At 44.6% G+C, this 72,089-nt stretch overlaps 2 long non-coding RNA genes across 2 annotated transcripts in view; one reads left to right on the forward strand and one right to left on the reverse strand.

Annotated features, from left to right (window-relative positions):
- The first annotated feature begins 27,907 nt into the window (after positions 1-27,907).
- LOC138750260 (uncharacterized) lies at positions 27,908-42,197 on the forward strand. The gene is made up of 3 exons (XR_011349208.1): positions 27,908-28,044; positions 32,858-32,924; positions 42,021-42,197. It is a non-coding gene; the product is annotated as an uncharacterized lncRNA (long non-coding RNA).
- Positions 42,198-68,014: 25,817 nt separating this feature from the next.
- LOC138750259 (uncharacterized) overlaps positions 68,015-72,089 on the reverse strand; it is a 10,750-nt gene continuing 6,675 nt past the window's right edge. Inside the window, exon 3 of the long non-coding RNA XR_011349207.1 lies at positions 68,015-68,132. This is a non-coding gene — a long non-coding RNA (uncharacterized lncRNA). The remainder of the gene's footprint in view (positions 68,133-72,089) is intronic.

Here is a 72,089-nt window from a genome sequence, read left to right on the forward strand (position 1 = left end):
CTGCTCGATACTAATTTTTAAAATGTTGAAGCTGTAGTCCTGTCAATGTAGAATTTGCATTAAGAAAAACGCAGCTGTCGTTAGCTATCTTATTGAATTGGCTAAAATGGCATAACATGAGAACAAATGTCCCGGAGGAGTGTGGGTCACTTGTAACATGGGATTCAATCGGAAATGGTTTCACATGATATAAATTCATGACGCAGACTGTTTTCTAAGAATGGAATACAAGAGGAAGGTTGTCTAGGTCTCCAGCAGGATATAGATCACAAGATATAGGAGCAGAAGTAGGCCCTTCGAGTCTGTTCCACTATTCTTCCACTCAGCCCCACTGCCCAGCTCTCTCTCCATAACCCTTGATTTCTTAACTAATCAATTACCTGTCAATCTCTGCCTTAAATAAACCCAATTACCTCAGTTCCACGGATTCATGACCCACTGACAAAATAATTTGTACCACATCAGTTTTAAATTGACACCCTTTTATCCTGAAATTATGCTCGCTTGTCCTAGAATCTCCTACCATGGGAAACATCTTTGCCATATGTATTCTGTACAGGCCTTCCATTATTTGAAATGCCTCTGAGGTCCCCCTTATCCTTCTGTACCCCAACTAGTAAAGTCAAAGAGTCAACAATTGTTTCAGAGAGAGGTGTGTTGTTCAGTGAAGTATTAGGGTGTTTTTTACTCAACATACCAGCATCTGAAGTCTGTTATCTCTTCGGAAAAGCTCTGATAGCTTTAGCATGGAGCAGAGCTGAACCAGGACTTTGCAGGTAGTTAAGGGAGTGTGTGGGCAGGGTTTGTTCTGGACCAACAATCTCACCAAATGACTCTGCTTGAAATCAAGATTCAAACCATTTTGAGCAATACAACAGGAATTGTTCAACAAGAGCCTGGTGTTCCCTGAGGAGTTTTCTTTCAATAGTGGAAATGATTTTTTTAAAAACCCTGTTAATATTCCTGATACAGATCTTTGTATTTAACTTTCAGGTTGCTATCTGTTGTTAAATTTAATGGGGTGACTGGATGGCATCTTTGCTTTAACCAAGCAGTTTGCTTGCAATTTTCCAGCTGTTGGATGCGATTCAGTTGCTTGCAAGTTTAGCAAGTGGGATTATGATGTGAAATTGCAAGTCACAGCGTCATTTTTGTTTTTGAAAATGCAGATGTGAAAATTTCCTTAAGTTTACAGAGGAGACGTTGGGTCAAGCTGAGAAGACAGAGTTGGATGCCCATTTGGTGAATCGGCTGGGCAAAGCAGAAAGCACAAAACAAGGGACTGAAAAAATAATGAAGGAGACTGAAGTGACATTGAACCCAAACCCAGGTAAAGAATTTAATTTTGTGCTGTGTACTTAAGAGATCAAATGATTTGGGCTTTTAGTGGTGACCTATTTAAATGAAAAAACTCTGATTAGAATTGAAGTTTATGGAATGTTTGGAAGTTACCACAAAAAAATGGAGCATATAAATTAGATGTTGTAATTTAGATAAATGAACAATACAATAAGCCTGATGTCACAGTATCTGCCTCCCTCTACCGTACATCACCGTTAAACCTTCTCCCCAATATGAACCTGATGTCACAGTATAGGTCAGAGTTTATTGTACATCACTGTTAAACCTTCTCACTACAGTGAATCCGGTGTCAGCAGTATCTGTCAAAGTTAACTGTACATCACCTTCAGCATTCTTCCCACTCTGAACCCGGTGTCACAGTTTCTGTCCCAGTCTACTGTACATCACCATTAAACGTTCTTCGCACTGTGAACCTGGTGTCACAGTATCTGACGCAGTTTTTCATACATTACTGTTAAACATTCTCCTCAATGTGAACCTGGTGTCACAGTATCTGCTACAGTTTATTGTACATCATGTTAAATATTCTCCCCACTGTGAACCTGGTGTCACAGTATCTGACACAGTTTATCGTACATCTCGCTAAACATTCTCCCAACTGTGAACCTGGTGTCACAATATCTGACACAGTTTATCGTACATTACTGTTAAACCTTTTCACTGCTGTGAAGCCAATGTCACAGTAACGATCTCAGTCGTCCATACATCAGCATTAAACCTCTCTCCACTCTGAATCTGATGTCACTTTGCCTGCCACTTTTTATTTTACATCACCGTTAAACCTTATTCAAATTGTGAACCTGGTGTCACAGTATCTGCTACAGTTTATTGCACATTACTGTTAAGCATTCTCCCCAATGTGAACCTGGTGTCACAGTATCTGCTACAGTTTATTGCACATTACTGTTAAGCATTCTCCCCAATGTGAACCTGGTATCACAGTATCTGCTACAGTTTATTGTACATAACTTTTAAACCTTCTCACTACTGAAAACCCGGAGTAACAGTATCTGACTCAGTCTACCGTACATCATCGTTAAACCTTATCCCCACTGTGCACCTGGCGTCACAGTATCTGACACAGTTTATAGTACATCACTGTTAAACTTCTCACAAATGTGAATCCTGTCTCACAGTTTCTGCCTCAGTCTACCGTACATCACCTTAAAACATTATCCCCACTGTGAACCTGCTGTCACAGTATCTTCCACGGTTTATCGTGCATCAGTGATCAACCTCTCCCCATTGTGAACCATGTGTCAAAGTATCTGCCACAGCCTTCCATACATCACTGTTAAACCTGATTCCCACTGTGAATCTGGTGTCTCGTTAACTGACAGTTTATTGTACATCACAGTTAAACCTTACTTCTGTAAACTCGGTGTCACAGTATCTGCCAAAGTCTACCTTACATCACCATAAAACCTCCACCCCGCTGTGAACCTGCTGTCACTGTATCTGCCTCAGTCTACAGTACATCACCATTAAACCGTATCCCCACTGTGCACCTGGTGTCACATTATCTATCTCAACATACCATACATCACCGTTAAACCTTATTCCCATGTGGAACCTGGTGTCACAATATCTACCTCAGTCTACCGTACATGACTGTTAAACTTTCTCCCCACTGTGAACCTAGTGTCACAGTATCTGACACAGTTTATCGACATTACTATTCAACATTCTCATTGCTGTGAACCCAGTGTCACAGTATCTGTCTCAGTCTACTGTACATCATCGTTAAACCCTCTACAATTCTGAACCTGGTGTCACTGTATCTGCATCAGTCTTCAGTACATCACCATTAAACCTTATCCTCACTGTGCACCTGGTGTCACATTATCTATCTCAACATACCATACATCACCATTAAACCCTATTCCCATGTGAACCTGGTGTCACAATATCTACCTCAGTCTACTGTACATGACTGTTAAACTTTCTCCCCACTGTGAACCTAGTGTCACAGTATCTGACACAGTTTATCGACAATACTATTCAACATTCTCATTGCTGTGAATCCAGTGTCACAGTATCTGTCTCAGTCTACTGTACATCATCGTTAAACCCTCTACAATTCTGAACCTGGTGTCACTGTATCTGCATCAGTCTACAGTACATCACCATTAAACCTTATCCTCACTGTGCACCTGGAGTCACATTATCTCCCTCAACATACCATACATCACCGTTAAATCTGATCCCCCTGTGAACCTGGTGTCACAATATCTGACACAGTTCATAGTATATCACTGTTAAACCTTCTCACGAATGTGAATCCTACTATAAAATAATGCTTCCCTTCTAAGTCTCGCTGTATTCGAATCCCCACCTATTTTAAAAATTCCAAAAAAAAGAGAAAAATCAATCCCAAAACAAGCTACTCAAAAGTAGTAGCCCCCTAAAAATCTGGGTGTGGTGAAGTCCACAAGTGACTAAAGGACTCAGTGTCACCCACCCCCAGTCAGACTTTCACAAAGTACTGAAACAAAAACATTCAACCCAATGATTCCAGTCCCAATTATTGTTCCGGATCTTCAATATCGAGAAGACTTTGCATCAATTCAACTTTTTTCTCATTCTTTCTATATTTTCCAATCCCATTCCCATTGACCCTTCTCTTCGGTGACAATGGTGACGATCGCCCATTTCCTTGTACATCTGGCAATGAATTAGCAAATATTAAAGCATCATGGTCATTTTCAAAAAACTGAGATTAAAAATTCCCATAAAAATCTTTCAATACTGCCGCATAACGAAAAGCAAATTTATATCCCTTTTGCCACAATACTTCTTAGGCTGAATTAAATTCTCGGTCTCTTCTGATAATTTCTTGACTCAGATCTGCATTTTAAAAAACCCTATTATTTTGAACCATCAGTGGAGCCCGATTTTGCCATGTTTTCTGCACCACCAATCGGAGGATCATCTCTCTGTCTTGATATTTAAAACAGCGAATCAAACCTGCTCGTGGTAATTGGCCTGGAAACGGTTTCTTCCTTAATGCTCTGTTCGCTCGATCTAATTCCAGTCCATCTGGAATGAATTACCTGCCCAACACTTCTGGGAATCATTTCTTCAAAACCTTCACCGGATCCGAACCTTGCATATCTTCCGGAAGACCTACTATCTTAACATTATTTCTATGACTTTAGTTTTCTAATGAGTCAAACTTCTTCAATAATTCCTTCTTCTGAATCCCCCAATCTACAAAAGGATCATCCACTATTTCCATTTTTTCTCTATTACGCTCCACTTGACTCTTGCATTAAAGAAAGCCTCGTCAATCTTTTTAAAATGATCTTGCACAGTATCGACTGATCGTGTCCATCTCGTAACATCACTCTTAACGACATTAATATCTTCCTTCATAAAAGTTATTTCTTCACACACAGTGTTCATTTGAGTTTTCATTTCCAGAAATCCTTGAGTCATCTGATGAGTCATCTGCATTGATTTATTTGCCATATCTTCCATGAGCTGAGCAATCCCTTCCAGAATTGGAAACACAGAATCCAGTCCAGGATCCATCACCTCCCTTTGAGGCCGACCGACTTTTGCCTCAGTCCCCAGTTCTTCAAACTCTAATGAAGTTGAGCTCCCTTCTTCCTCCAAAGCCGTAGGTCCTCTTCCAGTGCGGCTGTGGGTCTGGACACCCGACAACAGCATGCCTACCTCGTCAACTGGCCATCGTTCGGGTTCCCCCATAGCCCACACCTTCTCCAAAGGTTCGTGGACCTTCGACGCATGGCGCATGCCTGGGGCCACCCACCGCGCAGGTGCATCTTCCGACGCTACACTGCGCACCCCCGGACCACCAGGCAAAGCTGCAGGCACGCAGGCCTGTCCTCACTCAGCTGGCCCGCCCTCGTGCCCGAGTTAACGAGTGTATGAGTTGAAACCGGCCAAAGTCATCGCTGAGCCTGCACCATCTTGCGATTTCACAAGATGGCGGTGCTGTAATACTAAGCCGGGCAGGAGTCTTCTGTGGTTTGGGGACTCCAGTCAATGACTCCATTGCTTCAACTTGAACTTGGCCTCGATTCTTCAACACTTTTGTAAGGTAATTTCTTCTGTAACTGAGTTTTCACTTTTTTTCACATTTGCAGCTATTTCAATCCTCCACTATTCAAAAGTCTATAAACAGTATTTTTAATCACTTTTACAACTTTTTAAATTGAGCATTTAATAGTCTAACTGGGGAAGGGTGGAACCACACGTCTACCCTCTGCGCCATCTTGTCACAGTATCTGACACAGTTTATAGTATATCACTGTTAAACCTTCACATTACTGTGAATGCTGTCTCTCAGTTTCTGCCTCAGTCTACCTTTAATCAACATTAAACATTCTCCCCCTGTTAACTTGGTGTTAAAGTATCAGCCTAAGTTTACGACACATCACCATTAAACCTTCTCCCCAGTGTGAGACCGTTTTAACTGTATCTGCCATAGTTTATCGTAAATAACTATTATACCTTCTCACTACTGTGAACTTGGTGTTACAGAGTCTGCCAAAGTCTACTGTACATCATCAGTAAACCTTCTTCCCAATGTGAGCCTGGTGTTATTGTATCTGCCACAATTTATTGTACATCACCGTTAAGCATTTTCCCCCATGTGAACCTGGTGTCACTGTGTTTGCCAAAGGTTATCGTACAGCTCTGTTAAACAATTTCCCCACTATGAACCCAGTGTCACAGTAACTGCCTCAGTTTCCCATACATCACCAATAAACCTTCTTTTCCCACTCTGAGCCCAGTATCAACGTATCTATGTAGTCTCCCGTACATCACCATTAACCCCCTCCCCATTGTGAACCAGATTTCACAGTATCTGCCACAGTTTATTGTACATCATTTTAAAACCTTCTCACCACTGTAAACCAGGAGTTATATTATCTGCCTTATTCTACCACACATCTCTGTTAACCCTTCTCAATACTGTGAACACGGTGTCACAGTATCTGCCAATGTCGATTGTACATCACCGTTAAACATTCTCCCCATGTTGACCAATTTTTCACTGTTTTTCCCACCATTTATCGTACATCAGAGTTCAACCTTCTCCCCACTGTAAACTTGGAGTCACAGTATATTCCACAGTTTTTTGTACATCACTGATATACCTTCTCCTCATTGTTAATGTGGTGTCACCGTATCTGCGTCAGTCTTCCATACATCACCATAAACTTCTCCCCAATGTGAACCTGGTGTCACTTTATCTGCCACAGTTAATATTTCATCACCTTAAAACCTTCTTCTAACTGTGTACCTGGTATCACGGTATCTACCACAGCTTATTGTGCATTACTGTTACACCTTCTGACTACTGTGAACTTGATGTCACAGTATCTGCCAAAGTCTAACGTATATCACTGTTAAATATTCTCCCCATTGTGAACCTCGTGTCATAATATCTGATACAGCTTATTGTACATTACTGTTAAACCTGCCGGATAAGCTCCAGATAGCGAAAGAGGAGTTCTCGCATCTACAGGAACTGGGGCCTCGCCACTCCACCTGGTCCAGAGCCTCTGGTGGCTGGTGCCCTTACAGAGATTATCGATGGCTTAATGACATGACAGTAACTGACCATTACCCCATCCTTCTCATTCAGGATTTTACGGCCAATCTGCATGGCGCGAGCGTATTCTCCAAGGTCGATCTGGTGCGCATGTTTCATCAAATCCCATCGTAGCCTGAGGACATCCCCCTTCAGCTAGTTCAAATTTCTACGCATGCCTTTCGAGCTCAAGAGCATCACCCAGACCTTCCAGCACGTCATGAATACGGTGCGCAGGGATTTGAATTTCATGTTCATTTATCTGGATGACATTCTTGTCACCAGCAGAGACTGGGCACAAATCAAGTCTCACCTGCACATCCTCTTCTCCCGACTGGCCGAATCTGGCCTAACAATCAACCTGGCCAAATGCCAGTTCCGGAAACAGTCCATGCAGTTTCAGGCCCACATCATCATGGCCGAAGGAGCTACACCAACTGCTATGAAGGTCACTGCAATCAGTGATTGTCCTTGCCCGGACAACCTCAAGGGGCTACAAGAGTTCACAGGTATGGTCAACTTCTATAACCGATTCATTCCAGGAGCTGCACACATCATGCAGCCACTCTTCGCCAAGGACAAGATACTCGCCTGGACTCCAGGGCATTCAAAGCCACGAAGGTTGCCCTCGTGAAGGCTACCCTGCTCCTCCACCCACGTACCGACCTTCCTATGGTGCTCTCCATCGATGCCTCTGCCACTGCCATTGGTACTGTCTTGGAGCAGCAGGTTAATGGACAGTGGAAACCACTGGAATTCTTTAGCCAACTTCTTCATCCGCAAGACCGCAAGTATAGTGCTTTCAACCGTGAGTTGCTGGGCATGTACCTTGCTGTGCCTCATTTCCCCTCCCAGAAAGCCTTTCAACATTTATACCGACCACAAACACCTCACTCAGGCTCTCGCTATAGCTAGAGATCCCTGGTCGGCCCACTTATACCGTCACCTGTCCTTTGTATCGGAGTTCACCACCCACATTCAGCACAAGGCAGGGAAAGACAATGTGGTCACTGAAGCGCTCTCCCAACCGGCCATTTGTTCGCTGATACCCAGCCTAGACTACAACCTGCTTGGCCCAGATCAGAAGTCCGACGAGGAGATGCAGGCCTTCAGGACTGCCATCTTGGGCCTGCGGTTCCAGATCCTCCCGAATCCTCTCAGTGATGAGTACCCTGTGTCCAGTGGTTCCCCAGCAGTGGCGCAGGCAAATCTTCACCATATCCATGACCTTTTCCAGCCTTCCATCAGCTCCAAGGTTCATATGGTGGCAGAATACTTCGTTTGGCACGGGCTTCGAAAGGAGATTGTGGACTGGGCCAGAACCTGCACCCATTGCCAGCTTTCCAAGGCACACAGCCACACCAGAATGCCCGTGCAGGATTTTGAACACGTCCGAGAACGTTTCAGCCACATACATGTGGACATTGCCAGCCCCTTACCCGTTTCCTGAAGTAACTGTTACCTTTTCACAGTGGTAGACTGCACCACTCGTTGGCCTGAGGTGATCTTGATGCCAGATGCCTCTACGGACTCCTACTCCCAAGCACCTTTGGTCGGTTGGGTTACCTGGTTCGGCGTCCTGGCCCACCTAACCAGCGAATGTGGCACACAGTTCACCTCTGCACTCTGGGCACAGCTCACCAACAGACTGGGAATTGGGCTGCATCACACAACGGCCTATCACCCACTTGCCAATGGACTGGTCGAACGATTGCATTGCCACCTTAAGTCGGCACTTATGGCCTGCCTCACCGGCCCCAACTCGGTGGATGAGCTGCCTTGTGTACTCCTGGGAATCTGCTCAACACCCAAAGAAGACCTGCAGATGTCATCTGCTGATCTGGTCTACGGTAAACCACTAGCCCTGCCTGGTGAGTTTATCAATGAACCTAACAACCTGCAACAGTCACTGCACAGTTTACTTCTCCGCCTCTGGGCCCAGTTGGACTCCTTCACACCTTCATCACCGCCCAGACATGGCACACACGCCTCTTACATCCTCAGTGAGCTGTATTCCGCAGAGGATGTATTTATCAGATGAGGCCCTTCCACAGCACTCCTTCAAAGACCATATGAAGGGCCGTACAGAGTCATCTAGCATTCCGGATCCACCTTCACACCAGACATCAGTGGTAAGAGGGAACTGTTTACTGTGAACAGATTAAAGACAGCACACCTCGACCCAACGAGCCAGTGGTCACGGCTCAACCCAAGAAGCGAGGCCGCCCGGCAAAAAAGGCCATTGGCGCCGGTTCTGGGGGGGCTGTGTGGCGGCAAGCCATGAAGCAGGCGATCTAGCCCCTCATGTCACGCACATGGCGGGGCAGCCAGCCAAAATGGCACTGTCAGGGGATTCTCCCCGACCTCAGCACCAGACTCAGTAGCCCGCAACCTGCGGCCCACATGACCCCCCAACGAAGTCAGGGCCCCCGGTGTGCTTCTCAGCCAGGTCCAGGATGGGAGCATAAGACCAGCCAGGCAGACCTGAATAAAGGAGTTTTTGCTCACTGAACTCAACCCGTCTGGTTGTGAGGTCATTCAGAAACAGAGTAGCCACCACGACAGTCGTATCTTAGTTTCTTTTCCTTTCTTTTCTTTTTTATATGTTATCAACATATATTTGTAAACACTGTAACATTGTGATTTGATATTAATTGTTATAATATTTGATTTAAAGAAGGCTGGTCCAAAAAAGGCATATAAAACATTTTAATATGGGGACAGGAATAAAAGAAAAACAGAGGGTACTCGTGTGAGGGAGGGAAGGGTAATATTGTTGTGGGGTTGGTTCAGATGGGTCAGCTGAAGGGACTCGACTGATCCATCCATGATTTGTCCAGCATCTTGCTGCCATGTAGTGGTGAACCAGGGTGTTGCCTGATGGGGACACGGTGCGCTGAGCTCTGCACAGATAGATTGTGCTTTTCTCAAAAACACACTTCCTCAGGTAAAGCAGAGGAAGTGGAAAGGCCCTAGTGTGTAGGGGTAGGGAGGGTGGTGATGTGGGAAGAGTTGGGACCCTCCAAAATCATTATGATCAGGCCTCGGAGACAGCATCTCTATCACTCGTATTTCTCTTCCCAGAAGGAGTGATCTCAGAGACAAGACACGAGTACTGAAGAACCTCGCATCCCAGCTGAACAGAGGATGGACAACATCATGATGGCCTGAATCTCTCCCCTTCTTCTCCCTCTGGCCCTGCCAACCCAATTCCCTGCATCTTCCATGCCCCCTTTCCCACACCTCCTCCATCCCAACCCCCTTACCTCACACCTATGCCCTAACCCCAACCCTCCTCCCTTCACCTCCACTTGCCCCTCCCCCTTTCCCCTTCCTACCCTAACCTAGGGGAAGGAGTGGTAGGGGAAGGGGGATAGGAGAAAGGGGGTAATGGAAGCGGGGTGAGTAAGGGGTAGGCTTGGGGGTGTGGGTATGGGATAGGGGTAAGGGGTATGGTTTCGGGAAGGGGATATGTGTAGGGGATAGGGGTAGGGTTTAGGCTTGGGTTGGGTGAGAGTAAGGGTTAGGGCGGGGATAGAGATAACATCAAGGTTAGGGTTAGGAGACATGGGCTAGAATTAGGTCTAGGTTAGGGTTAGGTTTAGAGTTTGGGGAAGTGGGTTTGTATTAGGTTTAGTGGAAGGGGGTAGGAGTAGGAGATAGAGGTGGGGTGAGTGTTTGGGTTAGAGGAAGATGGGTAGTATTTGGGTTGGGGTTAGGGGACGGCGTAGGGGTAGAGATAGAGTTAGGGGATGGGATAGGGGTAGAGTTAGGGGACGTGGAGTATTGATGGGGGTATTGGTAGTGTTAAGGTTAGGGTTTGTTAGGGGTTAGAGTTAGGAGTAGGGGAATGGGAAGGGGGATGGGAACCGGGAGGCGAGCAGAGGAAGGAAATGGGGAGGGTAATGGGCAGGCGAATGGGGAGGGGAATGTAATGGAAGATTTAAACCGTGTTTTTTTTTTACTTTTGCAATCTTTGCTTCTGCAAGGCTGAGAAACTGCTTGTTTTTTTAAGAATCTGCATACTTAAGCTAAATTCCACTGAGGGGCCAGAGATGCAGTTATCTGACAAAAGGACATCTGTGTACCAAGAACATTTAATCTTCCTGCTTGTTTTGGTCACAGACTGTCAGAGGCCTAGCCTTGATGCAAAATAACCATTGTATTCAAAGTGATAAGCTGAAAATTATGTTAGAAGCCTAACATGCTAGCTTGCTTGCTTATCTTTCTTACTGTGCTGGGAATAGATGCTTGGGTAAGCAGTTTTTGGGTAATATAAGCCATGGTCCCGCTGCTGAAGTTTGAGACTCTCCGAGAGGTGGCAACATCTTTCAGCAAGAAGAACTTCTAGAGTCCAGCTAATGTCCCAGTCAGGGAGGTGGAGAAACTGCAACCGGCGCCCCGACAACCTATTACAAGTGTGCAGTCATTGCCTTGCTTTGGCACTTGGGGCCAGTGCAGGCGTTGATAAGTATAATTGGGAAGGGCTTGCATATTGTAGTTTGAAATCAGCTTTTGAATCTGTAATAAAAATTAGTTTAAACTGAACTGCTCTCGGTGTGGGTGTCTATTTTCTTTTGGTAGTTCGAACACTGTGACCAATCTAAAATGAACAAAGAGAGGTACAAGTTTACCCAGGACAGGGAACGGGGTGGAGGAAAGGGGAGGTGAATGGAGGAAGGTATCTCTACCCCCTCCCTTCCCCACCCCTTCCCCTACATTATCCCTGCTTCTCCTCTCCTCCTTCTAGCAGAAGTCGGGCCTCATTCCGGCCAGAACCTCCCTGTGGTTTCAGAGCCTCCGTTTCAGAAAGTGCCTTCGATGCTCGCTGCTGGACAGACATCTTGTCTCTTGATTAATTCTGTACCGTTATTATTAAATTAAAAAATGGTTGGGTTTTTTTAAGCTTGAACTCAAAAGGCTGGTCCAGATAGACAACACAGAAACTGGCCCTTTGGCCCCTCTCTCCTGCTGGCTGAGCTGTTGTAATCAGTCCATATTCCTCTCCCCCTTTTCATTCTTTGCTCCCAGCCAGCTCATGTTGCCTTGTCAATCTCATGGCCTGTGGGAAGAAGCTGTCTGGCTTTTATACCTCCATATCTCCTTCCTGATGGCAGGGGGACAAAGATGCTCTGTGCTGGATATCTATGAGTCTATTTACAAATCCCATCCCTGCAAACAATCAGGGGTCCCTTACCTTGAGGTTCCACCCATGTTGCCTCTCCCTCAGCACTCTCTCGTCAGAACACTACTGCACCCTCCCCTCCTCTCCCAAGTCTCAGTATCCCACGGACAATTCCAGTCAGCTGCCATGTCTATACCCTGCCCCACCTAAACCGATGGATTGATCAGCACCTTCTCCCCTCAAGAGTTCGAGGAATCCACTCTCTCGCAATGTCCTGCTAATGAATGTCCTGCATCCTCCTTCCCCCTTGGTTTCCTCCTGTTATCAGGCACCTGGATGGACCCCTACCCGTGTTCTCACTGATCTCTCTGCACCTCTGCCCTCCATCCAAAGGTCTTGGTTGTCTTGTGGGGCTGGTGGAGAACAAAGCACCAACTTAAGGAGATGGGGAGCAGTACCGAATCCCCCAGATCCAGGAGACAGGGAGAAACTCAGAGATGCAATCAGGGGTCAATCGGATAAAACCTGATCATCAGTTGAAAGGTGCAAGGAACTCTCAGTACTGCTGCACGTGGGGCAGGTGTGGCCCATCCCCACACCTCCACCCTGGCAATTCCCAAAACAGTTTCCCTATTCATGCGGGGGTCCAAAATGGATAGAGTCTGGAGAAGGACCACGTACGTGGTCAATCACTGGGGGCAAGGGTGTAACCAGCATGGCCATCATTGTGTGTGGCTGTGCGTGAAACCAAAGTGCAAGGGCACCAAATGGCGCTATGTGCTGAGATTCTACCTGGCTCAGGTATTGCAAAAGATTGGTCTGGCTGTGGTGCCTCTCAATGACCCAGTCAGCAGGACTTTGCCCCATTACCTTCCTGGGAATGGTTTCATAGACAAATACTTTTGACCACAAGGCTGTCAGGCAGTGGTCAGCAGAGCATTGCTGACACAGAGACTCCAGGACTTGATGGGATACTGCGGGGTGGTCCACGGAGCAGAGCATCCAGACACAGACATCCAGAACTGCTGGAAGGCCAGAAACTCAGTGAAAGATGTCCTTCGGTCTGCCTGAAACCCAAATGGGAGTTGCAAACACTAGAAGGCATCTGACAAAAGCAAAGGGAGGAAGGATTAGGGCAATATGAGAGGTACTTGTTTTTACACAGAGTTGTGGGTGCCAGGAATGCCTTGCCAGGAGTGAAGGCCAAAACATTAAGGGCATTTAAGGGGCTCTTAGTCACATTGACCAAGAAATATATTCTCCAACAGCAGAGGGTAGCAGTAACCACAAGATATCAAGCTGGTGGCAATGAAGCTAAACAGAGACCACCTAAGGCAACTGTGCGCCCGGCTGCAGGAATTTGGACTTACTATAAACCTTACTTAGTGCCAGTTCAGTCTGGAAATGTTTGATTTCCTGGGGCATCAAATCAACCGGCACGGAACTAAGCCCCTGCTTGAAAAGGTAGAGGCTGTTCAGTGCTTACCCAAACACACCATAAATTCACCAGTACAATTAATTTTTATCACCAATTCATACCAGTAGTGGCCCACATCATGCGGAGAAAGGTAAAGACATTACCTGGGACAATGAGGATTTGGAGGTGTTCCAGAGGGCCAAAGATGCACTGGCCAACACAATCCTTCTGGTAGACACCAGGCCAGAGACACCCACCACTCTCACAGTAGGTGCTTCCAGTACAGCAGTAGGGGGCGCAATGGAGCAATTCATTGAAGGGCAATGGCAGCCCCTGGCCTTCTTGAGCAGACACCTCTGGCCACACGGACTCAACTACAGCACCTTTGGCTGAGAGCAATTGGTGCTGTATCTGGCAGTCTGAGGCAGGTAAACTGACCCCAGCTTCACAGTGGGGAGAATGTTTCACAGAGATGTACGAAAAACTGTCACAAACACTGTGACACTGGGTTAACAGCAGTGAGAAGGTTTAACACTAATGTACGATAAACTGTGTCAGATAAAGTGACAGCAAGTTCACAGTCGGGAGAAGGTTTAATGATAATGAGATGGACACTGAGACAATGGGTTCACAGCAGTGAAAAGGTTTAACTGTGATGTACGATAAACTATGGCAGAAGCAGTGACAAATGGTTCACATTGGGGAGAACGTTTAACTTAATGTATGGTAGATATGGCAGATATTGTGACAATGAGTTCACAGTTGTGAGAAGGTTTAACGGCGATGTACGGTGGACTGTGATGGATACTGTGAAACCGGGTACACATTAGTGAGACAGTTTAATAGTGAGGTTCAATGAACTATGGTAGGTACTGTGACACCGGGTTCACAGGGGGGAGAAGATTTAACTTAATGTACGATAAACTGTGTCAGATACTGTGACACCAGGTTCACATTGGTGAGAATGTTTAACAGTAATATACGATAAACTGTGTCAAATACTGTGACACCAGGTTCACAGTGGGGAGAATGTTTAACGGTGATGAACAGTTGACTTAGGTAGGTACTGTAACACCAGTGTCACAGTGTCACAGTATCTGCCTCAGTCTACCGTACATCACTATTAAACGTTATTCCCCACTGTGCACCAGATGTCACAGTATCTATCTCAATTTACCGTACATCATCGTTAAATCATCTTTACTATCTTCTTCAGCATGATGCTGAAAGAAGCCATGAAAGACTTCAACAATGAAGACGCTGTTTACATCCGGTACCGCACGGATGGCAGTCTCTTCAATCTGAGGCGCCTGAAAGCTCACACCAAGACACAAAAGCAACTTGTCCGTGAACTACTCTTTGCAGATAATGCTGCTTTAGTTGCCCATTCAGAGCCAGCTCTTCAGCGCTTGACGTCCTGTTTTGCGGAAACTGCCAAAATGTTTGGCCTGGAAGTCAGCCTGAAGAAAACTGAGGTCCTCCATCAGCCAGATCCCCACCATGGCTATCAGCCCCCCACCCCCCCCACATCTCCATCGGGCACACAGAACTCAAAACGTTCAACCAGTTTACCTACCTCGGCTGCACCATTTCATCTGATGCAAGGATCGACAACGAGATAGACAACAGACTTGCCAAGGCAAATAGCACCTTTGGAAGACCACACAAAAGAGTCTGGAAAAACAACCATCTGAAGAAGCACACAAAGATCAGTGTGTACAGAGCCGTTGTCATACACATGCTCCTGTTCGGCTCCAATTCATGGGTACTACACCGGCATCACCCACAGCTCCTAGAACGCTTCCATCAGTGCTGTCTCCGCTCCATCCTCAACATTCATTGGAGTGACTTCATCACCAATATCGAATTACTCGAGCTGGCAGAGTCTGCAAGCATCGAATCCACGCTGCTGAAGACCCAACTGCACTGGGTGGGTCACGTCTCCAGAATGGAGGACCATCGCCTTCCCAAGATCGTGTTATATGGCGAGCTCTCCACTGGCCACCGTGACAGAGGTGCACCAAAGAAAAGGTACAAGGACTGCCTAAAGAAATCTCTTGGTGCCTGCGACATTGACCACCACCAGTGGGCTGATATCGCCTCAAACCGTGCATCTTGGTGCCTCACAGTTCGGCGGGCAGCAACCTCCTTTGAAGAAGACCGCAGAGTCCACCTCACTGACAAAAAACAAAGGAGGAAAAACCCAACACCCAACCCCAACCAACCAATTTTCCCTTGCAACCGCTGCAACCATGCCTGCCTGTCCCGCATCGGACTTGTCAATCACCAACGAGCTTGCAGCTGACGTGGACATTTACCCCTCCATAAATCTTCATCTGCGAAGCCAAGCCAAAGAAAGAAAGTAACACCAGGTTCACAGGGAAGAGAAAGTTTAATGTTTTTTTTAATTTTTTTTTAAATTTTTTATTTTTCACACCATAAATCACATTAGCCATGATACACACTTTTTCCTTTTCACACATACACAGTGACATTTTCTCCCCCCCCTCCCTCCTCCCAACCCATCCCCCCACCCCCCCTCCCATCCATTTAAGGTATACAATCTAGGTTACATTAAACCAGTCAGACAATGTCATTCAACAAAAATACACCAGAAATTCTACTGAGTCCATTCTTTTCTTTCCTTCTCCTTCCATCAACTTAGGTAATGATTGTCCCCGGTAGGTTTTCGCTATTGTATTTAATGTAATGCTCCCATATTTGTTCGAATATTTCAATATTATTTCTTAAACTATATGTAATTTTTTCTAATGGAATACATTTATTCATTTCTATATACCATTGTTGTATTTTCAGATTATCTTCCAATTTCCAGGTTGACATAATACATTTTTTTGCTACGGCTAGAGCTATCTTAACAAATCTTTTTTGTGCATCCTCCAAATCAATTCCAAATTCTTTGTTCTTTATGTTACTTAGGAGAAAGATCTCTGGATTCTTTGGTATATTGTTTTCTGTTATTTTATTTAATATCTGATTGAGATCTTCCCAAACTTTTTCTACTTTCTCACATGTCCAGCTTGCATGAATTGTTGTTCCCATTTCTTTTTTACATCGAAAACATCTATCAGATACTGTTGGGTCCCATTTATTTAACTTTTGAGGTATAATGTATAGTCTGTGTAACCAGTTATATTGTATCAAACGTAGCGTCGTATTTATTGTATTTCTCATCGTTCCAGAACATAATTTCTCCCATGTTTCCTTTTTTATCTTTATATTTAAATCTTGTTCCCATTTTTGTTTAGTTTTACCATTTGTTTCCTCATTTTCCTTTTCTTGCAGTTTAATATACATATTTGTTATAAATCTTTTGATTAACATTGTATCTGTAATCACATATTCAAGGTTACTTCCCTCTGGCAAACTCAAACTGCTTCCTAATTTATCCTTCAAGTAGGATCTCAATTGGTAATATGCCAGCGCTGTATCTCCAGTTATATTGTACTTATCTCTCATTTGTTCAAAGGATAAGAATCTACTTCCTGAAAAACAATTTTCTATTCTTTTAATCCCTTTTTTTTCCCATTCTCTAAAGGAAAGGTTATCTATTGTAAAAGGGAGTAACTTATTTTGCATCAATTAGTTTTGGTAATTGATACACTTGACTGAAGCAGAAACTGTGAGACAGGATTCACAGTCATGAGAAGGTTTAACAGTGATGTTCTATAAACTGTGTCAGATACTGTGAAAACCACTTTCACATTGGGAGAAGGTTTAACGGTGGTATACGGTAAACTGTTGGAGATAAAGTAAAACCGAGTTCACAGTCGGGAGAAGGTTTAACTGTGATGTACGATAAACTGTGGCAGAAACAGAAACAAATGGTTCACATTGGGGAGAATGTTTAACGTGATGTACACTCGACTGAGGCAGAAACTGTGAGACAAGATTCACAGTCGTCAGAAGGTTTAACAGTAATGTACAATAAACTGTGTCAGATGCTGTGACACCAGGTTCATAGTGGGGAGAATGTTTAACAGTAATGTACGATAAACTGTGTCAGATACTGTGACTCCAGGTTCACAGTGGGGAGAATGTTTAACATGATGTACAATAAACTGTAGCAGATACTGTGACACCAGGTTCACATTGGGGAGAATGTTTAACAGTAATGTCCGATAAACTGTGTCAGATACTCTGACACCAGGTTCACAATTTGAATAAGATTTAACGGTGATGTAAAATAAACTGTGGCAGATACTGTGACACCAGGTTCACAATGGGAATAAGGTTTAACGGTGATGTAAAATAAAATGTGGCAGGCAAAGTGACACCAGATTCACAGTGGAGAGTGTTTTAATGCTGATGTATGGACGACTGAGATCGTTACTGTGACATTGGCTTCACAGCAGTGAGAAGGTTTAACAGTAATGTACGATAAACTGTGTCAGATACTGTGACACCAGGTTCACAGTGGGGAGAATGTTTAACGTGATGTACAATAAACTGTGGCAGATACTTTGACACCAGGTTCACAGTGGGGAGAATGTTTAACGAGATGTACATTAAACTGTGTCAGATGCTGTGACACCAGGTTCATAGTGGGGAGAATGTTTAACAGTAATGTACGATAAACTGTGTCAGATACTGTGACTCCAGGTTCACAGTAGGGAGAATTTTTAACATGATGTACAATAAACTGTAGCAGATACTGTGACACCAGGTTCACATTGTGGAGAATGTTCAACAGTAATGTTCGATAAACTGTGTCAGATGGAGGAGTCACGTGATGGTGTAGTGGCCAGTCGGGGAACTTCAGCCCTCTCCGGAAAAGTTTTAAAAAAACCAGAAAACACAAAGGCACAAACACGAAAATTAAAATAAAGTGAAAGTAAAGGTGTGAAGAAAATGGCAGCGAAGAGAGAAAAGTCAAAAGCAACGGGAAGAAGAGAAGAAGAAAAGACATTGTAAGAAGAAGGTGAAGGCCTTACCTGTCCAAGGAAGCCCGCTGTGGAGAGAGAAGCCCACTCTCTCAGGTCAGTCGAAGTCCCAAGCTCGGGAGTACAAAAATGGCTCGCGGAGCCAAGCAAAAGTGCGCAAGTCAAAAAAAACACTGACGGGAGGGGGGACCAGCTGAGGAGTCAATCTCCACAGCTGAGAATGACAGCTGCAACACAGCAACAGGAAGAGAACACAGAAAACAATGAGAACAAGAAAGAAGAGAGTAAAAAGAAAACAAGGGAACAACAGATGACCAACCCAGAGGAAGAAGAAGAAGAAGAACATCGAGAAATGGAAGAAGAAGGGAAAGGCAAGACAATGGATATATATTTTTTTAAAGAATATATGGAATCAGTAAAAGAATGGCAATTACAAGAATTTAGTGAAATAAAAAGAAGAATTAAAAGTACAGAAGAAAAAATGAATAGATTAGAGATGGTCATGTCAGTTATAGGAAAAAGAGTGGACAAGGTGGAAGAATGAGAAACAGCCATAGAAATGGAAGTAGAGGACTTAAAAAAGAAATTAGAAGAATCTAATAAAAAAGTTAAAGAGACACAAGAGCTGTTAGCTCAGAAGATAGATATAATGGAAAATTATAATAGAAGAAATAATATAAAGATAGTGGGCCTTAAGGAAGATGAAGAAGGCAAGAATATGAGAGAATTTATAAAAGATTGGATCCCCAGGGTCCTAGGAAGACCAGAATTACAGGAAGAAATGGAAATAGAAAGGGCACATAGAACATTAGCCCCTAAACCACAGCCACAACAAAAACCAAGATCCATTTTATTAAAATTCCTAAGATATACAAGAGAAAATATATTGGAGAAACCAATGAAGAAAATAAGAGAAGACAAAAAGCCATTGGAATACAAATGTCAATTTTTCTTTCTATCCAGACATAAGTTTTGAACTCCTGAAGAAGAGAAAGGAGTTTAATACAGCAAAAGCGATCCTATGGAAAAAAGGATATAAATTTATGCTAAAGTACCCAGCGGTACTTAAAATAGTTATTCCAGGGCAGCAAAACAGAGTATTCTCGGATCTGGAGGAAGCACAAAAATTTGCAGAACAACTACAAAATAGACAGAGAGATGAAGACATGTAACGAGAGCAAAAATGACCACAAACTATATGTATGCGTGTATGTGGGTAATATATATATATATATATATATATATATATATATGTATATATAAATATATGTGTGTGTGAGTGTGTGTGTACATGAGTGTATGTGTATTTAAAAGAAAATATATAGAGTATAGATAAGAATTAATAAGGGAAAGAAAGGGAAGAGAGGAAGTAAAGAGGGAATTAAAAGAGTGACCTTTGCTGTAAATGAAAATTGAAGTCTTTTCTGGGGGGGGCTGGGTGGGGAGGAGATGCGGTCACTGCGAAATCAGTTGACGCTTGCGATTGAATTCGCAAATCCAAATGGAGAGGGGAGATGTGGTTGCCCGACAAGGGATAAAGGGCAACTCAAGAAGGGGAGGGGATAGTGGGGTTGAAGAAATTTTAGATAGGAGAATAAGGGAAATGTTTGATGTTTTAGAAATGTTGTCTTATAAAGTGTTCAAAAAAAGAAAGCAGAAATGGATAAGAAGGAAAGGTGATGATGAGGAAACGGAAAGGGAAGATAAACAAAGTATGAAATGGCTATGTTGAACTATATGACTTTAAATATTAACGGAAAACATAACCAAATCAAAAGGAAGAAACTACTAAATTTACTGAAAAAAGAAAAAAATTGATATAGCATTCGTGCAAGAAACACACTTAACTGAAATGGAGCACAAGAAATTAAAGAGAGATTGGGTAGGACATGTAACAGCAATGTCATATAATTCAAAAGCTAGAGGAGTAGCTATATTAATCAGTAAAAATGTACCAATTAAAATAGAAGAGGAAAAAATAGATCCAGCAGGGAGATATGTAATGATAAAATGTCGGATATATTCGGAGTTTTGGAATTTACTCAATGTATATTCACCTAACGAAGAAGATCAAAAATTTATGCAAGATATTTTTTTGAAGATAGCAGACACGCAAGGGAACATACTAATAGAAGGGGATTTCAACCTTAATTTGGATTCAAACATGGATAAAACTGGGGAAAAAATTAACAGAAAGAACAAAGTAACCAAATTTATAATTAAATCGATGCAAGAAATGCAACTTTTGGATATATGGAGGAAACAACACCCAAAGGAAAAGGAATATTCATATTATTCGGGTAGACATAAAACATACTCAAGAATAGACCTATTCCTGTTATCAGTTCACATGCAAGACAGAGTTAGAAAAACAGAATATAAGGCTCTAATATTATCGGACCACTACCCCTGATATTGACCATAGAGTTAGATGACATCCCTGCAAGAATGTATAGATGGAGATTAAACTCCATGCTACTTAAAAGGCAGGATTTTATAGAATTCATTGAAAGACAAATTAAAATGTACTTTGGAATAAATACGGAATCAGTGAAAGAAAAGTTTATACTATGGGACACAAAGAAATCGTTCATCAGAGGGCAAATAATAAGTTATGTAACCAAGATGAAGAAGGACTACAATCAGGAAACAGAGCAGTTGGAAAGGGAAATAGTAAATATAGAAAAAGAATTAGCAATGAAGGAAGACACAACTAAAAGAAAAGAATTGGCAGATAAAAAAAATAAAATATGAAACACTACAAACATATAAGGTGGAGAAGAACATAATGAAGACCAAACAGAAATATTATGAACTAGGGGAAAAAACGCACAAAATTCTAGCATGGCAGCTTAAGACAGAACAAGCTAAGAGAATAGTATTGGCATCAAGGAAAAAAGACAAACAAATCACATATAATCCAACAGAGATTAACGAAAACTTCAAAGAATTCTACGAACAATTATACCAAACTGAAAACGAAGGGAAAGAAGACAAAATAGATGAATTTTTAACTAAAATTGAACTACCGAAATTACAAATAGAGGAACAAAGTAAATTAACAGAACCATTTGAAATAGTAGAAATACAAGAGATAATAAAAAAACTACCAAATAATAAAACACCAGGAGAGGATGGATTCCCAATAGAATTCTAAAAAACATTTAAAGATTTATTAATTCCTCCCCTCCTGGAAGTAATCAACCAAATTTATAAAAAACAAAGCTTACCAGATTCATGCAAAACTGCTATAATTACAGTAATACCAAAGACAGGGAAAGATCCACTCGCACCAGCGTCATATAGACCAATATCTTTACTTAATACAGATTATAAGATAATAGCTAAACTATTAGCAAACATATTAGCCGACTATGTACCAAAAATAGCAATTCTAGACCAAACTGGATCTATTAAAAAAAGACGAACAACAGACAATATTTGTAAATTTATTAACTTAATTCATGCAGTCGAAAGAAATAAAACTCCAACAGTAGCGGTTGCTTTAGACGCAGAGAAGGCCTTTGACAGAGTAGAATAAAATTATTTATTCAAAATATTACAAAAATTCAGTTTACCAGAGAAATATATTAATTGGATTAAAGCATTATATAAAGGACCATTGGCGAAAGTGACAGTAAATGGATACATATCAAAGCAATTTTACTTAAGCAGATCAACAAGGCAGGGATGCCCACTATCACCCTTATTGTTCGCGTTAGCTATAGAACCACTAGCAGAATTGATAAGAACAGAAAATAAAATAAAAGGGATAAAAATAAAAGACAAGGAATATAAAATCAGTTTATTTGCAGATGACGTTATAGTATACATAACAGAACCAGAAATATCAATAAAAGAATTACAGAAGAAATTGAAAGAATATGGAGAAGTGTCGGGATACAAGATTAACGCAAATAAAAGTGAAGCAATGCCAATGAATAATGTGGATTTCTCAAAATTTAAGAAAGAATCACCATTCAGATGGCAAAAGCAAGCAATACGATACCTAGGTATACAAATAAATAAAAACCTCGGCCATCTATATAAACTCAATTATTATCCACTAATGAAAAAATTACAGGACAACTCAGAGCATTGGAAAGACTTGCCACTAACACTAATTGGAAGGATAAACTGTATTAAAATGAACATTTTCCCAAGGGTACAATACCTATTTCAGGCATTGCCAATACACTTGATGGAGAAATTCTTCAAGGAGTTAAAGAAAATAATAAGGAAATTTTTATGGAAAGGGGGGAAACCGAGGATAGCACTAGATAAATTAACAGAATGGTATAAACAAGGAGGCTTACAACTGCCAAACTTTAAAAATTATTATAGAGCCACACAATTAAGATACCTATCAGATTTTTATCAAACAAGGTAAAAGCCAGATTGGACTAGATTAGAACTAGATAAAATAGGGGAGAAGATACCCGAACATATATTATATAAATGGGAATAAAAATTGGTACAACTTAGGAATTCTCCAGTATTACATCATCTACTCAATATTTGGAAGAAGATTCATGTAGAAAGGAATAAAACAAATTACCAACTACCAAAACTAATACTGACGCAAAATCAGCTAATCCCTTTTACAATAGATAACCTTTCCTTTAGAGAATGGGAGAAAAAAGGGATCAAAAGAATAGAAAATTGCTTTTCAGGAAATAAATTATTATCCTTTGAACAAATGAAGGATAAATATAATATAACTCACGATACAGTGTTGGCATACTACCAACTGAAATCCTACTTGAAGGACAAATTGGGAAGCAGTCTGAAGTTACCAGAGGGAAGTAATTTTGAATATGTGATTACAGACACAATGATAATCAAAAAAATTATAACAAACATGTATATTAAATTACAAGAAAAGGAGAATGAGGAAACAAATGGTAAAACTAAACAAAAATGGGAACAAGATCTAAACATAAAGATAAAGAAGGAAACATGGGAGAAGTTATGCTTAGGAATTATGAGAAATACAATAAATACGAGGTTACGTATGATACAATATAACTGGATACACAGGCTATACATTACACCTCAAAAGTTAAATAAAGGGGACCCAACAGTATCTGACAGATATTTTCGCTGTAAAAAGGAAATGGGAAAAACAATTCATGCAATCTGGACATGTGAAAAAGTGAAAACATTTTGGGAAGATCTAAACCAGATATTAAATAAAATCACAAAAAGCAATATACCAAAAAAACCCAGAGATCTTCCTCCTAAGTAACATAAAAAAACAAAGAATTTGGACTTGATTTGGATGGTGCACAAAAAAGATTTGTTAGGATAGCCCTAGCTGTAGCAAAAAAATGTATTATGTCAGCCTGGAAATTAGAAGATAACTTGAGAATACAACAATGGTATATAGAAATTAATAAATGTATTCCATTAGAAAAAAATAACATATAATTTAAGAAATAATATTACAATATTTGAACAAATATGGGAGCTATACATGAAACATAATAGAGAAAACATACAGGAGACAGAAGGAGAAGAGAATGAGAAGAATTGACTGAGTGGAATTTCTTGTTTATTTTTATTGAGTGACAACATTGTTTGACGGGTTTAATGTATCTTAGATTCTGAACTTTAAATGAATGGGAGGGGAGGTAGGGAGGGTGGGATGGAAAGAGGGAGGAGGGGGAGAAAACGACACTGTATATATTTGAAAAGGAAAATGTATGTATCTTGATCAATGTGGTTTATAGTGTGAAAAATAAAAAATTCAAAAAAAAAACTCTGTCAGATACTGTGACACCAGGTTCACAGTGGGGAGAATGTTTAACATGATGTACAATAAACTGTAGCAGATACTGTGATACCAGGTTCACATTGGGGAGAATGCTTAACAGTAATGTGCAATAAACTGTAGCAGATACTGTGACACCAGGTTCACAATTTGAATAAGGTTTAACGGTGATGTAAAATAAAAAGTGGCAGGCAAAGTGACACCAGATTCAGAGTGGAGAGAGGTTTAATGCTGATGTATGGACGACTGAGATCGTTACTGTGACATTGGCTTCACAGCAGTGAAAAGGTTTAACAGTAATGTACGATAAACTGTGTCAGATATTGTGACACCAGGTTCACAGTTGGGAGAATGTTTAGCGAGATGTACGATAAACTATAGCAGATACTGTGACACCAGGTTCACATTGAGGAGAATGTTTAACAGTAATGTACAATAAACTGTGTCAGATACTGTGACACCAGGCTCATTGTATTGTTCATTTATCTTAATTACAACATCTAATTTATATGCTCCATTTTTTTGTGGTAACTTCCAAACATTCCATAAACTTCAATTCTAATCAGAGTTTTTTCATTTAAATAGGTCACCACTAAAAGCCCAAATCATTTGATCTCTTAAGTACACAGCACAAAATTAAATTCTTTACCTGGGTTTGGGTTCAATGTCACTTCAGTCTGCTTCATTATTTTTTCAGTCCCTCGTTTTGTGCTTTCTGCTTTGCCCAGCCGATTCGCCAAATGGGCATCCAACTCTGTCTTCTCAGCTTGACCCAACGTCTCTTCTGTAAACTTAAGGAAATTTTCACATCTGCATTTTCAAAAACAAAAATGACGCTGTGACTTGCAATTTCACATCATAATCCCACTTGCTAAACTTGCAAGCAACTGCAACACATTCTACAGCTGGAAAATTGCAAGAGAACTGCTTGGTTCAAGCAAAGATTCCACTCAGTCACCCCATTAAAGGCCTCCAAGTTAACAACAGATAGCAACCTGCAAGTTAAATACAAAGATCTGTATCAGGAATATTATCGGGGTTTTTAAAAAAAAAATCATTTCAAGTATTGAAAGAAAACACCTCAGGGAACACCAGGCTCTTGTTGAACAATTCTTGTTGTATTCCTCAAAATGGTTTGAATCTTGATTTCAAGCAGTGTCATTTGGTGAGATTGTTGGTCCAGAACAAACTCTGCCCACACACTCCCTTAACTACCTGCAAAGTCCTGGTTCAGGTCTGCTCCATGCTAAAGCTATCAGAACTTTTTTGAAGAGATAATGGAATTCAGATGCAGGTACGTTGAGTCAAAAACACCGTAATACTTCCCTGAACAACACACCTCTCTCCGAAAACCAACAAGAACCTTCCTGAGTGGTAATCATTTACCTTTCGAGCACCAAAGCCTGGTAAACTATATACATGTTCAATTCTGTCCACAGTATAAGAAAGGCCTGCAACAAGTGGACTTGGAGGAATGAGAAGTGAGATTGGACTATGAACCAAAGAACTTTTCTGAACTTAAACACACGTGCACTTAGAATTAGAAGTGGGGTAAGTTAAGTAAATTAAGTTAAAGTAGTAAAACAATGATAAGTTAAAATGTAAATCCGTGTTCACGTTTAAAGATAATTAAAATCAATTTTTGTTTCAGTAACCATTTGTCTTGGTGAATATCTATTGCTGGTTAGTTTTAGGATCCTCTGGTCTCGTAACACAGCACCAAGCTTCCGGTTATGATAATAGTCCAAAAAAGGACCCGGCATCTTTTACAAATTATTAATTGACTCTTCAATAATTTTTTGTAAATATCAACAAAACATAATATCATTTAACTGTTGTGTTTGTGTCGTTGGAGAATTCCCCTTCCATTCAATCAGAATTAGAGTTTTGGGTGCTGTATTTGAGAAAAGATGTGTTGGTGTTGGAGAAGGTCAGAGATGATTTATTGGAATGATATCAGGAATGAAAGGGTGAGTATATGAGGATCAATTGTCGACTCTTTGACTGTACTAGTTGGAGTACAGAAGGATAAGGGGGACCTCAGAGGCATTTCAAATGCTGGAAGGCCTGGACAATTAAAAACAACATTTGTTAAAGTATCGCTTTGTCTTGGTGATTTCCTATTGCTGCTAGGTTTTGGGGTCCTCTGGGCCTGTAACAGTCCCAAGATGAGGTCTTCTACTCCAGGACACCCAAAATGTCTTATTTCTTCAATAAATGCAGTTTCCCCCATACTGTCTTTGATAAAATCTGCACCCGTACCTCCAATTCTCTTTCTGCCCTTACCCCACCTCCTCTCCAGCCAAACAAGGACAGAATCCCTCAGGTTTCTCACTTACCACCCATCAGCTGCCACATCTGACACGTTAACCTTGAACACTTCCAACTTCAGCACCATCCTCTAACCTGCTCCACTCAGATCCTCTTTTCACAGGGGCACATCTTTCTGTGACTCCCTCGACGGCACTTTCCTCTCCACCCACCACCACCTGATGCACTTCCCATTGAAACCGCAGAAATTGCCAAACTTGTCCCTTCCTATCCTCTCACCTCCATCCAAGGCCACAATCAGACCTTCCAGTTGAGGCAGTGTTTCACATGCACCCCATCCAACTTAATCTCCTACATTTGGTTGACTCAGTTGACCTCGATATCAGCAAGACCAAATACAGACTGGGAGGCCATTTTGCTGAACACATGCACTCTGTGGATCTAAACTTGAGATTCCTGTGACCTACCATATCAATTCTCAAACCCTTCCAGCAACATGTCTGTTGGCCCCATCCTTCGCCAGGGTGAGGGTAAAAAATCTTAAAGAAAACACATTATATTCCTCCTGGGCAGCCTTAAACTCTATAGCATGAACACGAATGTTTCTAATTTTAAGCAGCGACTCACCTCTGACTGATTTCATTGTTTCCACTGCCCATTTGAATATAATCACTCCTTTAAGGTAGAAGAGTCGACATGGTGTTTTCCCCATATAGCTTGCCATTGAACAACTGGCAAAATTAAGCGGCAGTTATTGCAGAATGAATGGGGTTATTGATTAAAATCTGCCTGTGATTGAAAGTATTCTTGGACTGAATAGACATCTGGGACAAATGGCTATTTAAAGATAATCTGTACATGATTGTACATCCTAAAGTACAATGACTACTTCTATCCACTAAAGATTGTTAAAGAGCAAGAATAGACAATACAATCACGTAAAATTCCCATCCATACAGCACATGTATTAATACACAAAACAATCACACCTCCTTATTTGTCAGGAAGTGCCTACACTTCCCAAGGAGACTGAGGAAGTCTAGGCCAACAGCTCTCATCTTGAGATTTTACAGGAGCACAGTTGAGTCTCCTGTCTGGCTGCATCATTGGATGGTCCAGTAGCTGTAAAGCATCAGACAGGAATGATGCAAAGAGTTCTGAGGATTACTGGGGTATCCTTTTCTTCTGACGATGACATTAGTGGGAGTGTTGTTCAAATAGGGCTCACGGAATTGTGCAAAGACCATGACCATGCAGTGCACAGCATCTTTAACCATGTCCATCATCAAAATCAGGACTGCCAGGCTGGGGAATAGCTTCTTCCCACAGGGTGTGAGACGGGTATCTTGTAAGTGGGATAATCATCCAAAATATTTATATATGTAGCAGCTACTTTGATAGAGCTACTAAAGGAACACACATACACCAGATTAGTCAACACAAGACTGCTTTATACAGACTTTGCAGGCTTCTTTTATTTACAGCTTGTCCCGGGCTCCATGGGTCAAGGTGGGACATCATTATGAGTTTGCTGCCGATCCACGGGACCCTGTGAATGTTCTGCGCCTTCCGGCAGGAGAATCCACAGATCAGCATTCCATTCTTTGGCACGCAGCACCACGCGAGGTTTGTCAATTAAATGGATGTGTACCCAGCTCTCTGCCTTATGATTTCACGCACCCACCAAAGATCCTTGCCCACTCGGCCCACTAGTAGACAGCTGCTACACCAACCCCCCATCCTCACCCAGAACCGTCGCCAGAAACTAAACCACCAGCTGCATGCACCTTAGGTGGACCCCCTCGCCGTCTGGGCTGGGGGCACTGAAGAGGTGAAGCAGGCTTGAGTCTGTCCACACTAAACAGCTGTGAATTCCCACCAATGTCCAAAGTATAAAGAACCCATCTATCTTCACCACGTGGAAAGGGCCCTCATACGGTCATTGTAACGGGACTCCTGGGATAAAAACAAAATCAGTATCCAGGAGTGGTGGGGGAACATTCTGTTTAGGGGATCCAAGCCAGTGGTTAGGAAAAGGTTTGCTGATCGCGACACCATGTCGGATCTGCTGAAGGATGTTCAGATCAGAGTTGGTTGTGAAAGTCCAATGAAACTGTAAGGACCGTACCATAAACCATCTCTTCGGACAATGCAGACCTATCTTCCTTTTGGAGCCGTGCGCACTCCCAATGGAACCCAGGGCAACTCATCAACCTAATTGAGACCGGTGAGTTGGGCCTTAAGTGCGGACTTCAGTTGCCGGTGGAAACATTCCACAAAGCCGTTGGACCGTGGGTGAATTGTGTTCCGCGATCTGAAGAAATGTGGGTCGGGAAACCAAATCTAGCCATCCAATTGACGATGAATGCTCTGGCCTTTGTCTCAGTGTCACTGGATGTCAAAGGGACGGCCACTGGCCAGCGTGCGAAACGTTCTACGACTGTTAGAATGTTTCTCATGTTGTGAGATACTGGCAATGGTCCAAGCAGGTGCACATGCACGTGTTTCAACCGCCTGCGTACCGCCAGGAAAGGTTGAAGAGGTGCCTTAGTGTGCCGCTGAATTTTGGCAGTCTGGCAGGAGATACATGTGCAGACCCATTGTGTGACACCTTTTTTCAGACCGTGCCATACATATTTATTTGACATGAGCTTGAAAGATGTTCTGATAGATGGATGAGACAAGCTGTGTATCTGGTCAAAAAGATGTTGACTCAAAGATGGTGGAATCACTGGTCGAGTGTAGCCCAAAGACATGTCACAAAGTAAGGTTGGCCACCCAGCTGTGTCGCCCCCTGCTGTATGTCCAGGTTAGTAATGGCCGTACTGTATTCCTGTTCACTCTGTGAACAGAGTGAAATGCCGACCCTCCAAAACTAATCAGAAGTGCCATGTGGCTTGATATAATGCACGATATTTCATCTCCAATGGCCAAAGATGTCAGGAAAAGAACACGAGGAGTTGGCAATGGCCATCGACGTACTACTCAAGAACCACACCCAGGGCCGTACTCGAGGCATCAGGACTAAATGTCAAGGAAGTGTTGGGGTTAGGATGGGGGAAGCATTGCTGCATTGACTAAAGCGTCTTTGGCATTGCAAACTCAACCTCTGCCTCTGTTGTCCAGGGATCATCCCTGTGCTTTGTGGTGAGGATTGGAAACCATGGTCGAAGAATGTCAGCAGCTGCTGGAATGAATCGGTGACAGAAGTTTTTCATGCCCAAGAATTTCTGCAGGCCCTGAACCGTGGTAGGTGTTGGAAAAGCACAGACTGCCTCTACCTTGATGGTTAAGGGAAAGACACCATTGACCATGATCTTGTGTCCCAGGAAGTCGATGGTGGACTTGCCAAATTGACATTTGCTATGGTTGATTGGAATTCCTGCAGCCATTGGAACAGACAGCCTAAATGCAGTTGGTTATATCCTGTTCAGTTTGACTGGATTTGAGGACGTCATCCAAGTAGATGGAAGTGAACTCTGCCCAAAGCATCTATAAGATGTTGGAAAGTTTGAGCGGCATTCTTCAGCCCAAATGGTATCTTTAAGAAATTCAAAAAGCCTGAAAGGGGTAACAATGTCATCCTTATAGACCAGGATCTGACGGTATCCCTTGACAAGATCAACTTTGGAGAAAACATGGAAAATGTGCAGATGGGCAGCGAAATCTTGCATATGAGGGAGAGGGTAATGGGACACACCCTTGTCTGTTTTGGAGGTGTTGAAATTAGGAGATAATGATGGGAAATTCATTGAGCAGGACAGCATACGCATCTTTGTGCGGGGTATGCATCCCGAGGTAGGAAATTCTCCCTTTGCTGCATACCAGTGGGTATGGTTTCAAAGTGGTGGAAAGACCAATTTCCTCCACTTCACGTCTACTGGCAAATCATAGGACCTTCAAAAATTTGCACCCAAAATGACCTGTGCAACGGAAGACAATACGCAATTCCAACGGAATGTCACACCTCCTTTCCAAATCGTGACCTGTCCTTTGCTAAAGCAGGGAATTGTAGCACCATTTGCTGCTTGAAGAGCCAGGTGTTGTTATTTATGTTTTTTTTTCAAAATAGGTTGGTTGGATATTTGCACTTACTAGCGTCGTCTTGAAGATACAATAGGCCGGTCAGTACTTGTGCCAGATGCTGAGGCCCCGACTGGCAGCCGGCCTTTTCATTTCCTGCCTTTTTTCTCTAATAGGTAAATGGCTTTTTATGGGCTTTTTTCCCCATTGGAGATGGTAAAAACACCATTCTTGGTGCCCATCAGTAGGTTGATCCTTCTTTGACGGAATTGCAGATATAGGAGGCTTGTAGGACACGGTAGATGGATCTACTGATCAAAGAGGCTATTTGTGAGCAGACACTTGCGTTGGAGAATGATTGAGCCTGTCAGCCTCCCATGCTACATCATGGGGATGGCAGGAATCCATGTTAACGATTGGTATTGCGACACGACCTGGGAGTTTGGACAGGAATAGAGTCTCAAAAAGTAAACAATCAGAATGACCATCTGCTAATACGAGCATCTCATTCATTAGATCAGATGGATCCCTGTCACTCAGGCCCTCCATGTTTAAAAGCTCATGTCTAGTCAATTCCAGGAGAAATAGGCAGAACCTGGTTTAACTGCAGCCGTGGTGGCGGCATCTGCTGTTGTTGTGTCCATGATCACTGGAGATTCAAGCTTCGGCTGAATCTTGCATTCGTGGGGTCACCATTTCTGGCGGCAACTTTGGTACAGCTACTAAAGTCATATACATACCCACGTTAGTCAACACAAGACTGCTTTATTCAAACTTTACAGACTTCTTTTATAAACCGCATTACTTGTCAGGGAAGATATTACAGCGGTGCTCAGGCAAGAGACTGGAGGTCTCATCGAGGGAGGCAGTGTGGGTAAAACTAAAAAATAAGAAGGGTGAAGTTACTATTATAGGGGTATATTATGGGCCGCCAAATGGGAAGGGAGAACTTGAAGAGCAAATGTGCAAGGAATTAGCTGGAATGTGCAGTAGGAATAGGGTGGTGTTGGTTGGGGATTTCAATTCTCATAACATCAATTGGGAAACACAGTCAGTGGGAGGGCAGGATGGCTTAGAGTTCATACAACGTGTTCAGGACTGCTTTTTGCAGCAGTATGTGGAGATGCCCATAAGAGGGGGGGCAATGTTCGATCTGTGGTTGGGGAATGAAATGGGGCAGGTGGCTGAGTGAGTGTTGGGGAGAACTTCAGATCTTGTGATCATGGGTCCATTAGCTTTAGTTTAATTATAGAAGGGGATAGGTCAGGTTCAAAGTCGAAGGTCTTCGAGTGGGGGAAGGCCGTATTTGAAGAAATGAGATGAGATTTGCAGAGAGTTGTGTGGGCTGATTTTTTTGCCGGAAGGGATTTAGAGGAAAATTGGAGGGTATTAAAAGGTGAGATTTTGAGAGTACAGGATCATTATGTTCCAGTCTGGCCGAAAGGCAAGACCAAAAGTTCAAGGGTTTTCTTCGAGATAGTATGTACAAATATCTGGATAGGCAGGGATTGATCAGTAGCACCCAGCATGGGTTTGTGAAAGGAAATTCACGTTTGACAAACCTTGAGTTTTTTGAAGAGGTGACAAGAAAAATGGATAAAGGTAGGGCGGTTGACGTGATCTCTTTGGATCTTAGTTAGGCTTTTGATAAAGTTCCGCACGCAAGGTTAGTTAGAAAGGTTCAGTCACTAGGGATTAATACAGAGATAGTGAGATGGGTTGAGAGGTGGCTGTAAGATAGACAGCAGAGAGTCAGGATGGAAGCCTGTGATGAGAGGTGTGCCTCAGGGATCAGTGCTGGGTCTCGTTGTTTATCATTTATATTCATGATTTGGATGAGGGGATGGTTAATTGGGTAAGCAAATATGCAGATGATACAAAAATAGGGGGAAAAATGGATAGTGAGGAAGGTTTTCTTGGATTACAGGATTTGGTTTGTTTGGAAAAGTGGACTGAAAGATGGCAGATGAAATTTAATGTTGACAAGTGTGAGCTGCTGCATTCCGGAAAAAAATAACCAAAATAAGACATATGCAGTTTAGGGAGGGTGTTGAGGAATGCAGAGGAACAGAGGGATCTTGGAGTTATGGTACAGAGTTCATTGAAGGTGGATTCCCAGGTAGACAGGGTGGTTAAGAAGGCATATGGCAAACTGGCCTTCATCCATGTGTACATGGATATGAGAGGGTTGGAGGGATATGGATGGAGAGTGGTGGGGGGGAACTAGTGAGTTGTTCAAGTGAACCAGCGTGAACTCAAAGGGCCGATATGGCCTGTTTCCATGTTGTAAACTGTTAAATGGTTAAATGTGCCTGGTTCCATGAGACATGGTGAGACATCATTAAGAGTTTGCTATCGATCCATGGGACCAGCAGGTTTAAATTAAGCCCTGTGAATGTCCTGTACCTACCTGCAGGCAACTCCACAGATCAACATGCCATTCCTCGGCATGCAGCACCATGTGCATGTGATCCATTAAGTGGGTGAGTACCCAGCTGTCTGTTTTATGGTTTTGCGCGACGTCGGAGAACCGTGTCAGCGACGGTTGACAATGTGGGCTGTGCGCCCTCTTGGCCCACTACATTTATTTATTTAGATTATTCATGTGGTCATTACGTGCTGCATATTGTGTGTTTTTGTGCAGACACCATGGTAGTTTTGTCGGGTTGCAGATGTACGACCAAGTGCATCACTCCATAGATTCACAGAACATTACAGCACCGATACAGGCCCTTTAGCTTTTCTAGTCTGTGCCAAACTCTTATTCTGCCTCGTCCCACTGACAAGCATCCAGTTCATCGCCCTCCATCCCCCTTGTATCCCAAATTCTTCAATGCTAACATTGAGCTCACATTTCCTGATGCAGCTGGCAGCTTGTTCCACTCTCCCACCACCTTGCGTAGAGAAGTTCCCACTCCTGTTTCCCCTAAACTTTTCCCCATTCATCCTTTGCCCATGTATTAACGATTTCTCCAAGAGGTGGAGTCTCAAGAAAACAACCTCTACCCTCAAGGACCCTCACCACCCAGGCCAGGCATTCTTCACCCTGCTATCACTAGGGAAACAGGTCCAGGAGCCTCAAGATGAACGCCCAATTGTACAAAAGCAGCTTCTCTCCTTCTGCCATCAGATTTCTGAATGGACAAGGAACCACAGATACTCCCTCACTTACTCTTCATTTTGCACAAATGGATTTCTTTTTTTAAAATGTAATTTAGAACAATATTTGCCCCTATATTGCTGCCACAAAACTACAAATATTGTGACATGTTCATCACAATAAATTTTTAATTCTGAACACTGCGCGTACATCAGATAACAATCATAGCTCAAAAAACAATTTCAAAAGATGAATTAACTATTTCCATGCACCCTTCCCTTTTATGTCTATTTTTCTCAACCCACTCCATGATCGAGACATCTCCACCTAACCCAACCCACATTTCTTCTCCTATTCAAAGAACTCAGTAATACACCAAGGCAATAAAATAAAAACTCAATGCTGAAAATACTCAGCAGGTCATCTACTGTAAAAATAATTGGAGTTAAAACCTTCAGGTCGATAACCTTTCACTGGGATTCAGAAAGAATATCAAATTAACCTGATTCTCTTTGCTGAGAAAAAAGAAGAGGGGAAATAACAAATTCAATATGTGGGATCAAAAGCCCGAGCAGCAGAAATGGCAGTGGTGCTGGATGAGTGGAGTCGACTCATTGATCAACATCCTCTGGATGGAGGGGTAAAGGATAAACAAGACGAACATGATGCCGTCACTGTGAGGTACAATACGACAGCTGCAGAGAATCTGAAATGAAGGAATGGTGAAAATACTTGTTTTTGGATCAATGTGACAAAATTTGACCTGACAAAAGAAAACAAAATTGTTTTGCTCTGCCAGAATTCTCTAGATCAAGGGGCACAATAAAATAGTTCAGAAGCCAACATTACGAAATTGAACAGTGAAGTTAAAGAAATCGGCAGCAAGGGATAAAGCAGAGTTACATAATTCCCTGAAAATGGTAATAAATATGAAGGAAAGTTTGATAATAAATAGTCTCCCTTGCAGTTGGGGTACAATGTGTTTCTTGAGATCAGAGGAATCCTGGAGCCAGGACCAAGAGATCTTATGAAACCCAAGGATTTGATTGAGTTGTTGGGCTAGTTGGATGTGGAAGGGCTGAAGGGTCTCCTGCTCCTTCCACTGCCTCTGTTTTCTGTATTGCGATGCTGATTGGGTGCGCCTGTGTGTTTGCTCGCTCGCTGATTGGTTGCTTCAGTTGCGCAAGCCAATGGGTTGATTCGGTGTGTCCGCTATTGGATTGGACGCTGAAGTCAGGTTGCATTGATGGGCGGATTCATGGGCTGATTGGCTCTTGCTGTGAGGAGGCGGGATGTTGGCGGCGGCGTCGTCTGCTCGGAAGGAAGACAGGGTTCTAAAGACATCTTTTGTCATCTTGGCCTTTATTAATTAACATACTGAAAATAGGAGTTGGGAAGTTATGGTGAGGTTGTATAAGATGTTGGTGAGGCCACATTTGGAGTATTGTGTGCAGTTCTGGTCGCCTAGCTACAGGAAAGGTATTAGTAAGATTGAAAGAGTGCAGAGAAGATTTACTAAGACGCTGCCAGATCTTCAGGAGTTGAGCTACAGGGAAAGGTTGAACAGGTTGGGACTTTATTCCTTGGAGTGTCAAAAAATGAGTAAGAAATTGCTTAAAGTGGAATATGAATGGGAAAAAGGCTGAGAAAGACTGCAGTGGACACAATTGTGAAGGAAATATTTTGCTTGAGAAAAATTGTCATTGGCCCATTTCCTCGGGAGTTATGAAACCATGCACAGAACAAGTCAATGAGGTACGATTAAAAAAGTGGTTTTCAAACTTTCTTTCCACTCACATCCCACTTTAAGTAATCCTCTACTAACAGAGCACTTCTGGCATAGGGATTAAGTAAAATATGAGCTGGGGAGTGGGGGGGGGAGTTTGAAAATCACTTCTCTCGATGAAAAGGTTTCTCCATCTCCGTATTAAGCAGACATCCTTTTATTATGAGGTTGTGCCCACTGGTCCTAAACTCTCCCACTCCTGGCAAAATCCTCTCTATCCAGCCCTTTCACTATTCATAAGATTTCAATGAGGTCCTGCCTCATCCTTCTAAACTCAGGCAAGTCCAGGCCCAGAGCCATCAAATGCTCCTCAAACATTATTCCTCTAATCCACAGGATCCTTCTTGTAAACCACCTCTGGGCCATCACATCCTCTCTTAGAAATGGGGCCTAAAATTGCTAACAACACTTACAAGATCAGGACAACCAGAAGGTGGTCACGGGAGGGGAAGCCAGCTGCAGGACTGCCTAGAGTCCCTGGATTGGATCGTGTTCAAGAACTCACCTGAGAAACTGAATCACTGTACCAGGACCATAGCGAAATTTATCAAAACAGCTGTGGACGAGGGTGTCCCCACCAAATTGTTCAGGGGATTTTCTCAACCAGAAATCCTGGATGAACAACAATATCCAGAAATTGCTGAGAGCCAAATCACAGTTTGGAGATACAGATACACAAGGAGCCAATACGAACCATGGAAACCCATCTCGCAGATGGTGGAGATTCACACGAGAATGGAAACAACAAAGGATACCCGTCAGCTGTGACAGGGGCCTAAATGACATAAAGTGCTGCATAAACAAATCTGGTGCAGTGGGAGGCGGCAAAGCCTCACTCCACATAAACTCAATGCCTTCTACACCTGATATGACCACTAGTACAGGGAAGAACCACTGCACACCCCCCCCCCTACATCTCTTGATGATCCGCTGCTATCAGTAACCAAAGATGACAACATGGGCTGCCTTCAGGAGAGTGAATCAAAGGAAAGGATCAAGCCTGGATGGAGAACCCAGACGAGGAATGATAACGTGTGTTGACCAACTGGCCATGGATATCTTCAACATCTCACTCTGACAGGGTGTGGCACCCACCTGTTTCAAATAGGCATCAAACATACCAGTTCCAAAGAGTGGGATAACCTGCCTAAATGATGATTGACGAGTGACACTCACATCCAGTGATGAGGTGGATTGAGGGGCTGGTGTTGAAGTACATCAGCTCCTGTCCAAGGGGCGACATGGATCGATTCCAATTTGGTTAATGCAGTACCAGACCTATGGCAGATGCCATCTTCACTGGCTCTGCCAAAACCCTGAAACACCCAGACGACAAAGGTGCATCCATCAGAATGCTCTTTATTGACTAGAGTCTGGCATTCCAAACCATCCTCCCATCAAAGATGATGAGCAAATTCCAAAGTCCTGGGACTCCATAACATACTGTGCAATTGGATCCAGAATTTCTTCATCTCCAGGCCCCAATTAGTGTGGATTGGCAAGAACAACTCTTCCAAAATCTCCATTAGCTCCCAAACACCAGAGGGTTGCATATTTCACCCCTGCTCGACTCGCTTTACATCTACAGCTGCATGGCTTGGTATGACGACACCATCTACAAATTCACTGACGATAGCACAGTCATGAGCTGCATGAGGAGGGCAACGAGTCAGCATTCAGGAGGGAGATTGAAAGCAGGGTTCAATCATGGACCAACAACAACTTCGCACTCAATGCCACCAAAACCAAGGAGATGATTGTCGACTGTAGGAAGAAAAAAAGATGGACACTGCCTGAATTGGAATGGTTTTGGTTTTGATATACACACACACACACACACACACACACACACACACACACACACACACACACACACACACACACACACACACACACACACACACACACACACACACACACACACACATATATATTTGTGCAGAGTGGAGTTAGAGTGAAGTAAAAAGTGTTGTTATTAATCTTTACCAATTAAAATTATTGTTTGAAGATGCCATTGTCCTGTGAATTATCATGGACTATTTTGTGCGAATATTAATCTTTAAAGTTACAATAGTTGATATATATTATCAAGTTATTTTGTGGGTTGGATTCAGGGTCACACACACAATCCTTTGAGATGCCAGAAGGCAAGCCATGTACACAGATGAAACGTCTGATCATTCAGCATCTGAAACCGAAAGAGGAAAACCTTCATGATGGTCCTTGAGATACTGGAGTGTTTGCTTTATTAAAAACGGAAGAATTTGTGTAATCAGGAAAGACTGCTGATCAAATCGAGAGACCATCTGTTGATTATCTGTGTTCTTAAAATTGAAACTAAGTCAATAGAGTGCTGAGAGATGGCAACTGTTCGAATAAGCGAGTTCTTGATTCAAGGCTGGAGTCCATTGGCTCATGATTCATACTTTTGAAGAGGCTGAATGGACTTCAAAGGCAGAAATGACGGCACGTGTCATGGGATGAGCCATTCTGGAGAAACATTACAAATGAGAGGCAGAAGATGTTGTCCATGCTGTGGGGAAGAGAGGATTGAAGGTACAGTCATCAGAGAAGGTACAGATACATCGTCTTCTCCTTTCACCAGGAGTAACAAGTGGATTTTGAAGGAGGAAGACCATTTCTAACCATCTCTTTGAGATCAAGAGAGCAGCCTCGTTGAGACCGTGGAAATGGTCACTTTTGATGAATTAAGCCAAAGTAATCTTGCATTTGCAACATAACCATTTTTAAATGGAGACTTAGTTCAGCCCTTGACTGAGTTGATGAAATCTTGGTGGAAGAAAATAGCCACTCCACTGTCTCTTTGAAAAGACAACAGATTCATCATGTGGAACAGATTCTGAAACCTCCCTGCAAGAGAGGAAAATAAACTCTCGCAGAGTAAGTTTCAGAGCAATGATTTTTCATCCAAGAAATTCAGACGAGTTTGAAAGAGGACCGATGACGAGGTTTTGAAATCCTTCAGTTGCTTTTGCCACAATTTAAAGAAATCGACATGGTGTCAAACGACTCAAATCCAGATACAACCCTTCACAAATTGAGCTCTTCCAGCTCCATTGGGTTCAACCAGCGAAAGATGAGGGGGTAAAGCCACAGGGTTAGAGAGAGTCAGCAGGTCAAACAGACATAGAGCAAAGAGAAAGAGACATCAAACACATTATGGGTTTCTCCCTTCATCAAGGAAAGATGAGGAAGAGAAGGTCAGAAATGGGACCATTAAATTGTGGGGGTGGAGGGCAGGTGGAAGCCAACACACACAGAGAGGGGACTTGGGTACCTGGGGAAAACAGGCGGTTCCCTCCCCCTGCCCTTCTCCCCCTGCCCTTCTCCCCCCGCCCTTCTCCCCCCGCCCTTCTCCCCCCGCCCTTCTCCCCCCGCCCTTCTCCCCCGCCCTTCTCCCCCCGCCCTTCTCCCCCCGCCCTTCTCCCCCCGCCCTTCTCCCCCCGCCCTTCTCCCCCCGCCCTTTTCCCCCCGCCCTTCTCCCCCCGCCCTTCTCCCCCCGCTCTTCTCCCCCGCTCTTCTCCCCCCGCCCTTCTCCCCCCGCCCTTCTCCCCCCGCCCTTCTCCCCCCGCCCTTCTCCCCCCGCCCTTCTCCCCCCGCCCTTCTCCCCCGCCCTTCTCCCCCTGCCCTTCTCCCCCTGCCCTCCCCCTCCTTGCCAAGCCTCCCCCTCGCCCTCCAACACCCACTTCACCCTCCCCCTTACCCCTGCCTGGCCCTGCCCCCTCCCCTCCTTGACCTGCCCCGCCCCCTCCGCTCCCGCCCCTCCCATCCCCCTCCCCTCCCCGCTCCCTGCACCGACGCCTCAGCTCCACCCAAACACCCCGCCGGTACCGGCCACTCCCGGGTGGGGCCCGGCGGGCTGCGGGTCGCCCGCTTTCCCTGGACCGTGTGGCTGAGGAAGGTCCAGGCGCCGCCGCCAACTTCATCCCATTCGCGCCCGCGGCGACGCGACGGACCCCGATCAGACGCCGCCGCCGCCAACGTCCCGCCTCCTCACAGCAAGAGCCAATCAGCCCGCGAACCCGCCCATCAATCCAACCTGACTTCAGCGTCCAATCCAATAGCGGCCTCACCGAATCAACCCATTGGCTCGCGCAACTGAAGCAACCAATCAGCAAGCGAGCGAACACACAGGAGAACCCAATCAGCATCGCAAGACAGAAAACAAAGGCAGTGGAAGGAGCAGGAGACCTTTCGGCCCTTCCACTTACAACTACCCCAACAACTCAATCAAATCCTTGGGAAACACAGGATCACTTTGTCTTGGCTCCAGGATTCCTCTGATCTCAAGAAATACATTGTACCCCAACTGCAAGGGAGACTATTTATTATCAAACTTTCCTTTATATTTATTACCGCTTCCAATTTAATGGAGGACACAAGTGGTAGTGTCAGCCAGCTGGACTGCCTCGGGGAACCTCATGGAGCAGGCAATCATGGTGAGACGGTAACTCATCCCGTGGGAGGCCGGTAGTGACCCTACAATGTCATTGTAGATATGGCTGAACCTATGTGGTGCTGGCTCGAATGTCTGGCATGGTGCCTTCACGTATGTCTGTATTTTGGTCATCTGGCAGAGTGTGCAGGCCTTGGCCCACTGACAACCTGTTTCTGGAGGCTCAGCAAGACCAACCGATTGACCACCATTTTGACAGTACTGATGGCCGGGTGCGTCAGATTTTGCACCTCATCATAAAACTGCCATCTCAATGCTGTCGGCACGATGAGGTGGGGTTTGCCATTGGAATGTCGCAGAGGAGCGTCTACTTACCAGGATCGATGTTAACATCCTCCAGCCTGAGCCTGGACATTGCTGTCTTGCTTGCAAGGATCTCAGGGTCATCCTGCTGTCCCCTGCCGAGGGCTAAGTAGTCTATTCACTGGGACAGGGCCTGGATAGACTTGATTGCGGGGATGAGGCAGTGCGTCACACACGATGTGTTGAATGTCTGTAGTGAACTCAGACTCATATGAGAGGAGTCGCTGCTGCTTGGCCGACCACAGGTCTAACACTTTATGGAAGGCAAATATTAATGGCTTCTGGTCAATGAAGACACTGAATTGTCTACCTTCCAAAATTACCTTAAGTGCCTGACTGCCAGGTACAGCACCAATTGTTCTCAGTCAAAGACGCTGTATTTGAGTTCAGGTGGCCAGAGGTGTCTGCTAAAGAAGGACAGGGGCTGCCATTCCCCTTTGATGAATTGCTCCAGTGCACCCCCTACTGCTGTGCAGGAAGCATCTACTGTGAGAGTGGTGGGTGTCTCTGGCCTGGTGTGTACCACAAGGGTTGTGTTGGCCAGTGCGTCCTTGGCCTTCTGGACGCCTCCAAATCCTATTGTCCCAGGTAATGTCTTTACCTTTCTCCGCATGATGAGGGCCACGGGGGGCGTGGCAAGATGGCGTAAGGATCAGACGTGCCTTCCAGTCCTCTCCTGACTCTATCTTAGTGTTTTGTCTAGAAATGCCCGTTAAAATTCTTTAAAAGTTTAGATAACTTCAGTGCTGTTAATTTAACTTATGATGGTAAAATTGGTGGAAAAGAGCAAAAAAAAACGACAACAGATTATCAAAAAACTACATTTTCCAAAAGTTCAAGTTTTGGAGCCTACCTACAGGAAAGACATCGAGACTCAGCCTGAAATGGATCCCAGGAGAAAGGTACAGCTTTCGGATGTAGAGTTCAATATTACATCGGTAGAGCCCCCTAAAGAGGGCGCCAAACAGCCTTTAGAACAAAGAGTTACTCAGGTTCGCACATGTGCAGTTATATCTGACGGCAATGTTATGAATGAACCACTTGTAGTAACATCAGTTGAAGTACCGGCTGGGGAAAGGCATTTGTCAACTGTAGCGGTGGCACTGCAAACTGCACCTTTTGAGATAAAAGAACCTATACAACTTGATGGATGGGGAAAACCCCGGCCAGCGTCCTCCAGTCATTGCTGGAGAGGCTGTGGCTGGGGTTCCACACGCAGCTATACTACAAGGAAGGCAACCAGAATGAAGGAAGCAAAAGAAGACCCTTTGGTTATGCAGAAGAAGCAGGAATCTGTTGAACCAGAATCTCTTCCAATTGAAAAGATTCTTGTGAATCTTGAATCTAAATTATCTTATACAATGCAGGGATTATCCAAGATTATGACTGAACTTGGTACTAGGTTTAATACTCTGTGGTGAAAATACATTCTCAACAGATGGCTGAGTTTGGAGCTTTTAAGCTTGAAGTGAGAGATAAATTTAATTCGTGTGAAGAAGATATATACGAAATACGAGATCATGTTTCAGATGTGACCAAAATGGTCAAAGACTTACAAACTCAAAATAAAGATTTGGTGAAAAAGATTGATTATTTGGAAAACCAATCCAGACGGAACAATATAAAGATTATTGGTTTGCCGGAAGGAATGGAGGGACCAGACCCAAGAAAATTTTTTACTGAATGGATTCCGCAGGTGCTGGGTCAAGAACATTTCCCGGAAGATATAATACTGGAATGTGCTCACAGAGCCTTGCGTAGAAGACCTATTTCAGGTCAAAGTCCAAGACCTGTTTTGGTTCGTTGGTTGAATTATTACGACAGAGAAATAATTTTACGAGTGGCTATTAGAAATGCACAACAGAGAAAATCACCCTTGATGATTCAAAATAATCGAGTTTTCTTCTATGCAGATTTGAGTCAAGAAGTTATGTTCCAATGACGGGAATTCAATTCTGCTAAAGAGTTGTTGTGGAAGAAAGGTTATAAGGCAACCTTTAGATATCCAGCTGTTTTGAACGTTTTTCAAGGTGGTTGCCAACCAAAGTTCTTTGATTCTCCAAAGGAAGCTATAGCATTTGCTCAATTGCTGCCAATTACTCGGTTTCAACAGAGACGTAGTCGCCGCGATCTCTAAGGAGACAAGAGATGGAAGAAAAGAGTCGTGCTCCAAGAAGGAATGGTTGTAATGGTGACTCGGCAGTTGGAGCTGATTAAAAGAAGAGTTGTTCTTTTTTTTTTATTTTTTTTTTAAAAATGAATATTAAATAATGATGATGTTAGTTTAAGATGAAGTGAGAGTTGGGGGAGAGAACTGGATGGGCACTATTTCCTGAAAGTCATCTGCTACGTGTGAGTTATCTCACACCCATTTTTTTTGGGAGTTACCGCATTGCGTGGTTTAGACGGGAGGGGGTATTTTTAACCTCCTACCTGTTTTTTTTTTCTTTTTTTGTATTATTAGATTAAAGAGTTAAGGGTTTTCTTTTGTGTTGAAAAAAAAAGCATAAGAAAGTATTTGATTGTTTAAAAAACTAAAAATTCATGTGGTTTTTTTTGTAAAGTTTATTCAGTAGATCAGGAATTTTTGAAATTTAAATGTGAATGGGATGGATAAATTTTTTTTAAATATTTTTTCTTTAACTTTAAGGTGAAAGGAGTGGTAATTCTGGTGCATATTATTTTGCTATTTTAGTTATAGAACGAAGGGAATAATGGTGAAAGTTATAAATTAAATTGTACAATTCTTAATGAGGCTTGAATTTTGTTTGTGGCTTATGCTCTATTTGTTGAAGATATAGATTTCGTTGTAGATGTATTTTTATTATTTGGATATCTGAATTTTAACATAATGATTGGGGATATTTAAATGTGGTATTGGAGCTTTTATTGGGTAATTATTCAAGGTTAAAAGGGAAAAATGGTGGAAGAGTACCAAATTTGAATTCTACAATGTTTAATGAGTTTGGAATTTTGTTTTAAGATGGCAGTTTATGTGACTAATATGATGTTAGATGTGAAGTTAGTTGATATTTGGTGAAGGTTTATCTCTATAGAGAAAGTTTTATTTTTCATCTTTTTTTTTCTCATGCTACAATTTTTTTTAAAGAATTGATTATTGTTTAAGAATTTTTGATAGACAATGTTACTAATTTTACTAATTTTTTATATTAAGTTTGTTAATTATATGTTTCATCTTAACTCTGTTAAATATATGCATTTAAGTTTGATTTAAATATGTTTTTTAAGTCTGATATCTTAGTATTAATTACTTTTCTTTTTGTTAGTATTTTAATCGGTTATGTTTTTGTTTTTTTTTGTAAGTGGGTTTTTTTCTCACATATATTATTAACTTTATTAATTCTTCACTCTCTATATTGGGGGGAAGGGGGGGTTGGAATTATTGGGGAGGGTATACTTTATTTAGATTACTGATACTGTATTGTAATTTTATTATTTTGTTCTTAATTTTTTAAATGTAATTCTATATGTTATTCATGTTATAAATACTTAAATAAAGTTTAAAAACAAAAAAATGATGTCGGCCACTACCGGTATGAATCGGTGATAAAAATTAATCGTACCAGTGAATTCTTGCAGCCCCTTCATTATGTGGGGTTTGAGGAAGCACTTAACAAACTCTACCTTTTCAAGCAGGGTTTAGTTCCGTGCCTGTTGATTTGACCCCCAAGGAAGTCGAACGTTTCCAACCTGAACTAGCACTTAGCAAGGTTTATATAGTAAGTCCAAATTCCCGCAGCCAGGCGCACAGTCACATTAGACGGTCTCTGTTTAGCTTCATTGCCACCACTTTGACATCTTGTGGTTACTGCCACCCTCTGCTGTTGGAGAATATCCTCCTTGGTCTCAGCCCCTCAATGTAACTAAGAACCCCTAAAATGCCCCTAATGTTTTGGCCTTCATCACTACTCCTGGCAAGGCATTCTTGACACCCACAACTCTGGGTAAAAGAAAATACCCCTGATATCTCCCCTAAATCTTCCTCCATTTGCTTCAGACAGATGTCTTCTAGTGTTTGCTACTCCCATCTGGGTTTCAGGCAAACTGAAGGGCATCTTTCACCGAGTTTCTGGTTTTCCAGCAGTTCTGGATGTCTATCTCTGGATGCTCTGCTCCGTGGACCACCCCACAGTATCCCATCAAGTCCTAGAGTCTCTGTGTCAGACATTCTCTGCTGACCACTGCCTGATGGCTTTGTGGTCAAATGTGTTTGTCTATGAAACCGTTCCCAGGAAGGTAAAGGGGCAAAGTCTTGCTGACTGGAACATTGTGCAGCACCAGGGCCAGGCCAATCTTTCGCAACACCTGAGCCAGGTAGAAACTCAGCACAGAGCAGCATTTGGTGCCCTTGCACTTTGGTTGCAAGCACAGCCACACACAATTATGGCCATGCTGGTTACACCCTTGTCCCCATTGATTGACGATGTACACGGTCCTTCTCCAGACTCTATCCATTTTGGACCCCCACATGAATAGGAAATTTGTTTTGGGAATTGACAGGGTGGTGGTGTGGGGATGGGCCACACCTGGCCCACGTGCAGCAGGACCGAAAGTTCCTTGCACATTGCACTTGATAATCAGGTTTTACCCGAATGACAGAGATGGGTATCTATGTGGTTCTCCCTGTCTCCTGGACCTGGGGGTCTTTGTACTGCTCCCCATCTCCTTAAGTTGGTGCTTTGTTCTCCACCACCCCCACAAGAAATCCAAGACCCCTGGATGGAGGGCAGAGGCGCAGAGAGATCAGTGAGAACACGGGTAGTTTCAACAGGGTGGGGTCCATCCAGGCGCCTGATAACAGGAGGAACCAAATGGGAAGGAGGATGCAGGGCATTCGATAGCAGGACATTGCAAGAGAGTGGATTCCTCAAACTCTTGAGGGGAGAAGGTGCTGGTCGATCCATCGGTTTAGGTGGGGCAGGGTATAGACATGGCAGTTGACTGGAATTGTCAGCGGGTTACTGAGACCTGGGAAAGGAGGAGAAGGAGGGTGCAGTAGTGTTCTGAGAGTGCTGAGGGAGAGGCAACATGGGTGCCACCTCAAGGCAACGGTCCCCTCATTGTTTGCTGGTATGGGCTCTGTAAATAGACTCATAGATATCCAGCACAGAGCATCTTTGTCCCCCTGCCATCAGGAAGGAGATATGGAGGAATAAAAGCAGAGCAGCCAGGGAGGGAAATAGCTTCTTCCCACAGGCCGTGCGATTGACAAGGCAACATGAGCTGGATGGGATCTAAGAATGAAAAGGGTGAGAGGAATATGGACTGATTACAACAGCTCAGCTAGCAGGAGAGAGGGGCTGAAGGGCCTGTTTCTGTTTTGTCTATCTGGACCAGCTTTTGAGTTCAAGCTTTAAAAAACCCAATCATTTTTAAATTTAATATCAACGGTACAGAATGAATCAAGAGACAAGTTGTCTGTCCAGCAGCAAGCGTCGAAGGCACTTCCTGAAACGGAGGCTCTGAAACCACAGGGAGGTTCTGGACGGAAAGAGGCCCAGCTTCTTCTGGAAGGAGGAGAGGAGAGGCAGGGGAAATGCGGGGGAAGGGAAGGGGAGGGGAGGGGCTAGGGATGCCGTCCACCGTTCACCTCCCCTTTCCTCTACCCCGTTCCCCTCCCCTTTCCACTGCCCGTTCCCCTCCCACATCCCCTCCCCCTTCCAGTCCCCAGTTCCCGTCCCCCGCTCGCCTCCCCCATTCCCCTCCCCCTTCCCTTCCTCCTACTCCTAACCCTAACCCCTAACAAAATCCTAAACCTAACCTTAACACTACCGATACCCTCTACCACCACTCCACGTCCCCTAACTCTACCCCCACCCCGTCCACTAAACCTAACTTTATTCCTACGCCTATGCCACCCCCTAACCCCAACCCTAATGCTACCCACCATCCCCTAACCCCAAACCTCACTCCTCCTCTACCCCCCTGCTCCTACCCCCTTCCCCTATACCTAACACAAGCCCACTTCCCCGAACTATAGACCTAACCATAAACCAAGATATAGCCCTACCCCATGTCTCCTAACACTAACCCTAACTCTACCCAACTTCCCCAACCCTAAACTAAACCCTATCCCTATCCCTTACAACCTACCCCCTTCCCCTAACACTACCTCCTACCCCTTCCCCATACCCGCACCCCCTACAACTACCCCCTTCACCTAACCATACCTCCTACCCCTTCCCCATACCCACACCCCCTACAACTACCCCCTACCCTATCCCTTACAACCTACCCCCTTCCCCTAACCCTACCTCCTACCCCTTCCCCATACCCGCACCCCCTACCACTATCCCTACCCTATCCCTAACAACCTACCCACTTCCCCTAACCCTACCTCCTACCCCTTCCCCATCCCCGCACCCCCTACCACTACCCCCTACCCTACCCCTTACCACAACCCCTACCCTTACCCCCTTCCACTACCCCCTTTCTCCTACCCCCTTCCCCTCCCCCTCCTTCCCCTAGGTTAGGGGTAGGAAGGGGAAAGGGAAGGGGGAGGGGAAGGGGAGGAGGAAAAAGGGAGGGGAAGGGGGAGGGTTAGGGGAGGGGATGGGGGAGGGGAAGGGGAGGGGGAAAGGGGAAGGGAAGGGCGGAGGGGAAGGGGGAGGTGAAGAGTGGAGGGCTGGGGTTAGGGCATAGGTGTGAGGGCAGGAGAAGGGGAAGGTGAGCAGGAGGGGGTTGGGATGGAGGAGGGATAGAGGAGAAGAGGGGAAGTGGGTGAAGGGACATGGAAGAGGCAGGGAATGGGGTTGGCAGGGCCAGAGGGATACGACGGGGAGGGGTTCAGGCCATCATGATGTTGTCCGTCCTCTGTTCAGCTGGGATGCGAGGTTCTCTGGACTCGTGTCTTGTCTCTGAGATCGCTCCTTCTCCTGGGAAGAGAAATACGAGTGATAGAGATACTGTCTCTGAGGCCTGATCACAATGACTTTGGAGGGTCCCAACTCTTCCCCCATCATCCCCCCTACCCCTGAACACTGGAGCCTTTCCCCTTCCTCTGCTTTACCTGAGGAAGTCTGTTTTGGCGAAAACCACGATCTCTCTCTGCAGAGCTCAGAGCAACGTGTGTCCATCAGGCAACACCCTGGTTCTCCATGATATGGCAGCAAGATGTTAGACAATCATGGATGGATCAGTCGAGACCATTCAGCTGATCCATCTGAACCTACCCCACAACAATGTTACCCTCCCCTCCCTCACACCAGTACTCTCCATTTTTCTTGAATTCCTGTCCATATTAAAATCCTTTTCATTCCTTTTTTGGACCATCCTCCGCTACTACCCCGACAATGCATTCCAGCCACCCACTACATTCTGTGTGAATAAAATGTACCCCTCACGTCTTGCCTAAATTTCCCTCAGCTCACCTTATTTAGACGTCCTCTGGTATTCTCGCCCCAGGAATGCACACAATATTCCAAGTGTGGTCTGATGAGAATTTTATACATCTGCAACGATACCTCTTGGTTTTTGAACTCAATCCCCTGACTCCTGAAGGCCAGCACACAATACACCATCTTACACTCCCTCTCAATTTGCACAGCAACCTTGAGTGATATATGGAGCAGGATCTAAATATTTCTCTGTCCTGCACACTGTTCATAATCCTGCCATTAACCAAGTGCTCTGCCCACACATTCTTGTAATCCGCATTCAATTAAGATATTGGTCTATATGAAGCTACTTTTAATGGGTCTCCAACCTTCTTTGGAATAACAGTTATTCGTGCCCTTGAAAATGACTCTGGAAATAAACCTGGACCAGTTGCTTATTTAAGAACATCTGATTTACAGGATTGAACTCCATCTGTCACTTCTCTGCAAACTGGATGACCTATGACAACCTTCTACACTGTCTACAACATCTCTACCTCTGTGTCATCCCCTGACGTACCCACCCTTCCACTCCCATCATCATTCATAAAAATCACAAAGAGCAGGGGTCCCAGAGCAGATCCCTTTGGAGCGCCACTAGTCATTGTTCCATCTACTACTACCCTCTGTTTTCTGCAGACAAGCCATTTCTGAATCCACACAGCCAAGGGTCCATGGATCCCATGCCTCCAGACATTCTGAATGAGGCCTCCGTGGGGACCTTGTCAAGCACCTTACTAAAATCCTCGTGCAGCACATACAGACTTTGACCTTCATCTATTTCCGTTGACACCTCCTCGGAAAACTCAATTTGACTCGTGAAGCAGGACCTGCTCCTCACAAAACTATCCATGAGTTTCCCCAGCATGTCTGGGCATTGCCCTCGGCCTCAGCATCTGCAGACTTCCTGGCCAGTCCCTCCCTTACCCCTTCCCAGAGCTTCCGCATCCATTAGAACATCAAGCATTGCTGCCCAGTACAGGCCCTTTAGCCCATAAAGGCTGTACTGACCTTTGTAAATGTTCTCCACAACCTTTACCTGTACCACACCCATAGGAACATAGGAAGTGGGAACAGGAGTAGGATAAAAATGGCCTATCGAGCCTGCTCCGCCATTCAATATGATCATGGCTGATCTAATTTATGACCAAACTCGACCTACCCTGCCTTCTCGCCATATCCCCAAATTCCTCTATCATGTAAAAATTCTGTTCCCTTACATCCACATGCTCGTCTCAGAGACTTTAATATGTACCTATTCTACCAACCGCTACCACTTTCTCCGGTGACGCATTCAAAGCTCTCACAACTCTCTGCATAAAAAAAATCTCCCCTCACCTGAAGCGGATGCTCTCTGAGATTTGCACCTGACACTTTAGGAAAGGTTTCTGGCTGTTCATTCCATCTAAGCCCCCCACAATCTTATTTAGAATAAGTTATTAAGCTGTGGAAGGGGCAAGTTGGGAGAGGGAGGAGGGGAGAGAGCTGGTGGGGGAGGGGTGAGAGCTGATGGGGAGGGGACAAGGCCGTGTTGGGGAGAGGGATCAGCACCCCGTTGAGGTGGTGAACGGACAGACATGGGTGGATCTACCTGCCGAAATAAAGGAGCAATAAGAAGGCCATCTCGGGATCTACCAGCATCTTCTGGGGCTTGATGTCGCAATGGAAAACCCCCTGAGGATGGAAGTAGGCCATGCTCTGCTACAGCTGGTACATGAACATCTGGCAACACAACGATATAACATGACCAGCTCTGCCTCCACACTGGCCGGGTCTATATCCTGAGGGTAAGGGGAGGTGGGTGAAGGGCTCCTCCCTGCCAATCAACATCCATCCTCATCATCCTCTCCGCCCCTCTCCCCTCACTACCCTTTCTCTCCTCACCAATACCGATTGAGACCCTCATGCACCCTTCATCGATATCCAGTCCCCAGCGAGACTCAGCCAGTAAACTCCTTCATATCCTCCAACCCCACCATCCAAGCTTGCCCCAGTGGACAATTTGACCACCCAGACCCACAACCACCTTGATGTAGATCATGGGAATGGGCTGCTTGGCCTTGTTGAAGTGCTGGGCCATGCAGTGAACCGTCTCGGGAACATAGACCAGACCCAGATTCAAATAAACCTCCTCTTTCTCTTGGACACAATACAAACATGTCAGCTGGATTCACCCTCCAACACCCAGTGCCTCTCCCAACTGGAGTGCCAGCCCCTCCTGATCTCAGTAGGCCTGATGCCCCCACTGCTCAACACAACATGGCATGAATCCAAGGGCTCAGCGAGCAGAGCGTCAACAGGCCGTAGTGGACCCGTCCGCTGCCCCATCATTCGGCTTCTGGTGAGACTGCACAAAATGTGCAGCTCTGACCGCCCTCCCTTGTGAGGCAAGGATTCACCGGGAGAGAAAAACCATTGACGTTTCGAGATGAGAAATGTTTGCAGCCGGGTGTTGTCTGGGGTCGAACATGTGGAGGCTGAGTTGTTGGGACGATTCAGAGCAGGCGTTGATTTGGAAGGGCACCAAAAGGTTCTGGGGAAGTGAGTTATGGGGGAAAATACATTCGTGAAATGAATTGGGGAAACAGACTGGAGGGGCTGAGTGGCCGAATTTGGCGACCTTGTCTTGTGGTCTTGGCTGCTGCTGTCTGGAGTTGAAATGGGAAGAGGTCATGAGTTAATGGGTGAGGAGCAGGGCAGCCAGTGTCAAGGAGTCGGCACTGGTCAGAGGCGCAGGATGAAGGCAACAGAGAGGCTGCAGCGAGACAGATCAATTGAAGGAATGGGGAAGGTAGCAGCAAATGATATGCATCAGAGTGGGGGTGGGGTGGGTGCAGGTGGATCTTACCTTGACTACAGAGGAGTAGAAGTTGAGAAGAGGGACGATGACGGTGTGATCCAACTTTCGCACGATCTGCAGTTTGCGGTTCTATGGCGAGAGAGGAACATCAGCAAGGCTGGGCGATGATTCGGAGCCCTGAGGGGCGACTTGTCCAAGTTGAGGGGGGAGGCGGGGAGGAGATTCGTCAAGAGGTCAGAGGTGGTGAACTCCAAGGGAGGCCGAAATGGGGGACTCGTCGAGAGTCGGTGGGGGGGACTTTTTGTGTTGCTGGAGCATTACTAGTGTAATGAAGTATCACTTCCGTTTTTATGATTGTTTTCCCAGCTTCTACTAAACAATGAATTTGCAGAAAATCTTTGATATTTGCCAGGTGTGTGTGTGTGTGTGTGTGTGTGTGTGTGTGTGTGTGTGTGTGTGTGTGTGTGTGTGTGTGTGTGTGTGTGTGTGTGTGTGTGTGGGGTGGGGGGTTGTGTGTGGGGAGGGGGGCTGCTGTTGTGGGTTTGTGTGACTTTCTGTTTCCAAACCCCATGGCTGCTTTGGTCTCTGTCAGATGCTCCTCTTTCCACCCACCCTTCAAAAATGTGTTTAGGGTGTTTGTCAATTGGGTGTAATTGTGTGAAACGGGCTCATGTGTCGCAAGGGCCTGTGAACGTGGTGTAGGCCTAAAGTTAAATATCAGGGTGTTCCATTTCCACACAACTGCTCCTCCCCCTCACCTTGAATCTCTTGTCCTGCAAGATCTTCTTGATGGCAATCAGCTCTCCGGAGTCCACCAGCCTTGCCTGGTACACCACACCGAAAGATCCATTGTCGATGATTTTATCATCTGTGCAGGACACCACCTTGGGGACGTTGGGTCCATGACACAGAGTGGCCATCTCTGTTGTGACCTTATTGCCATGTCCTCTGGGGCAGAAGCAGCAGCATTTACACACCCAGAGGGTACACAACAGGTCATTTATCCCAACCCAGCCTTGCTGTCCTAGTTAGTCTCTCCCCCTCCCTCTAACTCCCTTCCAAGGGTCACCTAAATGTCAGAATTGATCCTCTGGTGGTTTGTTCCAGCCTCTCAGTAGAAATATTGCCACCCCAGGTTCCTCTTTGATCACTCTCCTCAGACTGAGGCCAGTTCCGCAGCCGTTCACTTTGTCTACGACCCTCCCTCCATGGGAGGATCGGGTCATCCTTGACCTTCAGCACGTCCCGGGGAGATGAACCACTCTGAACCCTACCACGGGTTTAGCAGAAGCCCTCCACATTCCCAGAAGCTCAGCAACACCGTGATCTTCCATGATGCAAGCGAGACCTCATCGCATGAGGGAGCAGGTGGGGCGGAGGTAGACCCATGCTTCATTGCTCAACTCTGCTGGGTCCACCGCAGCAGAAACACTTTCTAGCACCTTGATCCAGGTCCACTGGGAGAAAGAATCCTATCCCGGTTGGGGGGGTGTGGGGGTGTATGCAAGGGTGGAAGGGATCTTGTAACCACGGGGAGGAGGAGCGGTCCTGTCTCTCAGTGGACAGATCCCATTCCAGGTGGAGGGGGAGCTCTGTCCCATTTCTGTTGAAAGGTCTGCCTTCCATCCCCCTCGCAACTTCTCTTCTCTCTCAGACACCTCACACTCTCCCCTGCCCCGATTCCTCTACCACACTCTCATCCCCCACCCAACACCACCCCCATGGTTTCCCCAGTCCTTTCCGTCCCCTCGCACCCCATCCCCCCAGCTCAACCCTATGTCCCCTATCTCTGATCCAATCTCCCTTGACATTAGCCTGTGGTGCTACCCCGTTCCTTTGTTCTCCCCTCCACTCCTACAGACCCCATCCCTGTATCCCCTCACATGCCATTGTTCTCCCCTCCCCACTCCCCTCCAGCTGCCTCATAAAGTGCCCTGCACTCAGGGTGGGGAGAGGGGAAATTAAATGCAGCCTCCATTCTCTCTGCCCACACTGGGTGAAGGATGGTGCCAGAGGAGGTTCTGTCCCAGTCGGGGAGCCTGTAACAGGCTCTTTATCTCACCCATGGGCGCAGGGTGCTTCCAAACACAACCCTGTTGATCAGAGGGTCCCTGGGATGAGACAGCGTCCTACTCCGACACGTGGGCCAGAATCCCTTTCCAGGAGAGGCATCTTTCTCTTGTTGCTGTGCCATGGCACAACTCAGCTATGGCTGCCCCATGCAGTGACATCATCACCCCCTCTGTGTCATCATCTCCCCCCTCTGTGATACCTCCCCTCTCTGTAACACCACTAGTGTAATGGGCAAGGACATCCAACCATTTAAATCCTCCTCAATTTCCCCAAGCAAGAGGAGAATAATTCAGCTGGTCTAAATTACTCGTTGTTATCTATTCTAACTCCTAGATATTTGATCCCATTTTGCTGCCACATTTGTTGACTATTTTCTTGACATTGGCTCTAATCCCCCTTCCTAAGTGACATGATTTTGCACATATCCCAAAAGAACTTATACCCAGAGATCTCCCCATAGTCCTCCAGGGTGGAGCACAACTTGGGCAATGAGTGTGTCGGGTCTGTCAGATATATCAGAACAACTTCTGCAAATAAATTGATTTCATGCTCTTCCTGGCCTGTTCTGAAACCTTTAATGCCTGAATCCTGGCAAATGGCCTCGGCTAATCGCTCCATGGCCAGTACAAACTCACTCACTGGGGGTGTGGGGGGTGGGGAGTCAGACCTTGATCGGCATGCCTGTTGGCTACCTCTGTCCCTCTCATCTCGACATCAGTGGCTCAGGTTGGGGAAGTCTGTGCTGGCTCCTGCAGTGCACAGCAGCGCTGCTGGACCACCTTTATCTCCTTATTTTCCTGGGCCCTCTCCAAATCTTTCCTTTCTATGACCTCACATTTCTTTCTCAGGAGAAACACTGGCAGCCAAAAGGCACCCTCTGATTCCCCTTAGATTTTGGGAACCCCGACTTCTTGAAGTGGGACAACACGTGGTGACATATTTTCTCAAAATGTGGATCCAGGAGCTTGGACCAGTCTACCAGTTTGCCGTGGTCTGCCAGCATGCTTGCCAAGCTCACCAATCCTGCACTCTCGTCAGTCCACCCGCAGATCTTGTTCTCCCTGCCTGCACTATAGTTCCTGTCCTGATTCCAAAGCATCTCCACTGCAGCTGTGTTCAGTCAGAACTCGAAGGACCCTGCTCACTGCACCAATTATTATATGTGTGAAACTGATTCGAGGGGTACAAAGGGTGGCGAATTTGAACACAGTTGTCTTTTATTGACACATGTAGTGAAGTCGCACGAGGAGTAAAAGACACACACAGACACAAACTCGCCGGATTAATCGATACACTTGCAACCATTCATGGATAGAAGACTTGACAATCAACTTGTCACATACGATGCCTTGAACAGGTCATTCATTCACTCATTGATCTTGGATGCCTGTGGGTGGTAGGGGATATGCAGGTGGCCCAAATACTTGGCATCACCACCCATTGCTGGTCGGACGTTACCCGATAGGGTATTCCTCATATGGAGCACACTTAAAATGTGCTTTATCGGCCCGCTGGCAGGACATCCGAGTATGTGCTGACCATCGTGAGAACATATCACTTTTTATTTTGGCAGGGGAGAGGCCTGATATGGTCAATTTATCAGACTTCGGCGGCTCCCGAACTCCAGCGAATGTGGCCCTTGGTTTTAATTGCTGACAAATAGGGCATTTGGCCATCACAGTTCTTGCAACATCATGAGACCCCCAGATCCTCTGTCCATCATAGTGCCCATATGCCCACATTTATGATGCACCAATGCTGCCAAGGCTTCAGGGTCACTCTGCTTGGGGAAAATAGTGGCAGAGCATATTTGAGCAGCTCAGTCCACAGTGGCATTGCGTCAGCTTCAGCGGTTTTCCTGGAGGTGTGTCCATCCACGTGGTGGACCCTGACTATTCTTTTGTTGTTCCACCTCTCAGAAGATCTGCCAGTGCTGTTGTCCTCAGAGCAGGCAGCCATGGATCTGCCTCCCTGTCTCCTGCCGCCGACCCATCCACACTGACGTTCTGTTTGGCACAGCCCAGAAATCCTGTGGCACTGATCGGAAAATAGGCTCCTGGGCCCGCCTGGTTGTCTCTTTTCGTATCAGTGCCACAGCTGCCAGCTTGGACATTTGGCTCTCCCTTCCACCACACCCTCTTCTGTCAGTACTTTATCTGTGGTGGGCTGGAGCGCTCCCACCTTACACCGCTGTTTTTCGCACCTCCACCAGCCCGAGCCGTCAGTAAACCAAGCTTTTTCCTGCTGTCCAGCATCAAGGGTGATGAACGGTTTGCCCCAGGCCATGGTGCCAAGCTCTTCTCGGGGGTCATTCAGGTGGGAGGCTGTCACTTTCGGGCAGGACATGATCTGTTCTTGCAAGTGGCTCAGCCCTTCGGGCCCGGCCTCTGTGTGGTCTGCCATGTACCACTTCTTCGGTCCGCTGTGAGTGGCATCCGCAGATTTAACCCATCACATGTTGGGGAGGTGTGGCTGGAGTGTGACTGTCTCTGCTGTCATCTGGTTCTCTGTGGTGAGCAGGCGAGCATCTGACACTCAGATGGGGAGTCGCGTGAGGCAGCTTCCAGGAGGGAATTGAACCAGAAGCTGTGTGGGACTCGGCAACCTTGCCTCTTTCACTCGAGGCTCCACTAGGCCATTTTCTTCATGGCAGAGACAAGTAATTCAAAGGGTGTTCCAGTTTTGAGGGGTTGGGGGGTGCTTGTGTTCAGTGGCAGTGGTGTTCAACAGTGTGTTTTGCCATTTAAGAAGCCATTTGTTGTTCAGGTCATCAATGAAGCGGAGATTTTTTTTTCTGGGCAACATTGTACAGTAGATGGAGGGGCTGGGTGAGATGGGGAATATGTTGGCACCAGTAACCCAAAAGACCCACAAAACTTTGTGCCTCAACTTGTTGGTGGGCACCGCAATGAGGATTTTGCATTGAGCAACCATTGATATTTCTCTGCTGCCTGGATGCTCAGGAAAAGGACTGTTGGACTAGGACCCTGGACCTTTTCCAGGTGGTGCCTCCCTGGTGCCAGTGTCTGGGGTGTTGCTGCTGGTGTCCAAGACATCCTAAAGTGGGCCAGAGGGTGTTGTACATGGAGATACCAATGACATAGGGAGGAAGAGGGACGAGTTCCTGAAAAGTGGGTCCAGGGCGATGGTGAGAGCTGAAAAGAAATAGCACGAAGGGAGTCATGTTGGGATGACTGTCTGGGCCATGCGACAGTGAGAGCAGGAACAGAATGAGGTGGAGGATGAAGGCGTGGCCTGAAGGTGCGGGTTAAGAGCTCCTTGAGGGCATCCTATTTGCCTAGCTCGGGAGGCTGATGTCGGAAGTCGATGAGCCTTGTTTCATGAGATACATTCTCCAATCCAGGAAAGCTCCTCTGTACCCGTTCAAATTTAACCTGAGGAAACTGTGTTCATGGTGGAAATCTCTGCAAACACACAACCGGTGTCCTGATGAGCAAGAACATCATGGAGGAGTAATGGATGTCATCAGCGGTGATCTCTTGGAGGTGGAACTGTTCCTTGGCCTGTTTGAACCCCATGTGTGGCTGCGACATCCAGAACGTTGACAGCTTCAACCAAACCATCTGAAGAGCCACCTGGACCGTGATCTTCATGTCCAACTGAAGGGCTGGGTCCTGCTGAGGTCACCACTGTAGCAGGCGTGCTCCCGCGAAGTCTGGAAAGAATGACATGCACCCAAGTAGTGGAAGTGGAAGATAAGTTGCTTGAACATGCAGCTCCAGCCTTGGGTCGGAAGGCGATCCTCCTGTTGCTCATTGTTTCCCACAATGTGGGTCATCCCCTGGGATGAAGGGCATTGGCCCCAACGAGGTCTGCGCTGTCAGTGTGTTTGTCGGCTCTCTAGTGTAGTGGCTCATGTCTCGGTTAACAGGCCACTCCAACTCGATATGTCAGAAGAATATGGAGCCCATATTTACCAAGGGTGGGTGTGCATATTTACATGAAACCCTGACACTCCCTTTCACCTGAAGGCCTCTGTTAATTCAATGAAACTTTAAAGTAACAGACACTTCTGTTGAGGCGAGAAGGGGAGGGGTTAGGATATTGGGAATTGGGGTGGGGGGTGGTTTGTTTATTCTTTCTTTTATAGATGCCACACATTAGATGAGCATTATTATTAATTGTGTGAATTTGTTGTGGTTTTAAGTTTATAAATATATTTTAAAATGATCGGCAGGACCACGAGTGGCAGATAGGATCATGGGGACTCTCTCCCCCCAACCCACCCACCCAAAATATCAACCGGGTTCATTGTCGTTGTCAACGTCGTCGAGGATCCATTCCACCTGCCCACAGCATTTGGCAGCTCTTCTCATTAGGAAAGAGGTCGAGGAATTTCGGAGCCAGTAGCACCAGGCCCAGAAACAGATTCTTCCTGCGAGCAGTGAGAATGGAGAATGATGGATGACCGGCTCAGACAAAGACTCAATGACTCTGCGATTGATTCAACAGAATTTATTTCTTTTTTGGGAGGGACTGCACGTGTATCATTTGTCTCTCTGTGCGTAGGTCCCGTTGTGTGTTTGCAGAGGTTTCCACCATGAATACAGTTTCCTTGGGTTAAATTTGAATGGGTACAGAGGAGCTTTCCTGTATTGGAGAATGTATCTCATGAAACAAAGTTGACTGAGTTCGGGCTTTTCTCTTTTTAACCCCAAAATTAACTTTATTCTAAAATTATTGACCAAGAGGACAACTGTTCCATGTCTTTTCTCATCCTCGTGTTGCATGCCTATATTCCCTTCACTGCTCATGTTCTCTGTTTAACATCATTCAAGCACTTTGACACCTTGTGGTTACTCCCTGCACTCTGTGGTTGAAGGGGTTCCCCTTAGTCTCCGCCCCTCAAGACCCGGAGGATTAGAGTCCTTCCCCACAGCGCCCTCGTGTTTGCTGCGCCAAGCCTCAGTGCATCTCTCAGCAACCTGGAATAGGCTGGTGGGCAGCGTTCCCTCACCCACATCTCCATGTGGTAAAAGACCAGCAGGTTAACGTCGAACAGTTATGCCCTTCGGACCTCGATGTTGTGCTGACCTATCAATTCCAAGCAAAATAAAAACTAGACCCTTCCTCCTTCATAACCCTCCATTCTTGCAATGGAGGGAGTGCAGAGGCAATTCACCAGGCTGATACCTGGAATGGCAGGAATGACTTATGAGGAAAGATTGCACAAATTGGGATTGTACTCGCTGGAGTTTAGAAGATTGAGAGGGGATCTCATAGAGACATATAAAATTCTGGCAGGACTGGACAGAATGGATGCAGATGGGATGTTTCCAATGGGGGGAAAATCCAGAACCCGGGGCCATGGTTTGAGGACAAGAGGCAAACCATTTAGGACCGAGATGAGGAGGAATTTCTTTACCCAGAGGGTGGTGAATCTGTGGAATTCATTGCCACAGAGGGCAGTAGAGGCAGGTTCATTAAATATATTTAAGAGGGAATTAGATCTATTTCTTCAGTATAAGGGTATTAAAGGTTACAGAGAGAAGGCGGGGACGGGGTACTGAACTTTAAAATCAGCCATGATCTCGTTGAATGGCAGAGCAGGCTCGAAGGGTCGAATGACCTACTCCTGTTCCTATCTTCTATGTTTCCTTCATTCATGTGTCCAAGAAGCCCTTAAATGCCGCTAATATTTCAGCCTGCACCACCATTCCTGGCAAGGCAGTCCTGGCACCCACAACTCTGTGTAAAAACAAGTACCCCTGATATTGCCCCTAAACATTCCTCCCTTTGCTTTGGGCTTCTAGTGTTTGCTTCTCTTATCTGGGTTTCAGGCAGACCAAAGGGCATCTTTCACTGAGATTCTGGTCTTCCAGCAGTTCTGGATGTCTGTCTCTGGATGCTCTGCTCAGGGGACCACCCCACAGTATCTCATCAAGTCCTAGTCTCTGTGTCAGCAGGAATTCCATGCTGACCACTGCCTGATGGCCCTGTGGTCAATAGTGTTTGTCTATGCAACCATTCCCATGAAGGTGATGGGGCAAAGTCCTGCTGACTAGGACATTGTGTGGCATCAGGGCCAGACCAATCTTTCACAACACCTGAGCCAGGTAGAACCTCAGCAAATAGTGGCTTTTCATGCCCTTGCACGTTGTTTCCAAGCACAGCCACACACAATAGCCATGCTGGTTAGGGTTATGCCCCCATTGATTGACGACGTACATGGTCCTCCAGACTCTATCCATTTTGGACCCCCACATGAATAGGAAATGTGTTTTGGGAATTGACAGGGTGGAGGTGTGGGGATGGGCCACACCTGCCTCACGTGCAGCAGTACCAAGAGCTCCTTGCACCTGATGACCAGGTTCTACCGGATTGAGAGAGTTGGGCATCTCTGTGGTTCTCCCTGTCTCCTGGAACTGGGGGTCTCCTTACTGCTCCCCATCTCCTTGAGTTGGTACTTTGTTCTCCACCATCACCACAAGACAACCAAGACCCCTGGATGGAGGGCAGACGTGCAGAGAGATCAGTGAGAATACGGGTAGTTTCAACAGGGTGGGGTCCATCCTGATGCCTGATAACAGGAGGAAACCAACGGGGAAGGAGGATGCAGGGCATTCGATAGCAGGTGGGGCAGGGTGTAGACATGGCAGCTGACTGGAATTGTCAGGGGGATACTGAGACCTGGGAGAGGAGGGGAAGGAGGGTGCAGTTGTGTTCTAACGAGAGAGTGCTGAGGGAGAGGCAACATGGGTGGAACCTCAAGGCAGGGGACCACTCAATTTTTTGCAGGGATGGGCTCTGTAAATAGAATCACAGGTATCCAGCAAAGAGCATCTTTGTTCCCCTGCCATCAGGAAAGAGATATAGAGGAATAAAAGCAGAGCAGCCAGGGAGGGAAATAGCTTCTTCCCACAGGCCATGAGATTGACAAGGCAACATGAGCTGGATGGGAGCTAAGAATGAAAAGGTGGAGAGGAATATGGACTGATTACAACAGCACAGCCAGCAGGAGAGTGGGGCTGAAGGGCCTGTTTCTGTGTTGTCTATCTGGACCAGCCTTTTGAGTTCAGCTTTAAAAGACCAAACCATTTTTAAATTTAATATCAACGGTATAGAATGAATCAAGAGACAAGATGTATGTCCAGCGGCAAGCGTCGAAGGCACTTCCTGAAACGGAGGCTCTGAAACCACAGGGAGGTTCTAGCCGGAATGAGGCCTGGCTTCCTCTGGAAGGAGGAGAGGAGGCAGGGATAATGTGGGGGAAGGGGTGGGGAGGGGAGGGGGTAGGGATGCCTGCCTCCGTTCACCTCCCATTTCCTCTACACTGTACCCCTCCTAATTCCCCTGCCCATTCCCCTCCCCCATCACCTCCCCATTTCCTGTGCCCCGCTCGCCTCCCCCGCTCCCCTCCCCAACCTAACCCTAACAAACCCTAACCTTAACGTTAACACTACCGATACCCTTAAACACTACACCACGTCCCCAACCCTAACTCATATTTCCACCCTGTCCCCTAAACCTATACCTACGCTGTCCCCTAAACCCAGCCCTAATCCTACCCACCTTCCCCAAACCCCAACTCACACCCCACCTCTACCTCCTACTCCTACCCCCTTCCCCTAAACCTAAAACAAGCCCACTTCCCCAAACTCTAAACCTAACCCTAAACCTCGACCTAACCCGAGCCCACATCTCCTAACTCTAAACCTAACTGTACCTCTACCCGTGTGAGGGTAGGTGAAGGGGAAGGTGAGTGGGAGGGGGTTGGAATGGAGGAGAGGTAGGGGAGAAATGGGGGCTGGGGGGGAAGTGGGTGAAAGGATATGGAAGAGGTGGGGAATGGAGTTGGCAGTGTCAGAGGGAGAAGGGGAGGGGTTCAGGCCATCATGATGTTGTCCGTCCTCTGTTCAGCTGGGATGTAGTGTTCTTCTGGATTCGTGTCTTGTCTCTGAGATCGCTCCTTCTCCTGGGAAGAGAAATACGAGTGATAGAGATGCCGTCTCCGAGGCCTGATCACGATGACTTTGGAGGGCCCCAACTCTTCCCCCATCACCCCCCTCCCTACCCCTGCACACTAGGGCCTTTCTCTTCCTCTGCTTCACCTAAGGAAGTGTGTTATGGAGAAAACCACAATCTATATCTGCAGAGCTCAGAGTACCGTGTCTCCATCAGGCAACACCCTGGTTCACCATGACATGGCAGCAAGATGCTGGACAAATCATGGATGGATCAGTTGAGTCCCTTCAGCTGACCCATCTGAACCTACCCCACAACAATATTACTCTTCCCTCCCTCTCACCAGTACCTTCTGTTTTTCTTTTATTCCTGTCCCTATATTAAAATCTTTTTTGTGCCTTTTTTGGATGAGCCTCCAGTACCACCTCTGGCAATGTATTCCAGCCACCCACTACATTCTGTGTGAATAAAATATCCCCCTCACATCTTGTCTAAAGTTCCCTCATCTCACCTTATTTAGACGTCCTCTGGTATTCTCGCCCCAGGAATGCACAAATATTCCAAGTGTGGTCTGACTAGAATTTTATACATCTGCAACATTACATCTCAGTTCTTGAACTCAATTCCCTGACTCCTGAAGGCCAGCACACAATACACCATCTTAAACTCCCTCTCAATTTGCACAGCAACCTTGAGCGATTTATGGCGCAGGATCTAAATATATCTCAGTCCTGCACACTGTTCATAATCCTGCCATTAACCAAGTGCTCTGCCCTCACGTTCTTGTAATCCGCATTCAATAAAGATATTGGTCTATTTGAAACTAAGTTTAATGGGTCTCCAACCTTCTTTGGAATAACTTTTATTCATGCCCTTGAAAATGACTATGGAAATAAACCTGTACCAGTTGCTTGTTTAAGTACATCTGTATTTACAGGATTCAACTCTATCTGTCACTTCTCTGCAAACTGGATGACCTATGACAACCTTCTACACTGTCTACAACATCTCTACCTCTGTGTCATCCCCTGACGTACCCACCCTTCCACTCCCATCATCATTCATAAAAATCACAAAGAGCAGGGGTCCCAGAGCAGATCCCTTTGGAGCGCCACTAGTCATTGTTCCATCTACTACTACCCTCTGTTTTCTGCAGACAAGCCAATTCTGAATCCACACAGCCAAGGCTCCATGGATCCCATGCCTCCTGACGTTCTAAATGAGGCCACTGTGACGACCTTGTCAAGCACCTTACTAAAATCCACGTGCAGCACATACAGACCTTGACCTTCATCTATTTCCTTTGACACCTTCTCGAAATACTCAATTTGACTCGCGATGCAGGATCTGCTCCTCACAAAACTATTCATGAGTTTCCCCAGCATGTTTGTGCATTGCCCTCGGACCCAGCATCTGCAGACTTCCTGGCCAGTCCCTCCCTTACCCCTTCCCAGAGCTTCCGCATCCATTACAACATTAAGCATTGCTGCCCAGTATTGCCCAGTACAGACCTTTGTTAACGTTCTCCACAACCAACTAACCCTTACCCGTACCACACCCATAACTATGGGTGGATTAAATATCCAATTAACTTCTTTCTGAATTAATGCATCAGGAATTTGATGTTGATTCCAATTTTGAATAACTTTTCATAATTCTCGTTCAGCTCCTTTCAATTTAGATCCATTATCAGAACATAATTCTTTTACTTGACCACGTCTAGGAATAAAACACCAAAGAACATTAATAAAAGAGTCTGTATCAAGCAATGACGCTGCTTCAATATGAATTGCTCTAATAGTCAAACAAGTGAAAATAACTCCATATCGTTTTTCAACACTTCGTCCTCACTTTACTTGCAAAGGACCAAAATAATCAATGTCCACGGATGTAAATGGGAATTCATCAGGTGAAACTCTGTCCTGTGGTAAATCTGCCATTTGTTGTTGTCCAGGTTTTCATTCTCTCTGTTAGTCACAAAGAGATGAAACCTCATGATTTCATTATTAATATATTTAAGCACTGATGTTCTATCAGTCCAAAACACAGGATCTGCTAACTCCATCTGTAATTCTCTTCTTAACATAGCGTCCATTTTGCTCACCACAGTAGCAACAGTCAATTCCATTCAAGGTCTTGTGACTGACTTTAATGGAGCCACTCTGGCTTTTCCCATTACAAATCCACCATCTACTCGCACCTGGTTATTTCACAGGACTCAGTAACTGACAGGATCAAAACCATCTTCACTTACATCAGAAAAATGGTGTAACTGAGCAAATGTGGCCACTCCAAAGTCTGTTGACGTCAAAACTTCCAAGTATTTGAAGACGCTCAATCTAATTTTTCCACTCTTGTGTAATGGATTCTGGATTAGTTTCATCCCATCCAAATTTTCTTCTGCACAAAACTGGTATTTGGCCAGGCTGATCATTAGGCTGAATTCGGCCAGTCGGGAGAAGAAGGTGTACAGGTGAGACTTGTGTTGTGCCCAGTCTCTGCTGGCGACAAGAATGTCATCCAGATAAATGAACACGAAATTCAAATCCCTGCGCACCGTATTCATGAGGTGCTGGAAGGTCTGGGCGGTGTTCTTGAGCCTGAAAGGCATGCATAAAAATTCGAACAAGCCAAAGGGGGTGATGATGGCCGTTTTGGGGATGTCCTCGGGGTGCAATGGGATTTGATGATACACGCACACCAGATCGACCTTGGAGAATACTCTCACACCATGCAGATTGGCCATAAAGTCCTGAATGTGAGGGATGGGGTAACGGTCAGGTACTGTCGTGTCATTAAGCCGTCGATAATCTATGCAGGGTCGCCAGCCATCGGAGGCTTTTGGGAAAAGGTGGAGCAGCGAGGCCCAAGGACTGTCGGAGCGACGAATGATCCCCAGTTCCTGCAGATGCGAGAACTCCTCTTTCGCTATCTGGAGCTTATCTGGCGGGTTCAACAGTAATGTACGATAAACTGTATCAGACACTGTTACACCAGGTTCACAGTTGGGAGAATATTTAACGGTGATATACAGTAGACTTTGGTAGATACTGTGACACCAAGTTTTCAGTAGTGAGAAGGTTTAACAGTGATGTACAATAAACTGTGGAATATACTGTGATTCCAAGTTTACAGCGGGGAGAAGGCTGAACTGTGATGTACGATAAATGGTGGCAAAAACAGTGAAAAATGGGTCAACGTGGGGAGAATGTTTAACGGTGATGTACAGTTGACTTTGGCAGATACTATGACACTGTGTTCACAGTCCTGAGAAGGTTAAACAGAGATGTATGGTAGAATAAGGCAGATTCTGTGACTCCAGGTTTACAGTGGTGAGAAGGTTTAAAAATGATGTACAATAAACTGTGGCAGATACTGTGAAACCTGGTTCACAGTGGGGAGGAGGTTAATGGTGATGTACAGGAGACTACGTAGATACATTGATATTGGGCTCAGAGTGGGAAAAAAAAGCTTTATTGGCGATGTATGGGAAACTGAGACAGTTACTGTACACCGGGTTCATAGTGGGGAAAATGTTTAACAGAGTTGTACGATAACCTTTGGCGAATAAAGTGACACCAGCTTCATATTGGGGAGAATTTTTAATGATGATGTACACTAAACAGTGGCAGATACAGTAACACCAGGCTCACATTGAGGAGAAGGTTTACTGGTGATGTACGGGAGACTGGCAGGCTCTGTAACACCGAGTTCACAGTAGTGAGAAGGTATAATAGTGATGTACGATAAACTGTGGCAGATACAGTAAAACTGGACTCACAATGGGGAGAAGGTTTAATGGTGATGTGTGGTAAACTTAGGCTGATACTTTAACACCAAGTTAACAGGGGGAGAAGGTTTAACGTTGATGAACGCTAGATTGAGGCATAAGCTAAGAGACAGCATTCACAGTAATGTGAAGGTTTAACAGTGATTTACTATAAACTGTGTCAGATACTGTGACAAGATGGCGCAGAGGGTAGACGTGTGGTTCCACCCATCCCCAGTTAGACTATTAAATGCTCGATTTTAAAAGTTGTAAAAGTGATTAAAAATACTGTTTATAGGCTTTGGAATTGTGGAGGATCAAAATAGCTACAAATGTGAAAAAATCGAAAACTCAGTTCCAGAAGAAATTACCTTACAAAAGAGTTGAAGAATTGAGGCCGAATTCAAGTTGAAGCAACGGAGTTGTCGACTGGAGTCCCCAAGCCTCAGACGACTCCTGCCCGGCTAAGTATTTCGTCGGCGCCAGCTTAGCGATGAGTTCAGCGGTTTCGACTTGTGCACTCGTGAACACAGGCGTGAGGGCGAGCCAGCTGAATGAGGACAGGCACGTGAGCCTGCAGCATTGCCTGGTGGTCAGGAGAGGTACAGTGTAACATCAGAAGACGCACCTGTGCAGTCGGTGGCCCTACCGGGCATGCACAGTGTGTCGAGGGTCCACAAACCTTTGGAGAAGGTGTGGGATGTGGGGGAGCCTGAGCGACGGTGAACTGACGAGGTCGGCACACTGTGCCAGGTGTCCAGACCTGCAGCAGCTCCAGAAGAGGACCTATTGCTATGGAGGAAGAAGATGCTCAACTTCATTAGAATTTGAAGAACTGGGGACTGTGGCAAAAGAAGGTCAGCCTCAAATGGAGGTGATGGATCCTGGACTGGATTCTGTGTTTCCAATTCTGGAAGGGATTGCTCAGCTCATGGAAGATATGTCAAATATATCAATGCAAATGACTCATCAGATGACTCAAGGATTTTCAGAAATGAAAACTAAAATGAACACTGTGTGTGAAGAAATAACTTTTATGAAGCAAGATATTAATGTAGTTAAGAGTGATGTTACGAGATGGACATGATCAGTGGATACTGTGCAAAATCATTTTAAAAAGATTGAGGAGGCTTTCTTGAATGCAAGAGTCAAGTGGAGCGTAATAGAGAAAAAATGGAAATAGTGGAAGATCCTTTTGTAGATTGGGGGATTCAGAAGAAGGAATTATTGAAGAAGTTTGACTCATTAGAAAACCAAAGTCGTAGAAATAATGTTAAGATAGTAGGTTTTCCAGAAGATATGGAAGGTTCGGATCCAGTGAAGGTTTTGAAGAAATGGATCCCAGAAGTGTAGGGCAGCTAATTTGTTCCAGATGGACTGGAATTAGATCGAGCGAACAGAGAGTTAAGGAAGAAACCGTTTCCAGGCCAATTACCACGAGCAGTTTAGATTCGCTGTTTTAAATATCAAGACAGAGAGATGATCCTCCGATTGGTGGTGCAGAAAACACGGCAAAATCAGGCTCCAATAATGGTTCAAAATAATAGGGTTTTTTTAATGCAGATCTGAGTCAAGAAATTATCAGAAGAGATTGAGAATTTAATTCAGCCTAAGAAGTATTGTGGCGAAAGGGATAAAAATTTGCTTTTCGTTATGCGGCAGTATTGAAAGATTTTTATGGGAATTTTCAATCTCTGTTTTTTGATGATGACCATGATCCTTTAATATTTGCTAATTCATTGTCAGATGTTCGAGGAAATGGGTGATCGTCACCATTGTCACCGAAGAGAAGGGTCAATGGGAATGAAAATGAAAAGATTGGAAAATATGGAAAGAATGGGAAAAAAGTTGAATTGACGCAAAGTCTTCTCGATATTGAAGATCCTGAACAATCAGTGGGACTGGAATCACTGGGTTGAATGTTTTTGTTTCAGGACTTTGTGAAAGTCTGACTGGGGGTGGGTGACACTGAGTCCTTTAGTCACCTGCCACTTGTGGACTTTACCATACCCAGATTTTTAGGGGGCTACTACTTTTGAGTAACTTGTTTTGGGATTGATTTTTCTCTTTTTTTTGGAATTTTTAAAATAGGTGGGATTTGAATACAGCGAGACTTAGAAGGGGTGCATTATTTTATAGTAGGATTCACAATTGTGAGAAGGTTTTACAGTGATATACTATGAACTGTGTCAGATACTGTGACACCAGGTTCACATGAGAATAAGGTTTAATGGTGATGTACGGTATGTTGAGGTAGATAAAGTGATACCAGGTGCACAATGGGGATAATGTTTAACGGTGATGTATGGTAGACTGAGGCAGATACAGTGACACCAGGTTCACATTGGGGAGAAGGTTTAATGGTGATATACGGGAGACTGAGGCAGATACTCTGCCACCAGGTTCACAGCTGGAGAATGATCAACAATGATGTATGGTAGACTGAGACAGTTACTGTGACTCTGGGTTCACAGAAGTGAGAAAGTTGAAAAGTAATGTCCGATAAACTGTGTCAGATACTGTGATACCAGGTTCACATGGGGAGAAGGTTTAACGGTGATCTACGGTATGTTGAAGTAGATAATGTGACACCAGGTGCATAGTGGGGATAAAGTTCAACGATGATGTACGGTAGACTGAGACAGTTACTGTGACACTGGGTTCACAGCAGTGAAAAGGTTTAACAGTAATCTACGATAAACTGTGTCAGATACAGTGACACCCATTCACAGATGTGTAAAGGTTTAACGATGATGTATGGTAGACTGATAAGAGATAATGAGACAATGGGTTCACAACATTAACAAGGTTCAACAGTCATGTACGATAAACTGTGTGAGATACTGCGACACCAGGTTCAGAGTGGGGAGATGTTTTAACGGTAAAGTACAGTAGACTTTGGCATATACTGTGACACTGAGTTCAGGGCAGTAAGAAGGCTTAATGGTCATGTACATTAAACTGAGGGAGATACTTTAACACCAGGTTCACAGGAGGAAAAGGTTTAATGTTTATGAACGGTAGACTGAGGCAGAAAATGTGAGATGGATTCCACAGGAGTAAGAAGGTTTAACAGTGATTGACTTAAAACTGTGTCAGATACTGTGACATCATGTTCACATTGGGGAGAATGTTTAACAGTGATGTACGGTAAATTGAGATGGATACCGTGACACCGGGTGCACAGTGGGGAAGAGGTTTATCAGTGATATACGATAGACTGAGATCAATACTGTGACACCAAGTTCACAATAGTGAGAAGGTTTAACGGTGATGTACGGTAGACTGAGGCAGATACTGTGACACCAGGTTTACGGGGAGAATGTTTAATGGTGATATACTGTAAATTGAGATATATACCGTGACACCAGGTTCACAGTGGGGAGAAGGTTTAACGGTGATGGACTGTAGACTGAGGACGATTCTATTACACCAGGTTCACAGGGGGGAGAAGGTTTAACGGTGATATACTGTAAATTCAGATATATACCGTGACACCAGGTTCACAGTGGGGAGAAGGTTTAACGGTGATGGACGGTAGACTGAGGCAGATTCTATTACACCAGGTTCACAGGGGGGAGAAAGTTTAACAGTGATGTACGATAGACTGAGGCAGAAACTTTGAGACAGGATTCACATTCGTGAGAAGGTTTAACATTGATGTACGATTAACAGTGTCAGATACTTTGACATCAGGTTCATATTGGGGAGAAGGTTTAACGGTGATGTACAGTAGAGAGAGGCAGATACTGTTATACCAGGCTCATTGATTTGTTCATTTATCGTAATTATAAACATTAACTTCCAAACATTCCATAAACTTCAATTCTAATCAGATTTTGTTCATTTAAATAGGTCACCACTAAAAGCCCAAATCGTTTGGTCTCTTAAGTAGACTGCACAAAATGAAATTCTTTACCTGGGTTTGGTTCAACGGCACTTCAGTCTGCTTCATTATTTTTTCAGCCCCTCGTTTTGTGTTTAATGCTTTGCCCACCCGATTCGCCAAATGGGCATCCAACTCTGTCTTCTCAGCTTGACCCAACGTCTCCTCTGTAAACTTAAGCAAACCAAGGAGACCAAAGTTAAAATTTTCACATTGGCATTTTCAAACACAAAAATGACGCTGTGAGTTGCAATTTCACATCAAAATCCCACTTGCTAAACTTGCAAGCAACTGAATTGCATCGAACAGCTGGAAAATTGCAAGAGAACTGCTTGGTTAAAGCAAAAATTCCACCCAGTCACCCCATTAAATGCCTCCAAGTTAACAACAGATAGCAACCTGAAAGTTAAATACAAAGATCTGTATCAGGAATATTAACAGGCTTTAAAAAAAAATCATTTCCACTATTGAAAGAAAACTCCTCAGGGAACACCAGGCTCTTGTTGAACAATTCCTGTTGTATTCCTCAAAATAGTTTGAATCTTGATTTCAAGCAGAGTCATTTGGTGAGATTGTTGGTCCAGAACAAACCCTGCCCACACACTCCCTTAAATACCTGCAAAGTCGTGGCTCAGCTCTGCTCCATGCTAAAGCTATCAAGCTTTTCTGAAGAGATAACAGACTTCAGATGCTGGTACGTTGAATCACAAAAACATTAATTCTTCCCTGAACAACAAACCTCTATCTGAAAACCAACAAGAACCTTCCCGAGTGGTAAATATCAACAAGACATAATATCATGTAACCGTACATGTCTTTGACTGTACTAGTTGGAGTACAGAAGGATAAGGGGGACCTCAGAGGCATTTAAAATGCTGGAAGGCCTGGACAGAGTACATATGGCAAAGATGTTTCCATTGGTAGGGGATTCTAGGACAGGAGAGCATAATTTCTGGATAAAAGGGTGTCAATTTAAAATAAATGTGGAAAAATTGATTTTGTCAATGGGTCGTGAAACCCATGTGAGGTCATTGGATGTATTTAAGGCAGAGATTAACAGGTATTTGATATGTCAAAGAATTAAGGGTAACGGGGAGAGAGCTGGGCAGTGGGGCTGAGTGGAAGAATGGTGGAACAGACTCAACGGGCCTACTTCTGCTCCTATATCTTGTGATCTATATCCTGCTGGAGACCTAGACAACCCTCCTCTTGCATTCCATTCTTAGAAAACAGTCTGCATCGTGGTTTTATGTCACATGAACCCATTTCCGATTGAATCCCATGTTACAAATAACCCAATGGAAATTCTGCATTGAGAGGACTGCAGCTTCCTCATTTTAAAAATTGTTATGGAGCAGCTCAAATGAGATTTCTTGCTTCTTTATTTGAAAGGGTTAAAATAGAATCAAATAAAATAGGAGAGGGAAAAGCAGAAGAATTTATGTACAACTGGGAATCAAAATTAATGGTTGGTGATAAAGATACACAATTGTTGAAACATTTGATTAATATATGGAATAAAATAAATGATGTAATTGGTGTAAGTGGATGTACATCACCCAGAATTGCTTTGATTCAAAATCCTCATTTCTTTTTCAAAGGATCATCAATTTCTGGATAGCGGGTTTCGTAAGGGAATTATAAATGTTGAAGATTGTTATGAAAGGGGTCAATTAATGTCATTTGAGCAACTGAGAAATAAATATCGTATACTCATCGCAAGTTTTTTTGCTATTTCCAACTTAGAGCATATTTGAAGGATAAGTTAGGACCAACCATGTTGTACTGAAATAGAAATTCTTTATAAGAGGAATTGTTAAAAAAAAATATTTGATGATGTCATCTTTATTACAAGTAGGAACTTTTAAATGAGGAGTTCATAAGTTGAGACAAAGGTGGGAAATGGATCTGAATAATTTAATTGATTGGCAAATATGGGGACATCCGTATAAGGATCTCAATGCAAGACATAAATTAGTTCAGTATAATTGTTTTTACATCAGTCATGTCAGCAGATGTCAGCAAGGATTTTATCTGAAAGCTGCACCTCGAGTCAGGTGATTCAGGCTATTGGATTTGAAAAGCTCCTCAGGAAGCTGATTTCCAATAGAGATCACATGATCCAGGGGAGTTGCATTAATTCACTTCAACTCAGCAGTCTGGAACTATTGATCAGAGTTCCACACTGCAGCAGTGAGGAAGGAATTCACAACTAGTTTTTTTTCCACAGTTACTTCTTTCACCAGTGAAATTGAATAGAATAAAATCAGAATTATCAGATCAATGTTTTAGGTGTGGTGAAGATGTTGCAACTTTCTTGCATTCAACTTATCTTTGTCCTAATGCAAGATCTTTTTGGGGAGAATTACAATATTAATGGAACAAGTTATAGGAGATATTTTTCCGCAGAATCTGACCTTATTTTTATTCGGAAATATTGAAGGAACAAGGTTCATCAGTGATGTACGATATACTGTGGCAGATACTGTAACACTGGGTTCACAGCAATGAGAAAGGTTAACAGTGATGTACAACAAACAACAGCAGATGCTGTGGCATCAAGTCAACAATGGGGAAAAGGTTTAATGGTGATGTACGATATAATATGGCAAATACAGTGTCACTGGATTAACAGTTGAGAGATAGATCAACGGTGATGTACGGTAGACTGAGCCAGATACTGTGACACCAGTTACACAGTGGGGAGAAAGTTTAACAGTGATATACAGTAGACAGAGGCAGGTACTGTGACACCGAGTTCACAGTAGTGAGAAGGTTTAAGAGTGATGTACAATAAACTGTGGCAGATACTGTGACAACAGGTTCACAGTGGGGAAGAAGTTTAACGATGATTCACGTCACACTGTTGCATATTCAGTGACACTGTGTTCACAGTGTGGAGAACGTTTAATGGTGATGTACGGTAGACTGGGACAGAAACTGTGACACTGGGTTCAGAGCAGTTAAAAGGTTTAACAGTGATGTATATACAGGATCACAGTGAGGTGTAGGTATAATGGGGATAGAAACATAGAAACATAGAAGATAGGAGCAGGAGTAGGTCATTCGACCCTTCGAGCCTGCTCCGCCATTCAACGAGATCATGGCTGATCTTAAAGTTCTGTACCCCGTCCCCGCTTTCTCTCCGTAACCTTTAATACCCTTATACTGAAGAAATATATCTAATTCCCTCTTAAATATATTTAATGAACCTGCCTCTACTGCCCTCTGTGGCAATGAATTCTACAGATTCACCACCATCTGGGTAAAGAAATTCCTCCACATCTCGGTCCTAAATGGTTTGCCTATTATCCTCAAACCATGGCCCCGGGTTCTGGATTTTCCCATCCTTGGAAACATCCCATCTGCATCCATTCTGTCCAGTCCTGCCAGAATTTTATATGTCTCTATGAGATCCCCTCTCAATCTTCTAAACTCCAGCGAGTACAATCCCAATTTGTGCAATCTTTCCTCATAAGTCATTCCTGCCATTCCAGGAATCAGCCTGGTGAATCGCCTCTGCACTCCCTCCATTGCAAGAACATCCTTCTTTAGATAAGGTGACCAAAACTGCACACATTACTCCAGGTGGGGTATCACCAAGGCCCTGTACAGCTGCAGTAAGGTATCCTTGTTCCTGTACTCAAACCCTCTTTATATGAAGGCCACATACCATTTGCCTTTTTAACCGCCTGCTGTACCTGCATGCTCGCCTTCAGAGACTGGTGTACAAGTACCCCTAGGTCTCTCTGCACTTCCCCATCTCTTAATCTATTGCCATTCAAATAGTAATCTGTCCTCCGGTTTGTATTACCAAAGTGGATAACCTCACATTTATCCACATTATAGTGCATTTGCCATGTATCTGCCCAGTCCCTCAATTTATCCAAATCACACTGGAGCTTCCTGACCCCCTCTTCCGTGCACACAACCCCTCCTAGCTTAGTGTCATCTGCAAATTTGGAGATATTAAAACCAATCCCCTCATCCAGATCATTAATGTAAATTGTGAACAGCTGGGGTCCCAGTACAGATCCCTGTGGCACCCCACTGGTCACCGCCTGCCACTCAGAAAACAAGCCATTTATCCCAACTCTCTGTCTTCTACCTGCCAGCCAGTTCTCAATCCAC

This window comes from Narcine bancroftii, unplaced genomic scaffold (assembly GCF_036971445.1).
Source record: "Narcine bancroftii isolate sNarBan1 unplaced genomic scaffold, sNarBan1.hap1 Scaffold_1103, whole genome shotgun sequence".
NCBI lineage: Eukaryota > Metazoa > Chordata > Chondrichthyes > Torpediniformes > Narcinidae > Narcine > Narcine bancroftii.